The following is a 60,948-nucleotide window of genomic DNA, read 5'->3' on the forward strand; positions in this document are numbered from 1 at the left end:
CGAATTACAAAAGAAAGGAGAAACCAAGGTAGCAGAACTAGCCCGATTATTAAGGGCAAACTCGGCCAGCGGCAAAAAGGTAACCCAGTCATCCTGATCAGCAGAAACAAAACACCTTAAATAAGTTTCCAAGGTCTGATTAGTTAGTTCAGTCTGGCCATTCGTCTGAGGATGGAATGCAGACGAAAAGGACAAATCAATGCCCATCTTAGCACAGAACGTCCGCCAAAATCTAGACACAAACTGGGATCCCCTGTCAGAAACGATGTTCTCAGGAATCCCATGCAAACGAACCACATTCTGAAAAAACAGAGGGACCAACTCAGAGGAGGAAGGCAACTTAGGCAAGGGTACCAGATGAACCATTTTAGAAAAGCGATCACACACAACCCAGATGACGGACATTTTTTGAGAGACAGGGAGATCCGAAATAAAGTCCATGGAAATGTGCGTCCAAGGCCTCTTCGGGATAGGCAAAGGTGACAACAATCCACTGGCCCGAGAACAGCAAGTCTTAGCCCGAGCACAAACCTCACAAGACTGCACAAAAGAACGCACATCCCTCGACAAGGAAGGCCACCAAAAAGACCTGGCCACCAAGTCTCTAGTACCAAATATTCCAGGATGACCTGCCAACGCAGAAGAATGGACCTCGGAGATGACTCTACTGGTCCAATTATCCGGAACAAACAGTCTCTCAGGCGGACAACGATCAGGTTTACCCGCCTGAAACTCCTGCAAAGCACGTCGCAAGTCTGGGGAGACAGCAGACAAAATCACCCCATCCCTAAGGATACCAGAGGGCTCAGAATTTCCAAGGGAGTCAGGCACAAAACTCCTAGAAAGAGCATCCGCCTTCACATTCTTTGAACCTGGCAGGTATGAAACCACAAAATTGAAACGAGAGAAAAACAGTGACCAACGAGCCTGTCTAGGATTCAGATGCCTGGCAGACTCAAGGTAAATCAAATTTTTGTGATCAGTCAAGACCACCACACGATGTCTAGCACCCTCTAGCCAATGACGCCACTCCTCAAATGCCCACTTCATGGCCAAAAGTTCCCGATTACCAACATCATAATTCCGCTCAGCCGGCGAAAACTTTCTAGAAAAAAACGCGCATGGCTTCATCACTGAGCCATCGGAGCTTCTCTGTGACAAAACCGCCCCCGCTCCAATCTCGGAAGCATCAACCTCAACCTGAAAAGGGAGCGAAACTTCTGGCTGACGCAACACAGGAGCAGAAGAAAACCGGCGCTTAAGTTCCTGAAAGGCCTCCACAGCCGCAGGAGACCAATTAGCAACATCAGCACCCTTCTTAGTCAAATCCGTCAAAGGCTTAACAACACTAGAAAAATTAGTTATAAAACGACGATAGAAATTAGCAAAGCCCAAGAACTTCTGTAGACTCTTAAGAGATGTAGGCTGCGTCCAGTCACAAATAGCCTGAACCTTGACGGGATCCATCTCAATAGTAGAAGGGGAAAAAATATACCCCAAGAAAGAAATCTTCTGGACTCCAAAGAGACACTTTGAGCCCTTTACAAACAAGGAATTGGCCCGCAGGACCTGAAACACCTTCCTGACCTGCTGAACATGAGACTCCCAGTCATCAGAAAAAACCAAAATATCATCCAAATACACAATCATAAATTTATCCAGATATTCACGGAAAATATCGTGCATAAAGGACTGGAAGACTGAAGGAGCATTAGAAAGTCCAAAAGGCATTACCAAATACTCAAAATGGCCCTCAGGCGTATTAAATGCGGTTTTCCACTCATCACCTTGCTTTATTCGTATAAGATTATACGCACCCCGAAGATCAATCTTAGTGAACCATTTAGCCCCCTTAATGCGAGCAAACAAATCAGTCAACAATGGCAAAGGATACTTTATACGGTAATCTTATTCAAAAGACGATAATCTATACAAGGCCTCAAGGAACCATCTTTTTTGGCCACGAAAAAAAAACCTGCTCCCAAAGGGGACAAAGATGGACGGATATGTCCCTTTTCCAAGGACTCCTTAACATAATCCCGCATAGCAGTATGCTCTGGCACTGACAGATTGAACAAACGACCTTTAGGAAATTTACTGCCAGGAATTAAATTTATAGCACAATCGCAATTCCTGTGAGGAGGAAGCGAACTGAGCTTAGGCTCCTCAAAAACATCCCGATAGTCAGACAAAAACACAGGAATCTCAGAAGGAGTAGATGAAGCGATAGAAATCGGAGGTGCATCATCATGAGCCCCCTGACAACCCCAGCTTAACACAGACATTGATTTCCAGTCAAGGACTGGATTATGAGTTTGTAACCATGGCAGACCAAGTACTAGAACATCATGCAAATTATACAGTACCAGGAAGCGAATCACCTCCTGATGAACGGGAGTCATACGCATGGTCACCCCGCAGGAAAGATATAATTATCTTGACTTGCTGAGCAGGGTCTCCAGAGGAGCGAGATTTCAAAGAAAGAAACAACTTGCAATTGTTCCTAAAATTCAGAAAACGAGATCTATCTCCAGAAAAAAACTCTGGGACAGGAATTCTAGGTTCAGACATAGGAGCATGTACAACAAAATCCTGTATATTTTGAACCTTAGTGGCAAGATTATTCAGGCTGGAAGCCAAACTCTGGACGTCCATGATAAACAGCTGGGATCAGAGCCATTCAAAGATTAAGAGGAGGAGGAAGTAGCCAGGCTGCAATAAGGCTAGGCAGCAAACTCTGAGGGAAAGAGAAAGAAAAAAAAAAAAAAAAACATCCTCAGACTACTTATCCTCCTACTTCAGCCAATACAATTAACACTTTGTGGGCCGGTTATACTGTCATGATCCCAATGGCAGGGGATCACTAAAGGACAAGCACAGATACAAACAAGCTCTAGGGCGATGGAACCTGAGCTGACCGCGACCCTGAACCTAACACACAAATAAAAGTAGCCGGGGAACGTGCCTACGATGATCCTAGACGTCTCGCTCCAGCCTAAGATCTAACTTCCCCTATTAGAAAAAACACAGACCTCTCTTGCCTCCAGAGAAATTCCCCACAGAAATAGCAGCCCCCCACATATAATGACGGTGAAAAGAGAGGAAAGCACATACACAGTATGAAAACAGTTTCAGCAAAATGAGGCCCGCTAAAGCTAGATAGCAGAGGATACAAAAGTGAACTGCGCGGTCAGCGAAAAACCCTTCAAAAAACCATCCTGAAATTACTTGAACTCATGTGCCAACTCATGGTACATGAGGAGCAATTTCAGCCCACTAGAGCAACCAGCAGCAAGAATCACATATCTGCAGGCTGGACTAAAAACCAAATAAAGCAAAACACCAAAACAGGAAAATCCAAACTTAGCTTGACCAGAAGGTTCTAGGAGCAGGGAGCAGAGGTAACAAGACACACTGGATACATTGATAACCGGCGAGGAAATGCCAGCAAAGCCAGGTTAAATAGGAAACTCCCATATGCTGATGGAACAGGTGGAACCCAGAAACCCAGGAAAGACAAGTCACCCAGTACCATCAGTAACCACCAGAGGGAGCCCAAAAACAGAACTCACAACAGGAATGCACCAGTGTGTCTTGGTACTCCCACATTTTACGCTCCCGGTTCAACGGTGTTATGAGGCTTTAGAAGTTGTCCCGGTAGCGAGGATCTAGGAGGGTGTACACACAATAATCAGCTGTGTTGAGAATGTGGGCGATGCGGCGGTCGTTTCTCAGGCAGTGCAGCATGAAATCAACCATGTGCTGCAGACTGCCAACTGGCCAAGAAACGCTGTCCTCTGTTAGAGGCGTGATCTCTGCCTGCACTGCATCACCCCACCCTCGCTCTACATACTGACTAGTGGAGCATTGTGTAACTCCCTCCACTGGACAGATGTCTTCCTCCTCCATTGACTCCTCCTCATCCTCCTCACAAAGTGTCCCCTGCCTAGGCCTTTGTGAGGAACCACGTTGCACAGACTGTCCAGAAGCAGATGGCATTTGTGACTCTTCATCCTCCACCTCTTCCACAACCTCATCCCTTAGTGTTTGCAGTGTTTTTTCAAGCAGGCAGATAAGGGGGACAGTCATGCTGACTAGTGCATCATCTGCACTTGCCATCCGCGTGGAATCATCGAAGGCAAAACCTGGCAGATGTCCTTCATAGTGGACCACTCAGTGGTTGTGAATTCTGAACGGCATGCAGTGCGACTTTTTGCGCCTGATGCAGCTGGTACTCCATTACTGCTGGCTGCTGCTCACACAACCGCTCCAACATATGCAACGTTGAATTCCACCTAGTGGGTAGGTCACTTATGATGCGATGTTCTGGAAGGCAGAATCGGCGCTTCAGAGCTGCAATGCGCGATCTTGCCATGCTGGAACGCCGCAAGTGAGCACACTCTAGGCGGGCCTTGTGCAGCAGTGCATCAAGATCCAGATAGTCCCTCAAAAAACTCTGCATGACCAAGTTGAGCACATGTGCCAGACATGGGATGTGAGTGAAGTTGCCTAGGCCCAGAGCTGCCACCAGATTTCGGCCGTTGTCACACACTACCATGCCTGGCTGGAGATTAGCTGGCACAAACCACACGTCGCTCTCCTGCTTGATGGCATTCCAGAGCTCCTGCGCTGTGTGGCTTCGATCCCCAAAGAAATTAATTTCAATACGGCCTGTTGACGTTTGGCCATGGCTGTGCTCATATCGGTCGTAACAGGTAAGCGTTCACGGGTCCGTGTGGAGGTGGACTGTGATGGCTCCTGCAGCACTGATTCAGAGGAACTGGAGTATGAGGAGGAGTCAATGTGTACAGACTGGATTCCTGAAATCCTTGAAGTTGGCAGAATACGTACAGCACCACTCACAAGATCTGTACCCGTCTCCACAACATTTACCCAATGGGCAGTGAGGGAAAGGTATCGTCCCTGTCCATGGTGACTGGCCCATGCATCGGTGGTGAGGTGGACCTTGCTACTGACGGCGTTTAGTAGCGCATGTTTAATGTTTCCCTCCACATGCTTTTGCAGGGCAGGGACCGCTTGCCTGCTGAAATAAAAGCAGCTGGGCACGTTGTATTGTGGGACTGCCAATGACATCAAGTTACGGAAGGTGTCAGTTTCCACCAGCCTGAATTACAGCATTTCAAGGGACAGTAGTTTTGCAATGCCAGCATTCAGAGCTTGTGCTCGGGAGTGGTTTGCCGAGAATGGCCACCTTTTCTCCCATGCCTGTGCTACCGATGGCTGTAGACTGGGCTGGGAGTGTGAGAATGACAGGGAACGTGGTACTGTGGGTGGAATTACACTGGGTCTCTGTACAACAGTGCCAGAGGTTCTTCCATGGCGATTCTATGAGGAAGCCGAACCAGCTGTGTGTGAGCTGGAGGAAGAGGCTACAACACGAGCTGAAGAGGTGGTAGGTGCCGCTGTAGGTTGGCCTAGGTCTTCAGTGTGTTTTTGTAACTCCACCACGTGCTTGGTCCGCACGTTTCCACATATTTGTGGTATTGAGGTTGCTGCCACTTTTCCCTCTTTTGACTTTCTGATTACACAACTTGCATTTGACAAAGCAAATGTCATCTGCAACTGTGTCAAAAAAGGACCAGACACTGCAGGTCTTGGGAGTTCCCGTTTTGGGTTTGGAAGAGGCACGCTCCTAATGGGTGCCGAAGTGGAGGCTACAGGCAACGCAGTCTTCCCACTCCCTCTCCTTCTTTGGGCTGTTCGGGGAATCTCTTCCTCCGAGCTGCTCCCACCACCTTCCTGTACCTCATGCCATGATGGGTCAAGGACCTCATCATCTACATTACCCTCTTCCAACAACTGCTTCTCCTGGGTAGTCTCGGCAGCACAGTACGCACCAGAAAGTGGCACTTGAGTCTCATCATCAGATGCGTACTGAGGTGTGCTGACCGGAGGCACTGGCCCACCCACCTCTTCAGATTGAGAGAGACTAAGGCAGTTGCGCATCACTGCATACTGCCTCTTCTTCCATTTCTCGAATGCTGCTTGGCTGGCCCCATCTTTCCAAGCCAAGAGATTCAGAGAACAGAAGTAGAGATGGCTCTTGTCCTGGGCTCTCTGACTGCCTGGGCAATTTGGCAGGTCGTGAAGAGACAGATGGGTGCTCTTCAGTGCTCTGTGCCTGAGAGGATGTGGCACTAATTGATGTCGATATGGTAGCTGCCATCCATCCGACAATGGCTTCAATTTGTTCGTCCCGCAGCAGTGGAGTACGGCAAGCTCCTACAAAGCTGCGCATGAAGGACTGTTCCCTGCTAAAACTGGGGGATGATGAGTCACCGGTGCCTGCAGCAGGCACAGAATCCCCACGTCCTCTCCCTGCAGAAACTCCACACCCACGACCACGTCCCTGATAAAGATAGGCAGAAAAGTATTAAGGGCTTAGTGTGCTTATTCCTGAACAGCTGCTAACAGGTATAAGAAACACTAATTTTATAAAGTGTGGACTAGACTTTAATATGAGCTAATGTGGCCTACACAATTGTAAAGTGGAGTGTTTGGTGAACTTTATTTACTTTTGTTTTTTTTCGCAGAACAGACTACAGCGTGAGCTAAACTCACACAGAGACCTTGCAGACAGCCTTGAACGACGCTGCAAGGCCTAAAAAAGCTCCTCTATGTACTCCTATATAGTGTTTTTCCACAATCTAGCAGGATACGGATGGAAACCCACTAATAGGATAAATCTGGACAAAATGTGCAGCAGGCAGCACTTTTTGAAAAAGGACAATTGAACAGTATGAGGCAGTAACGCACACTGAGCTGTCTACAACTGGCTGTGGCTGCAGAACAGACTACAGAGTGAGCTGCACTCACACAGAGACCTTGCAGACAGCTGTGAACAGCGCTGCAAGGCAAAAACAAGGTTCTCACACAGCAGTTGCTAAATTAGCCTGGGTAAAGCACAATGAAGCAAATCGCTATCTCAAACTGGCCCTCAGTCAGAACACAGCGTCCTGTCCCTAACTGAATTCACAGCAGAGTGAACCCAAAATGGCGGTGGCGACTTTTATAGTGCATCATGACATCATTTCAGCAGCCAATCACAGCCATGCCAGTAGTTACATGACTAACATGCATAACAAGATGTGCCCACACTTCTTAGGATTCCTCATTGGCTGAATTAAATCAAACTGGCTCATTGAATTATGGGAACTTCCGATTCCGGTATCCGATATTGAAAAAGTATCGGAACTCGGTATCGGAATTCCGATACCGCGAATATCGGCCGATACCCGATATTTGCAGTATCGGAATGCTCAACACTACTCATAAAATTTTCATTTTTCAGTCGATGGAGCTATGTGATAGCAAGGCTATCTATTTTGGGATAGATATCACGTTTTGATAGCTTGTTACAGCGTTTTTGTGGTATTGCAAAAGCCAATGAAAAATAAATTTTGGCGTTTTTTAAGTTTTTTCATATACGGTGTTAATGATCAGGTTGATTGTTTTTATATTTTGATAGGACTTCTTGTGAAAGTAATGATGGCACGTGTATTTTTATATTACCTTTATATTTATTTATTTATATTTATTAGTCACCTTGAACATGTGAATGTCTGATCGCTTGTGTTACATACAGAAATAACATAGTATTTCTGCATGTAGTGAAAATCATAGTCCTCTTTGAAACCCGGCCACAGGTTGGGTTTCAAGGGAGATCTGTAATGACAAGCATGGAAGTTTTTGGCAGACCCCTGGCTGTCATAACAATCCAGCGGTGACCCATGATCAGGTCAAGGGAGTGCGAAAGGTCGCCATGATGCGCCCCCTCGCCAGAGTGGTTAACCCCTTCATGACCTTAGGTAGGGTGTTCAGCACCACTCCCGGCAGTTTAATCCTTTCACGCTGCAATCGATACAGATTGCAGCATTTAGAAGGCAGGTTCCCACTTCTCTCTGATCAGCACCCCGTGACATCAACATAAGGGGATGACCGTTGCCATGATGACCCGATGTCATGACGACATCCGGGTAACCAGGGCTAGTATGTTTGTTAGATCATGAGCAGTGAATGATCTAAGAGCAGCACTTTCACTTATAAATAGGGATGATTGAATAGCTATAGCACTTACGGAATACCTGCCTCGGTAACCCGGATACCTGGATCGCTTCCGATAATCCGGTGTTTTGGCGCCGCTGCTGCATGTGTGGCGGCTGTGTGACAGCCTCTCTGTTGAGCTCTCCATGCATGTGTTGTGACTATCACACAGACTGTGACACATGCAGCAGCGGAACCGAACAGCTGATTATCGAGATCGTTCCAGGTATCCAGGTAACTGAGGCAGGTATTCCGTAAGTGCTATAGCTATTCAGATAAGCTCTTATCTGAAGCTATTCGATCATCCCTAGTTATAAAGTGTAGCAATGCTCCTGCATTACTATGCTTTATAACTGCGATCAGAGCTGTCAAAGTCCAATAGTGGGACATAGTAAAAATAAAATAGTAAAAAAGTTAAAAAAAAAAACATTGTACCCATAAATAAATATTTTTATGAAGAAAAGTACACATTTGGTATTGCCGCATCTGGAATGACCCGAACTACAAAACTGTTACACTAGTTAACCCCTTCAGTGAGCACCGTAAAAAAAGGCAAAAAACTATGCCTTTTCATCTTACCGCTGAACAAAATGTGGAATAAAATGTAATCAGAAAGACATATATATATGGTATAATGAAAATGACATCTTGTCCTGCAAAAATTAGCCACCGTACAGCTCCATCAGCAGTAAAATAAGTTAAAGCTCTCAGAATAAAGTGATGCAAAAATAATCTTTTTCTATAAAACAGTTTGTGTGAAAGCATCAAAACACAAAAAAAATATAAATGTGATATTGCTGTAGTCGTACTGACACAAAGAATAAAGCTGCCTTTTCAATTTTATCACATAAAATATGAACGGCATAAAAAAAAAAATTGCTGGTCTTTGTTCATTCTGCCTCACAAAAATCAGAACAGCAAACAATCAAAAAATGTCATGTGCCTGAAAATGGTACCAATAAAAATGTCAAGTCGTCCCGCAAAAAAAAGCCCTAACATAACTCTGTTGGCAGAAAAATTATAGCTCTCAAAATATGGTTATGCAAAAACTTGCTGTGATTCAGACAGAGCCCCCAGTGGAAGGTTCCCTATAATGAGGCATATGCAGGCACTGTGGACGCCGTCTGACCTGTGATCCGGTGGTGTTGGTCTTTTTAGGCACGTATAAAAGTGCCGTTGGCCACAGTTTTATGCACATCTGAAAAGGACACCGCTGGACAGAGGCCAGATGGAGTCCACAGTAATAACTCTGCTGCCTCATTATAGTGAATGGATCCATCGGGAGTTTCATCTGAATTGCGTCATTCGGAGATTTAGATGGAAACCCCAATGTAAGTGCTAAGCGTAGAACGCCGGATAAATGTCGTCCAAAATGTTATGTAAAATGTTCCCAATAAAAGCTTCAATTCAATCCACAAAAAAAGCAAGTCCCCACTCACGTCTGTCATCTGTTAATGGAGATATAGGAGGCTTCCATGTTAATGGTAGTACAAAGGCTCTGGAAAAGCACTATGACTCTCCCCCCAAAAACTCCAGCGAATTCTGCACTCCCAAATCCAAATGCCCCCTCTTTTCTGAGCCCTACATTGTGTCTAACCCACATTTAGTGTTCATATGTTTGGCATTTCTGTAGCAATCAAAGCCCGCTCAATTTACGAGTGCATGTCTCCAGAAGCATGAGCTGGGCACTACAATGTACAGGCACTACAATAGCACATTTGCAATTTTGACTCAGCATCATCCACTGCTGGCTTGTTAACTGGAAAACACCCATGGAGTCAAAATCATCATTACAATTGTAGATAAATTCCCAAAGGGGTATGATTTTCAAAATGGAGTCACTTGAGGGAGGATTCTGCTCTTCTATCACTTAGGGCCTCTGTAAAGCTCTGGCAAAAAATTAAGAGACCACTGCAAAATGTTCAGTTTGTCTAATTTTTCTCTTTATAGGTATATTTTTGAGTAAAATGTAAATTGTTCTTTTATTCTATAAACTTCTGATATGTCTCCGAATTTCCAAGCAATAAATTTTGTATTTTTTTCTGAAAAGGAGAAATGGTAAAAAAAACAACAGTGCTTTCAGACCTCAAATAATGTAAAGAAAACAAGTTGATAACCATTTAGAAACAACAATACTAATGTTTTAACTCAGAAAGAGTTCAAAAATCAATATTTTGTTGAATAACCATGATTTTTAATCACAGCTTTCATGCATCTTGGCACGCTTTTCACCAGTCTTTCACACTGCTTCTGGCGCAAAAATTTAAGCAGTTCTTTGTTTGATGGCTTGTGACTATCCATCATCCTCTTGATTATATTCCAGAGGTTTTCAATGGGGTTCAGGTCTGGAGATTGGGCTGCCCATGACAAGGTTTTGCTGTGGTGGTCTCTTAATGTTTGCCTGAGCTGTATATGTAGTCTGCAAACTATTCTACAAAAAAACTGTGCTTCGGGAGGCAAATAGCACTGTGTCTCTCCTGAGTCTCGCCGTGTGGCTAAGCAGTACTGTACAGCCCCAAATGAGGTTTTCTCAAAACACCCTCCATGATAGCACTACAGGAGGGTGTCACCCCACCCTAATAGGGACAGGAAACAAACAGGACAAATAGCCTCTCCAGTGTTTTTCCTGTCAATATTGCTATGAAGATGTCATCTTGTGATGCTTTATGCCTGCATCAAAGACAGCTAAAATACCAGGAAAAGCAGGCCGGTGGAGAATGATTGCTTCGCCTCTCCTCTCCCTGCTGCTTCTTTCTCTATGGACTCAGAACTTCCCATCTTCTCTGTGTCATCGGATAAAGTTGGATGGAGTTAGGCTGGAGGCCACCGTGAGCTCCCTAGACTTGCTCCTCTCTTTCTCCTGTGTGGAGACATATGTCGGACGTGACATCGGACACCCAGGCAGCGTTGCTTTCAGTTGCGTGCCATACTGAGCACATGTTCAATGCGCACTAAATTACCGGAAGTGATGTCAGATGCTGGGCACTCCTTTATAGCATCACTTCCGGTTGTGTACTAAGCTGGAACATTCCTCTATGGAGCTGGCTACAGTCTCAGGGTTCGGCAGAGAATAACTGACAGTGATTACAAGAGGCCCCACCCCTCGTGGGATAATTATTAGAAAATGGAAGAAATACAAGATGACTGTCAATTTTCCTCGGTCTGGGGCTCCATGCAAGATCTCGCTTCACAGGGTCTGGATGAATGAACTGAAGAGAGTTGGGACCACAGTCTTAAACAATACCATTAGTAACACACTACGCCATCATGTATAAAAATCCTGCAGGGTAGGCAAAGTCCCCCTGCTACCTCCAGCATATGTCCAGGCCCGTTCGAAGTTCACCAATGACCATCTGGATGATGGGATGGCATGGGAGAAGATCATGTGGTCAGATTCGACCAAAATAGAACTTTTGGCATCAACTCCTCTCCCCGTGTTTGGAGGATGGATGAGTACAAACCCAACCTCAAAGTCCCAACTGTGAAGCATGGTGGGGGAAACATTATACATTGGAGGTGCTTTACTGTAAAGGGGACAGGACGTCTCCATCATATTGAAGGAAGAATAGATGGGGTCATGTATCTTAAGATTTTGGCCAACAACCTCCTTCCCGCAGTTAAAGAATTGAAGATGGGTCATGGCTGGGTCTTCCAGCATGACAATGATGTGAAACACAGCCAGGACAACTAAGAAGTGGCTCCGGAAGAAGCATTTCGAGGTCCTGGGGTGGCCAGACCTGAACTCAATAGAAAATTTTTGGAGGGAGCTGAAATTCTATGTTGCCCAGCGACAGACCCAAAACCTGGAAGATCTGGGGAAGATCTCTATGGAGGAGTGAGTCAAAATTCCTGCTGCAAAGAGTGCAAACTTGGTCAAGAACTACAGAGAAAATTTGACTTCTGTAATGGCAAAGAAAGATTTCCATATGAAATGTTTTGCTTTTCTGGTGTATAAAATATTGATTTCATGCAATAAAATGCAAATTAATTATGTAAAAATCATGCAATGTGATTTTATTTTTATGATTCTGTCTATCAGTTGAAGTATGCATACGATAAAACTTAGAAAACTCTCCATTCTTTGTAGGTGGGAAAACTTGTAAAATCGTCAGTGTATCAATACCATACACGAAACCAGCCAAAATCTGATCCTGGCGCAGTGTGAATCTCCTGAGAAACAGATAAGCATTCCTGGTGAACTAAAAGACAGGTTCCCAGTAGATGAAGAAATTTCTAAATGTTGGTCTGAAATACTGAATGACCAACAATGACACATATGTGGTATATTTTATTGAGTGTACACTCTGTAGGGTACAGTATGTGGGATGTACGATATGATCATTAAAAGCAACAATTAGACATCACCTGTCTGATGCAGTAAACCCCGCAGCTTTGTCCAATTCTTAATTATCCAAACATTTTTTGAATTTTTTGAATGTCCATAAGCGTGATTCGTCTTGATTTGTTTTCTGTGGCATAGAACAAGTCTATAGACCAAATAAAGATCACAGACGAAAACACTTGAATCAAGAGTCCTTCTGGTTCTTCACACTCGATACTAGAACACCACACGGTCTGAACCATAGACAAGACTTGATCTTACAAAATTAATGTATCAGTTATTAATTTTTTATGGTATTCATTATGGTTTTTATGTATCTTCTAGATGGTGGCCCAATCCTAACGCATCGGGTATTTTAGAATATGTATGTAGTTTATTTATAAAGTTTTCAGAATTTTGAATTTTTTAAAATTCAAAAAACTGAAAAGTGTTGTGGGCAATATTATTCGGCCCCTTTACGTTCAGTGCAGCAAACTCACTCCTGGAGTATATTGTGGATCTCTGAATGATCCAATGCTGTCCTAAATGCCTAATGATGATAAATATAATCCACCTGTGTAATCAAATTTCCGTATACAGTGGGGCAAAAAAGTATTTAGTCAGTCAGCAATAGTGCAAGTTCCACCACTTAAAAAGATGAGAGGCGTCTGTAATTTACATCATAGGTAGACCTCAACTATGTGAGACAAACTGAGAAAAAAAAATCCAGAAAATCACATTGTCTGTTTTTTTAACATTTTATTTGCATATTATGGTGGAAAATAAGTATTTGGTCAGAAACAAAATTTCATCTCAATACTTTGTAATATATCCTTTGTTGGCAATGACAGAGGTCAAACGTTTTCCGTAAGTCTTCACAAGGTTGCCACACACTGTTGTTGGTATGTTGGCCCATTCCTCCCTGCAGATCTCCTCTAGAGCAGTGATGTTTTTGGCTTTTCGCTTGGCAACACGGACTTTCAACTCCCTCCAAAGGTTTTCTATAGGGTTGAGATCTGGAGACTGGCTAGGCCACTCCAGGACCTTGAAATGCTTCTTACGAAGCCACTCCTTCGTTGCCCTGGCGGTGTGCTTTGGATCATTGTCATGTTGAAAGACCCAGCCACGTTTCATCTTCAATGCCCTTGCTGATGGAAGGAGGTTTGCACTCAAAATCTCACGATACATGGCCCCATTCATTCTTTCATGTACCCGGATCAGTCGTCCTGGCCCCTTTGCAGAGAAACAGCCCCAAAGCATGATGTTTCCACCACCATGCTTTACAGTAGGTATGGTGTTTGATGGATGCAACTCAGTATTCTTTTTCCTCCAAACACGACAAGTTGTGTTTCTACCAAACAGTTCCAGTTTGGTTTCATCAGACCATAGGACATTCTCCCAAAACTCCTCTGGATCATCCAAATGCTCTCTAGCAAACTTCAGACGGGACCGGACATGTACTGGCTTAAGCAGTGGGACACGTCTGGCACTGCAGGATCTGAGTCCATGGTGGCGTAGTGTGTTACTCATGGTAGGCCTTGTTACATTGGTCCCAGCTCTCTGCAGTTCATTCACTAGGTCCCCCTGCGTGGTTCTGGGATTTTTGCTCACCGTTCTTGTGATCATTCTGACCCCACGGGGTGGGATTTTGCATGGAGCCCCAGATCGAGGGAGATTATCAGTGGTCTTGTATGTCTTCCATTTTCTAATTATTGCTCCCACTGTTGATTTCTTCACTCCAAGCTGGTTGGCTATTGCAGATTCAGTCTTCCCAGCCTGGTGCAGGGCTACAATTTTGTTTCTGGTGTCCTTTGACAGCTCTTTGGTCTTCACCATAGTGGAATTTGGAGTCAGACTGTTTGAGGGTGTGCACAGGTGTCTTTTTATACTGATAACAAGTTTAAACAGGTGCCATTACTACAGGTAATGAGTGGAGGAAAGAGGAGACTCTTAAAGAAGAAGTTACAGGTCTGTGAGAGCCAGAAATCTTGATTGTTTGTTTCTGACCAAATACTTATTTTCCACCATAAAATGCAAAAAAAATGATAAAAAAACAGACAATGTGATTTTCTGGATTTTTTTTTCTCAGTTTGTCTCCCATAGTTGAGGTCTACCTATGATGTAAATTACAGACGCCTCTCATCTTTTTAAGTGGTGGAACTTGCACTATTGCTGACTGACTAAATACTTTTTTGCCCCACTGTAAATGCACCTGCTCAGTGATAGTCTCAGGGTTCTATTTGAAGCACAGAGAGCATCATGAAGACCAAGGAACACAGCAGGCTGGTCCACGATACTGTTGTGGAAAAGTTTAAAGCCAGATTTGGATACAAAATGATTTCCAAAACTTTAAACATCTCAAGGAGCACTGTGCAAGCGATAATATTGAAATGGAAGGAGTATCATACCACTGCAAATCTACCAAGACCTGGCCGTCCCTCTAAACTTTCATCTCAAATAATGAAAAGACAGATCAGAGATGCAGCCAAGAGGCCCATGATCACTCTGGATGAACTGCAGAGATCTACAGCTGAGGTGGGACAGTCTGTCCATAGGACAACAATCAGTCGTACACTGCACAAATCTGGCCTTTATGGAAGAGTGGAGAGAACAAAGCCATTTCTCAAAGATATCCATAAAAAGTGTTGTTTGAAGTTTGCAACAAGCCACCTGGGAGACACACCAAACATGTGGAAGAAGGTGCTCTAGTCAGATGAAACCAAAATCGAACTTTTTGGCAACTATGCCAAACGATATGTTTGGCGTAAAGGCAACACAGCTCATCACCCTGAACACACCATCCCCACTGTCCAACATGGTGGTGGCAGCATCATGGTTTGGGCCTGCTTTTCTTCAGCAGGGACAGAGAAGAAGGTTACAGATGGGAAGATGGATGGAGCCAAATACAGGACCATTCTTGAAGAAAACCTGTTGGAGTCTGCAAAAGACCTGAGACTGTGACGGGGATTTTTCTTCCAACAAGACAATGATCCCAAACATAAAGCAAAATCTACAATGGAATGGTTCACAAATAAAAGTATCCAGGTGCTAGAATGGCCAAGTCAAAGTCCAGACCTCAATCCAATCGAGAATCTGTGGAAAGAGCTGAAAACTGCTGTTCACAAACGATGTCCATCAAACCTCACTGAGCTCGAGCTGTTTGTCAAGGAAGAATGGGCAAGAATTTCAGTCTTTCGATATACAAAACTGATAGAGACATACCCCAAGCAACTTGCAGCTGTAATCGCAGCAAAAGGTGACGCAACAAAGTATTAAGTTAAAGGGGCCGAACAATATTGCTCGCTCCACATTTCAGTTTTTGAATTTCCACAAAAATTTAAAATAACCAATAAATTTTGTTCAACTTCACAATTGTGTTCCACTTGTTGTTGATTCCTCACCAAACATTTACATTTGGTACCTTTATGTTTGAGGCATGATATGTGGGAAAGGTTGAAAAGTTCCAGGGACATGAATACTTTCGCAAGGCACTGTATCTGGATCAAGAGAGAAATTTGCAAGACTTATCAGAACCAGAATCTCAGGCCCACAGAAAGATTTACTGCTCACTCCACAAGGGCTGTATCTGTCTCCTGGGATAAGAAGGCAGGCACTTCCATTTTATTATTATTATTTATTTATATAGCAACATTAATTCCATGGTGCTGTACATGAGACAGAGTTACATCAAAATACAAATATCACTTACAGTAAACAAAACTAACAATGACAGTCTGATACAGAGGAAAGGTGACCCTGCCCTTGCGGGCTTACATTCTACAGGATTGTAGCGAAGGAGACAGTAGGTTGGGGGTTGCGGTATCTCCGATGGTGTTGAGGTGGTCATGTGGTCATTACAGATTGTAAGCTTCTTTGAAGAGATGGGTTTTCAGGTTCCGCTTGAAGGATCCAAATGTGGTGGATAAACGGACATGTTGGGGCACAGAATTCCAGGTGATGGGGATATTCGGGAGAAGTCTTGGAGGCGATTGGGTGAGGAGCGAATAAGCGTGGAGGAGTGAAGGAGGTCTTGGGAGGACCGGAGATTACGTGAGGGAAGATATTGAGAGATTATTATGGAAATATATGGAGGAGGAATGTTATGGATCGCTTTGTAGGTCAATGTTAGTAGTTTAAACTGGATACGCTGGGAAATTGGGAGCCAGTGGACAGAATTCCAAAGAGGGGAAGCAGGAGTGTAGCAAGGAGAGATATTAATTAGTCGGGCAGCAGAATTAAGGACGGACTGGAGGGGTGCGAGAGTGTTAGAGGGTAGGTCACAAAGGAGGATGTTGCAGTAATCAAGGCGAGAGATAATTAGGGCATGCACAAGCATTGTGGTAGAGTTAGGGTTGAGGAAAGGACGGATTCTGGAAATATTTTCCAGCTGGAGGCGACAGGAGGTGGCGAGAGCTTGGATGTGCGGTTTAAAGGACAGGGCAGAGTCGAGGGTTACTCCGAGGCAGCGGATTACCGGGACAGGGGAAAGTGTGAATTCATTTATTGTGATAGATAGATCAAGTAGGGAAGGTGTGAGAGATGGCGGAAAGATAATTAGTTTGGTTTTGTCCACACTGAGTTTGAGGGAGCAAGAGGAGGATATGGCTGATAGACACTCTGGGATTCTGGAGAGCAGAGGTGACATCTGGGCCAGAGAGGTAGATCTGAGTGTCATCGGCATATAGATGGTACTGGAAGCCATAGGACTTTATAAGTTGTCCCAGGCCAAGGGTATAGATTGAGAAGAGAAGAGGTCCTAGGACAGAGCCTTGAGGGACACCAACAGAGAGGGGGTGAGATGAGGAGGTAGTATGGGAGTGGGAAACGCTAAATGTGCGGTTGGAAAGGTATGAGGAAATCCATGATAGGGCAAGGTCTTTGACATCAAAGGAAGAGAGGATCTGTAGTAGGAGGCAGTGGTCAACTGTGTTGAAGGCAGAGGACAGGTCTAGAAGGAGGAGCATAGAGAATTGTCCGTTAGCTTTGGATGTAAGTAAGTCACTCGCAAGTTTGGTCAGGGCAGTCTCAGTGGAATGGTGGGGACGGAAGCCAGATTGTAGGCTGTCGAAGAGAGAGTTAGATGCAACTGAGAGAAAAGTTCAGCATGGACATGCTGCTCAAGTAGTTTGGAAGCAAATGTGAGCAAAGATATGGAGCGGTAGCTGGACATAGTGCTCTGGTCAAGGGAAGGCTTTTTGAGGATAGGTGTGATTGTGGCTTGTTTGAAAGCAGAGGGGAAGGTACCAGAAGTTAGTGATAGATTGAAGAGATGGGTTAGGGATGGGATTAGTGTAGTGGTGAGGTTGGGGAGGAGGTGGGATAGGGTCAAGCGCACAAGTGGTGAGGTGTGATTTGGAGAGAAGATGAGCAAGCTGTCCTTCAGTGATTTTGGAGAGGGAAGTTATGGGGCAAGGGCATTTGTCTGGCATACAAAGGGGTTGTGGTGGTCGGACAACAAAGACTTGCCTTGTTTGGTCTATCTAATTTTTGAAGTGTGTGGCAAAGTCCTCAACAGCTATTAAGGAAGTCGGAAGGAACAGTGGAGGGCGGAGGAAGGAGTTAAAAGTGCTGAACGACTGTTTGGGGTTATGGGATAAAGAAGATACGAGGGATTTGAAATAGGCCTGTTTAGCAGAGGTGAGAGCGGATTTGAATGCGAATGTTGCTTGCTTCCATCAAGCAGATCCGCTATCTGGCCCTCAGTTCATACCTTTTCCAAACATTACAGACTAGACTTAATGTGCAACAAAGATTTAGCCTTTGGGAGAAAAGTTCTCAAGACTATTGTCCCTCCCTAACGTTAGTATTTCTCCTGTCCCCACAGTGCAGAGGCGAGTTCGCCGCAGTGAAATTCTCCCGGTGAACTGTAGTGAACTCGCCTCTGCACCGTGAGACTTTCTCACGCTGCTAGCGGGAATCTCACCGAGGTTACTGCAGTTCAGCCCGGCTGGGAATGCAGCCTCAGTGACCGGCCGTAACCTCAATGACATCACCACTAGTCACTGATGATGTGCTCGCAGCAGCTCATTCACCAGTGGTTCTCATACTGGACGGTCGCATCTTGGCACCATCCAAGTTGAAAACGGTTTATCCCCCAGACATGGATTACAGTGTGGGACAGAATTATGGATAGGTGAGGGATATAGTTTTTTATTTTATTACAGATGACAAGGGATTCAGTTGAATTAGGCGTTGAGTATAACTGTATTTATTTTTAAATAAAAAAGTAAAAGTGTTATTTTATTTCAAATACAAGACTTTATTCTGGCTGTGTCTTTATTTACCATATAACTATAGGATTAGTAATGGATAAGTGTCTTATAGACGCTTAGTAATCCGTGGGCTTGATGTCTCCTGACAATACAAAGGTGACATCAACCCCACAAATATGAACCCCACTTGCCATCGCTACAGGGCTAGTGGGAAGAGCTGGGCAAAGCACCAGAATTGGCGTATTTAATAGATGCGCCTTTTCTGGGAGGCTGTGGGCTGCTATTTTTGACTGGGGGGGGGGGAGCAATATCCATGGCTCCTTACCAGCCTGAGAATACCAGTCCCCAGCTGTCTGCTTTAGTTTGGCTGGTTGTTAAAATGGGATGGGGGGCCATGCTGCTTTTTAAAATTATTTAAGTAATTAAAAAATATGGCACAGGGACCTCTCTATTCTTGATAACCAGTTTTGCTGAAGCTGACAGCTGAGGGTTGCAGCCCTCAGCTGTGAGTTATACTTGGCTGGTTATCAAAAATACTGGGGAACCCATGCTTTTTTTTTTCTTTTTAATAATTTACTTAGAGCTGTTCTCCCATCAACTGACAACAGTGACTGGAGGTAAATGTTATACCTCCGATCACAGCTGAGTGCTCACGCTGTCTTTTGACAGCATGGGAACAGCGGCTCTCTGACCAGCGATGATTATTTCACTGCCGATCAGAAGCAATGTTTGCCGCTCTGTCATGCACATGACAGTGTGGCAAACACTGGATGTTCAGGACCCCTATTTAAATGAATGGGGTCTGGGTTCCGGTCCTATTCCGCTACCCAAACCCAAACTTTTTGTAACTGTTCGGCTGAACCCGTCAGACCCAATCATCCAGGTGTCTACTGTGAAAGAAATGGTTAATTTGAAATAAAATAAAATATATTTCTATGCAAAGGGTCAAGTATTATCATCTAAGTCTCCTTGAGTCCAGTTTCCCGTACATTCCATCTAGTGAAAGGTCAGTTATTCTGGGAGAAACATTAATATGTTGGGAGTTGATATCCTCTCAAGGATGTACATCTGATTTGCCCTTTTTTCAAGGTAACCTACATAGTTTGGCCAAATCCCTTGTTGACAAGAAATATGTAAAAAGCATTCCCGCATTCTATCTTGGGAATGGGTGACAAGCAATCAAGTAATAAGTGTGTTGTTGCCAAATGTTGTGTAACCTATACTCCTTGTAACCTTGTGACTTTTGGGTTATAAAAGAAGGTTGGGGTGATATTAAAACAGACTATATTGGAAAGACAACTGCTGTCTGTCTGATTTATTTCTCCATACTATAGGTACCTATCAACAACGATACCTGAGGTTGGTTTCCATTAGAGAGAAAATCTCGTCTCTAACAACTTGGAGGCTTCCCAGCGAGATTTCCACTCCATTCCCCTTCGACTACCATTCCAGACTGAACAAGGCTGCCTACCGCCTGGTCCGAGAGAGGGGGGAAAATTAGAACCCGGGTAAGTGAGCTATTGCTCGCACTTCTTTTCCTGTCTCTCCGGACGGGGAGGCCGGTAGAGGGTCAGTCTGCAGGGTTTCATTAGAGAGAAAATCTCGTCTCTAACACTACCCATATCTAGTTAAGACTGTTTAAGGACCTCTGGTGACTTCATGTGACCATGTTATCATATTAAGTTAACAGCAAGAGTCTAAAGGAACTGAACAGCAGACAGGCAGGGGAGAGCAAACTGCAAACCATCATTCCTAATTTAAGGTTAAGACTGTCATGTGAAAATGTCCCCAAAGGTCCCAACTGCAGGATTCTAGCTGAAGAGGAGACAGTGTGGTGTGTGTGTGTGTGTGTGTGTGTGTCACAAGCGAATGGCACTAGTAAGATTCCTAATTTATTAAATAGTGTGTGACATTTAATGAACTGGGTGTATCTTACTCCAGCAGCACCATTCATTAACCCCTTCATGACATACAGTATGTACATCATATATCGTGTCTCCCCCTTTGATGCGGGCACCAGCATTGTAGCCTGCATGTTTTCCGGTACATGACAGCTGATTTGATCAGATGCCATGTGCCCCTAATAGCCGTGGGTGGAATCGTGATCTAGCCACGGCTGCTAACATGTTAAATGCCACTATCAATCTCGGACAGCGGCATTTAACATGAGCGCGCTTGGAAGTTTGAAACCAACTCCTCCCATCATCGCCTCTGCCACATGATGGGTTTGCATGACAATTGGGATCTGCATGAGACCCCCGTGGTTGCCACTGCCAATCTATGAGTGATGCCCCGTGCCCGACATTCATAGCAGATGAGCATTACTGCTACACATGTAGCAGATACCATGCTATGTGTAGCACAAGTGATCTAAAGATCTCAGCTTTGTTTCCTAAGGAAACTATTCAAGCAAGTAAAGTAAAACAAAAAGATTATAAAAAAAATACATAAAAGTTCAAATCATCCCCTTTTACCCCATTCAAAATAAAATAATCAAAAATATACATTTGCTTTAAATGTTCAGAAACGCCCAATCAAAATATAAAAAATGAGGTAAACGTAATGAGAAAAAAATCAAACCGCCAGAAATACATTTTTCAAAATATTGTATCTACCCCAAAATAGTATCAGTACAAACGTCAGCTCAGCGAACCAAAAATAAACTCTCACCCAGGCCCAGATCACAAAAAATGTAGGCGCTACAGGTCTCAGAAAATGGTGCCATCTTTTCAAATTTTGAAAAAAAGAACCCAAGACATTGCTGGTATCTACAAACTCGTAATGACCTACAGAATCATAATGGCAGGTCAGTTTTAGCATTTTGTGAACATGGTAAACAAAAAACATTTGTGGAATTGCACACTTTTTTTTGCAATTTCAGCGCACATGGAATGGTTTTCCCTTTTTCCAGTACACTGTATGTTAAAATCAATGGTATTTTTCATAAGTACAACTCGTCCCATAAAAACAAACCATCACATGGCCATATTGACAAAAAAATAAAAAAGTTACGGCTCTAGGAAGAAGGGGAGCAAAATACTAAAACGAAAAATGTTCCGGTGTGAAAGAGTTAATAGGAAAAAATCTCTCACCACATTTGACCTATCAAGACTATTATTATGGGCATACAGGTTAAAGACTGCTGAAAAAAGTCATCCCTGTATACCTCATATCAGATGCTTTGTTGAGAAATCATCTTTTATCAACTCTTCCAGGCTATGGGGAGAATGGTGCCTGATTATAACTCTGCTTTCAGAGTGCTAACCTGAGCTTGACTGCTGCATAGTAATCCATAAAGCTGTCATGCTCGGGTCAGGAGAGGTGCCGGCCAGTCTGTGCAGTGCAATGTGATTATCGCACGAGAAATACGGCAGTGTGTCTCTGCCCTTATTTACGGAGTCGTACAGTATCTCAGAACGTATTTTGTTGCATCTTTTTTGTATGTCAGTATGATGGAAAAGCTACATTTTTTATACTTTTTTATGCTCACCATGTGGGATGTGTTTTTATAAATCGAGTCATTTTGGATGCAGCAATAACAAATGTGTGTATATCATATACCGTATATAATCGTGTACAGTACAGACCAAAAGTTTGGACACACCTCATTTAAAGATTTTTCTGTATTTTCATAACTATGAAAATTGTACATTCACACTAAAGGCATCAAAACTATGAATTCACACATGTGGAATTATATACTTAACAAAAAAAGTGTGAAACAACTGAAATTATGTCTTATATTCTAGGTTCTTCAAAGCAGCCACCTTTTGCTTTGATGACTGCTTTGCACACTCTTGGCATTCTCTTGATGAACTTCAAGAGGTAGTCACTGGGAATGGTCTTCCAATAATCTTGATGGAGTTCCCAGAGATGCTTAGCACTTGTTGGCCATTTTGCCTTCACTCTGCGGTCCAGCTCACCACAAACTATCTCGATTGGGTTCAGGTCTGGTGACTGTGGAGGCCAGGTCATCTGGCGTAGCACCCCATCACTCTTCTTCTTGGTCAAATAGCCCTTACAAAGCCTGGAGGTGTGTTTGGGGTCATTGTCCTGTTGAAAAATAAAGGATGGCCAAACTAAACGCAAACAGGATGGAATAGCATGCCGCTGCAAGATGCTGTGGTAGCCATGCTGGTTCAGTACGCCTTCAATTTTGAATAAATCCCCAACAGTGTCGCCAGCAAAGCACCCCAACACCATCACAGCTCCTCCTCCATGCTTCACGGTGGGAACCAGGCATTTAGAGTCCATCCATTCACCTTTTCTGCGTTGCACAAAGACACTGTGGTTGGAACCAAAGATCTCAAATTTGGACTCATCAGACCAAAGCACATATTTCCACTGGTCTACTGTCCATTCCTTGTGTTCTTTAGGCCAATAAAGTCTCTTCTGCTTGTTACCTGTCCTTAGCAGTGGTTTCCTAGCAGCTATTTTACCATGAAGGCCTGCTGCTCAAAGTCTCCTCTTAACAGTTGTTTTAGAGATGTGTCTGCTGCTAGAACTCTGTGTGGAATTGACCTGGTCTCTAATCTGAGCTGCTGTTAACCTGAGATTTCTGAGGTTGGCGACTCAGATAAACCTATCCTCAGAAGCAGAGGGGATTCTTGGTCTTCCTTTCCTGGAGCGGTCCTCATGTGAGCCAGTTTCTTTGTAGCGCTTGATTGTTTTTGCCACTGCATTTGGGGACACTTTCAAAGTTTTCCCAATTTTTCGGACTGACTGACCTTCTTTTCTTAAAGTAATGATGGCCACTCGTTTTTCTTTACTTAGAATTTGTATTATGGCAAGAAAAAAGCAGCTAACAGTCTATTCAGTAGGACTATCAGCTGTGTATTCACCAGACTTCTGCACAACACAACTTATGGTCCCAACTCCATCTATAGGGCAAGAAATGCCACTTATTAAACCTGACAGGGCACACCTGTGAAGTGAAAACCATTCCCGGTGACTACCTCTTGAAGCTCATCGAGAGAATGCCAAGAGTGTGCAAAGCAGTCATCAAAGCAAAAGGTGGCTACTTTGAAGAACCTAGAATATAAGATATATTTTCAGTTGTTTCACACTTTTTTGTTAAGTATATAATGGCACATGTGTTAATTCATAGTTTTGATGCCTTCAGTGGGAAATTACAATTTTAATAGTCATGAAAATACAGAACAATCTTTAAATGAGAAGGTGTGTCCAAACTTTTGGTCTGTACTGTATAAGCAGAGTTTTTCAGCACATTTTTTGTGCTGAAAATGTCCCCTTCAGCTTATACACGAGTCATTGTCCCAGAAGATGGCGGGGGATCGGCGGAGCTGCGGGTTACAGAGGCAGGATGCAGCAACTAAAGCCTGAGTCCGCTGCTAAAGAGAAATGAATATTCACTGCACTGGCAATGAATATTCATTTCTATTATAGCACGCAGTCACATCTGCAGCGGGTGCCTGCTCATTAAGGTAATGAATATTCACCTCTCTCCATTCCCATAGACGTGGAGAGAGGTGTATATTCTTTCCCTTAATGAGCGGGGACATGTCATCTGTTGGCCGCAGGAGCTGTTGGCACAGGAATGAGATGCTTTTCTCATGGGGGCCACGCATGCAAGGATAGGGATGACGAACCATGTATACAAGGATGGGAATAAGGAGCCACACAGACAAGGAACCATGCAAAAAAAGGGAGGGTATTGAGGGGACAATAGCAACGTGTAAAAGAGAAAGAATAATATAATAAACTTTATATAGCGCCAACAATTTCCGCAGCGCTCCACAGATTAACAGTTTCAAACACTCAAAGAGTGTTCAAAGAACTCAAACGTAAACAGTATAACACAATAAACAGAGCTGTTCAACTTGGGAGGGTGCTTTGTCCCCAATGAAGGCTCCTAGAAACAGATTTTACGGTAAGCAACCAAAAATCCTGTTTTCTCCATTGCCTTTCATTGGGGGACACAGGAACCATGGGCCGTCCCAAAGCAGTCCCTGGGGTGGGAAAAACAGACTTCCATCAGGTCAGAGGACTCACCACTGCCGCCTGCAGGATCGTTCTGCCCAGGCTGGCGTCCGCCGAAGCATAGGTATGGACCTTGTAAAGTTTGGCGAACGTGTGGATGGAAGACCAAGTTGCCGCTTAGCAAAGCTGTAGGGCGGAAGCCCTGTGGTGCACCGCCCAGGAGGCACCGACTGCCCGAGTAGAGTGAGCCTTGATCCCAGGAGGGGGCACTCTGTTCTTGACCCGGTAAGCCTCCAGAATTGCCGTTCTGATCCAGCGAGCAATAGTCGCCTTAGAAGCCGGATGGCCTCTGCACGTGCCATCAGGAATGACGAAGAGAGAACCCGTCTTCTGGAAAGTAGACATTCTATCCAGGTAGATCCTCACTGCCCTGACGAGGTCCAGCTTGTTGAACAATCGCTCCAGAGGATGAGTCGGAGCTGGGCAAAAGGAAGGTAGAACGATGTCCTCGTTGAGGTGGAAGGTGGAAACCACCTTAGGACGGAAAGAAGGTGGAGGCCTGAGGACCACCTTGTCCTGGTGAATGACCAAGAACGGAGGTCGGCAAGACAGGGCCAACAACTCGGAAACGCGGCGGATAGAGGTGATTGCCACAAGAAAGGCCACCTTCCAAGATAGAACTGGTAGGGGAATCTCACTGCGAGGCTCAAAGGAAGAACCCCTCAGAACGTCCAGCACAAGATTCAAATCCCATGAATCCACAGGGTCCCTATATGGAGGGACAGCATGGGTTGCTCCTTGAAGGAAGGTCTAAACCTGTGGCCGAGAAGCTAAAGTCTTCTGAAAAAGGATGGAAAGTGCAGAAACCTGGCCCTTGAGGGAACTCAGAGCAAGGCCCGAATCCAGTCCTGCCTGGAGGAAGGCCAAGATGGAAGGCAGGGAAAAGGACATAGATGAAACGTGGTTGGACTCGCACCAACAGGAGTAAGCCTTCCAGGTACGATAGTAGATCCTGGAAGACGAAGGCTTCCGAGCCTGGATCATGGTGAGAATCACCCGGTCCGAAAGGCCGGACGCTCTTAGAACTGCGGTCTCAACAGCCACACCGTTAAACTGAACGACCGAGAATTCGGGTGGCAGATCGGACCCTGAGACAGCAGATCGGGACTGTCTGGAAGGCGCCAGGGGGCGTCCGCGAGAAGATTGGTGATCTCCGCAAACCAAGCTCTCCTGGGCCAATCCGGGGCGATCAGAATGGCCGGCACCCCTCCGCCTTGATCCCTTTCAACAGCTTGGGAAGCAAGGGAAGAATTGGGAACAGATAGGGGAGCACAAACTGCGACCAAGGAATGGCTAGAGCGTCGACGCACACTGCGAGAGGGTCGCGAGACCTGGAGACGAACCAAGGAACCTCCCTGTTAATGCGGGACGCTGTGAGGTCCACGTCCGGGGTCCCCCTTCGAAGACAAAGCTGATGTAAGAACCCCCTGATGCAAGGACCATTCCCCTGCCGAGAGGCCCTCGCGGCTGAGGAAGTCGGCGGCTCAATTGTCAACACCGGGGATAAGCACTGCGGATGTCACCGGAACCATTGCCTCTGCCCAGAGGAGGATCTTGGATACCTCGGCCAAGGAAATCCGAGTCCCCCCCGATGGTTGACATATGCCACCTCCATGGCGTTGTCCGCCTGGATTCGGATAGGTAGACCCCTGAAAATCCTTTCCCAGTGGCGAAGGGAAAGATGGCCCGAATCTCGAGCACATTGATTGGCAGAGAAGATTCCTGCACCGACTAACGACCCTGAACAGTCAGGTGGCGAAACACCATGCCCCAGCCGAGCAGGCTGGCGTCCGTCTTCACCACCTGCCAGAGAACTGGAAGGAAGGACCTGCCCTGGGAGATGAGAGGTGACGTCAGCCACCAGTTGAGGGACCGACTGACCTGGGGAGAGAGATGGATCGGACGATACAGGGATAAGACAGACCTGTCCCACTGTGACAGGATGGCCTGCTGAAGAGGTTGTGAATGAAATAGGGCAAAGGGTGTCGCTTCCAATGTTGCTACCATACTCCCCAGAACCTTCATGGCCGATTGGAAGGAGGGAAGCTGAGGACCCTGGAGCAAGTGTACGTCCCGACGAAGGACAGATCTCTTGCCCTCGGGAAAGGAAGACTTTGATCTGATGAGTGTCGAAGAGCATGCCCAGAAAAAAGGAGGCGCTGTGAAGGAACAAAACAGGATTTCTTCTTGTTGACAAGCCACCCGAAATGGCTAGTGTCGAGGACGATGGAGAGGCTCTCGCGAGCCTGAGAAAAGGACGGAGCCTTGAGGAGGATGTCGTCGAGGTACGGAAAAGGTACCAGTCCGCTGACCCTCAAGATGGCCATCAGTGCTGCCATGATCTTCGTGAAAACCCTGGGAGCGGTTGCGAGACCGAACGGCAGGGCGACACTGAAAAGGGTCCTGGAGCACCACAAAGCCCAGGAATCCGTGATGTCCTGGGAACATCGGGACATGGACGTAGTCGTCCTGAATATCTATGGAACACAGAAATTCTTCAGCCTCCATGGAAGCAATTATTGAATGAAGGGATTCCATCCTGAAGAGTCTCAGATGAACTCTGCTGTTCAGCAATTTGAGAACCAGAATGGGATGAACCTTGCCTTCTTTTTTCGGTCACACAAAGGATTGGAATAGAAACCTGTGAACCGTGCTTTTTCTGAGACGGGATCAATTACCCCCGGCTTTGAGAAGTGAAGCGATGGTTGCAAAGAAACCCGGAACTAGAGCAGGGTCTCTTGGAGGTCGGGATTCAAAGAAAACGATCCCGGGGTCGTGAAACGAACTCTATTTTGTATCCCGAGGATACAACTTCCCTGACCCATGCGCCCTCTACTGAGGAGATCCAGACGTCCCTGAGGAAGAGGAGACGGCCGCCCAGACTGGGAAGTGGGCTGGGGTTTTGTCGAGAGTAATGCCGAGGTGGATCTTCCAGTCCTAGACCTGGAGGATCTACCTTGGGAGTAGCAAGAACGCCAGGAAGGAGTGGGTCTAAAAAAATACCCTCTTCTCTGGACGTGCCTGTGGCCTCTGCAGCGTGAACCCTGAAAAAGGCCGGCTGGTAAGGGACTTTTTGGAAGACAAATCCGCCTACCAGGCCTTGAGCCAACGGTCCAACAGAAGGGAACAGCATTGCTGGAAGCCTGAGTCGCACAAGACGCAGCATCCAGGGAAGCGGAGGCCAGGTATTCATCTGCAAGAGAAATCTGGCTGGCAAGCAGGGATGCCCTGACGGAGCTGTTTGACCCATTTGGATACTTTGAAGGATTCTAATGATAATCATAGAATTCTTTGCGGAGATGCTCCGCCAGATAGAGGAAGGACAGTGTTGGTCTTTCGACAGCCTGGAAACCCGAGGATCCACCGAGGGAAAAGTCCAATTAGCGGTGAGCTCCGGAGAAAAGGGATATAAAACGCCAAGGCGCTTTCCTCTCTGAAAGCGTCTGGCCGGATTCTCTCCTTCTCTCGTCATGATTTCTTCTAAATCAGGGTGAGGAGCGAAAACCTTTGAAGGTGGTTTAGCCCGTCTAAACGAAACCGCCTGGTCTGCGGGTTCCATAGTGGAATCTTTGCTGCCACAGGTCTGATTTATCGCTCCAATGAGGTTCTGAACCATATCCCTCATGCTATAGATTTGGTTCGAATCCAGCGCCGAAATATCCTATGAAGGCGCATCAGAGAAAGCCTCGCCTGACTCAGGGGAGGAGGACCGGGGGGAAGCCAACCACAGAGAAGGACCGTGGGGCGAAATGGAACTGGAAGAGGACTCAGACCAGCGTTCCTGTCTGGACCTTTTGCAGCCTATAACGGAAGGCTCAGACGGAGCCTCCTGCGACCCGTTGGCTACTGCAGTGGTCTGCAGGGGCAACCTATCAACCACAGACACAAGGGTTTTAGACACCCGTGTTAGATCCGCTATGGATTGTGACAGAGAGGAAAACCCAGGCTGGAGTGGAGTTTTCGCTCTGTAGCGGAACAGTGGGAGGGTCCTGGGTGGGGGTTGCTACAGGTCTGACAGAGAGATGACAACGCAAAGTGTTTGACTAAGGCAGACGTGAGAAATACCAGAAGGTTAGGGAACAAAAGGGCAGAGGAGAGTGTCAGTCTGCAGAGCTACTCACGACAGGTGGAGAGATCTTCGGACGGAAAGGCTGCATAGCTGCCCAGAGGAGGATCTTGATAGAAGATGCACCTCAGCAATGATCCTTAACGCAGAAATGCAGACAGCAGACTTCTGGGACACTGCTGTTTAGCCCCTTCAGTCCGGGACCAGCTGCAGCCGCAAGGAGTGGGGCAAGGCGTTCCTGGCACCAAAAAACAAACTTGGGGGCGCAGGAGCAAGTGGGCAGGGCTAACCGCCATGTCAGTACCGCCTGCTGTGTCCCCCAATGCGCCGAAATGAACCAGTCGGGCGGGAGAAAAGCCCGCCCGATGGAGAGAAGGAAGTGGGCGGAGTCACGGACGGAAGTAGGCCCCGGGAGAAGCCGAGGCCTAAATTAGAAGCCAGCAACCGCCGGAGAGGGCCGCGGCGACAGCGGACGTGCAGCCAGGAAGCGGCGCAGCCGCCCGCAAGATGGCCGCGCCAGGACAGAAAAGAGCATGGCCGCAGAAAAAAAAGGCAGCGCGGCTGCCTGCAGGCCCGCCGCAACGGCCCCACAGAAAAAGCGCAGTCGCCGGTGGAAAACGGCGCGGCTGTGTGCGCACCAGAGAGGGAGGAGCGACCTCTGCAAAAAAACAGCGCGGGTGCCAGTAGGGCCGCCGCGCCACCCAGAGCAAGGAGCGGCCACAGCAAAAAGGGGGCTGTGCCTAGACAGTGCGGGGGAAGCAGCGCAGCCGCCACGTGAGGAGACATGCGAGCCGCCGCGCCAGAGAGGAAGGAGCGGCCGCAGTAAAATTCAGCGCGGCTGCCAGAAGGGCCGTCGCGCCACTCGGGTAAAGGAGCGGCCGCAGCAAAAAGGGGCTGTGCGGCTGCTGAGACAGTGTGGGGGAAGCAGCGCGGCCGCCGCGCGAGGAGACATGCACGCCGCCGCGCCAGAGAGGAAGGAGAGGCTGCACTAAAATTCAGCGCGGCTGCCAGAAGGGCTGCCGCGCCACTCTGGGACAGGAGCGGCCGCAGCAAAAAGGGTAGTGTGGTCGCCCAGACAGTGCGGGGGAGCAGTGCGGCCGCCCAAAGGGGCCGCCACGTGGAGGCGACACGACTCCTCCCATGCCACCCCGAGAAGGACCCAGAGGAAGGGGAGCAGGAATACTCACCTAAAAATCCCATGCCGTCTGTTACTAACCTCAAACCGGTGAAGGTATCAGATGTCCAGGGAGCTATGATGGACGTCCTTGTCTCCTCCAACCGACAGGCTCTGGTGGGCGAGTGGGTGGGGGACGGAGCTGGGACCGGACTTCGGAGCACGCTTGTGTGCTAGGCTCTTGGTCCTGCTGTGGGATCTATGAGGATACAGGGTGGCAGTACACACCGTACTCATAGTCCGTATTGTGGGACTACAGGTGTGACTGTTCACCCTGTATCCCTCCGGAAAACACCTGAAAGAAAACGACGCACATTGAGGTAGATAAGGGTCTAAAGAAAGACCCGTGTCCACCTCCTACTGACACTAAGCTAAACTGAATATCCTACTTCCTTTCGGTAGGGTGTACACTGCAGAGGAGGAGCTAACTTTTTTTATTTGCATAGTGTCAGCCTCCTAGTGGCAGCAGCATACACCCATGGTTCCTGTGTCCCCCAATAAAAGGCGATGGAGAAATTTCCGTTTTTTTTCACAAATAAACGCAAGTCATCAAAGAAATTTGACTATCATGATGTACAATATGTCACGAGAAAACAATGTTAGAATCACCGGGATCCGTTGAAGCGTTCCAGAGTTATAACCTCATAAAGGGACAGTGGTCAGAATTGTAAAAATTGGCCTGGTCATTAACATGCAAACCACCCTTGGGGGGTAAAGATCTAACATAGCCATGAAACATGTTCTGGAATGCTATATGTTCTGCTACGTGTCAGTCCACCTTCACCACCATCAGGGCATGAGTGCAGCACCAAAGCGACAGTCATTACCTGTATACAGCACCAAGATTATGTACAGCGATCAACCACATTACTGGGTCATACCAATATATATTTTATTGCATGAACCTACAATTCCCAGTATGTCCTTAATAGTAAGGAGATACTGGGATTTTTTGTTACCAGCCATCATCAGACTATGGTCCATACAGGAACTACAGGCAGGATCCCAAATAAACATTTACATCCAGGTACATTATAGGTGACATCTTCTCTGATTGGGAGCCGTTCCCATCCCTTTTGTTTCCACGTAGTACGCACAACATGATGACATTTCACATCCAAAAGGTTCTCTCTCGAGCTTTGCCTTCTTTGTCTTCTGCAGCGATTCCCAGCATGGTGCACTTAAAAATAAAAGTACCATTATACTGCTCCATAAATACAAATCTCCTATATTCTCCCCCTGAATAATTTGCCCCTTAATGTGTTTCCTGCATAAAATAGCCCCCCACACACACACATTGTCCCTTGCTATTGTATTCTTCCATTCAAAATCCCCCCTCCCCCAACTAATTGCCACATTATGTGCCCTTGCAGTAATACAACCCTCCCTTCATCTAAAATAAGACATTTTTCAGTTCCTACTGGAGTGTGTACCAGTGCCCGATGCCTCTCTGCTAGTGATGAGCGAGTATACTCGTTGCTCGGGTTTTCCCGAGCACGCTGGGGTGACCTCTGAATATTTATGACTGCTCGGAGATTTAGTTTTCATCGCGGCAGCTGAATGATTTACAGCTACTAGCCTGCTTGATTACATGTGGGGATTCCCTAGGAACCAGGCAACCCCCACATGTACTCAGGCTGGCTAGTAGCTGTAAATCATTCAGCTGCCGTGATGAAAACTAAATCTCCGAGCACTAACAAATAGTCAGAGGTCACCCGAGCATACTTTGGAAAACCCGAGCAACAAGTATACTCACTCATCACTACTCTCTGCCTATGAGGCCCCGGCAGCAGTGTGATGACCTCATCATGCTGCTGCACGCCGGGGCCGACGAGCACTATACTGCCCCTCTGCCACGGTGTTCAACCTTCGTATGTTGTGCAGGCCTGCACTAAAGCTAGCAATGTCAGTTTGACATCACGTCAAACATATGACAATGCAGCAACTGAGGCACAGGAATATAAATATTACAAACCTTTTATCAGTTTCTTTTTAATAAAAAATATTTACATGACAAAAAAAAAGAAAACATTTGTGCTATGACAACAGAACATTTATAAAACATTCAATGAGTGAGAAGAAAACTTTAACAGTTTCTTTGGTGCCCATATTAGAAAAAAAAATAGAAAAAATAAAACCAAAACGAAAAGGCTATAAATAAACCACAAGCTCAAACAGAGGGTTTGCGTTAGTGCACATCATTACAGCTCTCTCCGTAAGAGTACATGGGAATTACTTCACGAATAAATAGCACAGTCGTTTCAAAGCAGCAGGTCCAAGTCTTGTAAACAGTCCTTTCCTAAAAACGCAGAAATGTCTCTGGGTGCAGCGTCTCCGCACTGACTAAAAGACAATTAAAAGAGTTGTCCCTTTGTTGGTCCTGTTTATTTGATCAAGTTACAGATTTATTCTTTATTTGTCGTTTTCTTCTTAAAAAAAGGTGCATGGACATAAAATCTCAACGTAGAAGTGGTTATTTACAAAATTACTTTTCTGCTTTCAAATACGCAAGGGTAAATTTGCTCCACAGCGGTAGCAACGGACTTCACATCTGGACCTAGAGAAAAAAAACAAAAATACACAAAGCACTTAGGGCTCATTCTGACGTCTACTTTTCTCATACAAGTCCCATATTTGTTTTTATGTATAGCGTTCGGACCTATTCGTGAGAAATGTATTTTTACAAAAATTATGGAGACATGTCCGATTTTTAGCTGAATGGCAGAGGAAAGTCACCAATTCAGGTCTATGGGTCTGTGAAAAACACGGGACCGCACTTGGATGCCATCCGTGAGCTGTCCATTTATCACAGTTTCATATGAAAAGCTTAAGAAACCTCCATCAGATATTTTTTTTTAATCTGACAAAACTGGATGAAACTCTGATGGTAAAAACTGACACTGACCAAAGTGACATTCGGACCATTTTTGTGTATGAAAAAAAAAAATAACTGAGGCCTCAGAGAAAGACTGGTATAATATACTAGACAAATGAATAACATACATATTTAAATAAGGAATATGTTGTGTAGTTTGCAATTAAAGCCTAAAGGAAATGACCATACTGACATAACTACTGTATCGTTGAAAAGACTGGTAAGGTGACCATGACCATAAAACTTTGGTGCAGGCCTTCTATGGCTTATGTTTAGAATAGCCCATCAATGTATGATCTGTTAGCCTATGCTCCCACGAGCTTTTCGTGAAGTTTTGCACCTATTTAAATTGGGTACCTTGCATTTTTATCGCTAGTTGGAGTGTCATACTTTAACCCCTTCCAGACATGTGCTGCTTTGCGGGAGCTGAGTTCCTGCAAACAGCGGTACAGGTACGGCGCACTGATCGCGCGGCCTCACGCTGAGCGCAGCGGCGATCGGGTGCAGGACATCAGGACAACGTGATGTGATTGCGACGTCCTGATGGTCTCCATGGAGACTCTCGACTGCAAGATCCTTCAGGGAAGGTGGCCTCCTTCCCTGCCTGTCAGTCGCTGCTCGCTTTATCATCATATTGCAAAAAAAGAAAGAAAGTGGAATAAAACAAGATCAAAAAGATGAATGTAAATAAAAGTGGTACTGTCAAAAAGGTCATCTTGTCCCGCAAAAAAACAAGCCGTCATACAGCTCCATTAGCAGAAAAAAAAAAAAAAAAGTTATAGCTCTCAGAATAAAGCAATGCAAAATTATTATTTTTTCTATAAAATAGTTTTTATTGTGTACAAGCGCCGAAACATTAAAAAAAAAAACCAACTATATAACTTGGATATTGCTGTAATCGTACTGACCCGAAGAAAAAAGTGGCCTTAACAATTTTACTACACGCGGGATGGTATAAAAAAAAACAAAGCAATTCCTGAATTGCTGGTTTTTGTTCATTCTGTCTCCCAAAGATCAGAATAGAAAGCAATCAAAAAATATCATGTGCCCGAAAATGGTACCAATAAAATCATCAGTTTGTCCTGCAAAAAACAAACAATAATATGACGGTCGGCCGAAATATGGAAAAATTATATGTCTCAAAATATGGTGATGCAAAAACTAGTTTTCGCAATAGAAAGCATCTTTTAGTAGTGTGTGATAGCAGTCAAACATAAAAAAACAATATAAATCTGGTATCACTGTAATCGAACCGAAGAATAAATTCGCCTAATCATTTATACCGACCGCAGGAGCAACAACGTAAAAAAAATAAAACCAATTCTTCACATGGTGTTGATATTTTTATCCTGCCTCTTAAAGATTGCAGTATTGCTCAGTGTACATTTATCCTGCGCTCTGCACTGAGCACTTACACCGGGGTTTCTGTTTAAATCTCTGAAATCAGTGATTCAGATGGAACTAGCAGAAGATTCCCTACATAGAAGCAGATGGAGGCACTGTGGACACCATAGGACCTGTGATCCAGCGGTGTCCATCTTTTTAGGATTGCATAAAAAGTGCCGTCGGACAGTTTTGCGCATTTCTGAAAAAAGGGACACCGTTGAGCAGAGGCAAGACTGCTGCCTCATTATAATGAATGGATCCATTGGGGGTTTCATCTGAATCATGTCACTCAGATTTAGATGGAAACCCTGATGTAAGAGCTCAGCATAGAGCGTCAGATAAATGTGATCATAAATGTTATGCAAAATGTTCAAAATAAAAGTTTAAAATCAATCCACAAAAAAAAAGCAAGTCCTCACTCAGGTCTGTCATCTGTTAACGGAAATATAGTGTGCTTCCACATTACTGGTAGCACAAAGGCTCTAGAAAAGCGAAATGGCTCCTCACTCGCCAAAAGAAATTCAGCAAATTCTCTGCTCCCAAATCCAAATGCCCCCACTCCCTTTTGAGACCCCGTGTGCCTAAACCACATTTAACCCCCACGTTTGTCATTTCTGTAGTGATGACAGCCTGCCTAATTTACAGGTGCGTGTCTCCAGAAGCCGGAGCTGGGCATAACGTACTGGTCACTACAATGGCAGTTTGCAATTTCCACTCCGCAACATCCACTGCTGCTTGTTCCTGGAAAACACCCATGGAGTCAAAATCGTCACTACATCTGTAGAAAAAGCCCCAAAGGGTTATAATTTCCAAAATGGGGTCAATTGAGGGGGCATTCTGCTTTTTTAGCACTTAGGGGCTCTTTATATGGAATCTGCCAACTATTCTAGGAAAATCTGTGCTCCGTCCCTCCCGAGTCTCTCCATATGGCTAAGTAGCACTGTACAACCACATACGGGGAATTGCCACATTCAGCAGAAGTTGTAGGACAAATTTTGGTGCCATTTTTACCGATTTCCCAGTATGAAAATGTAAAACTTGGGGTTAACACACAATCTTGGTGGTAAAAATGTAAATTAGTTTATCTTCACTGCTCAATGGTATAAAACTTTGTGACACACCTGTGGTGTCAATATAACCACTGCGCCCTTAGAAGAATTCATTGAGAGGTTTAGTTTGTAAAATGGGGTCACTTATGGGGGGGGGGGTTCTGCTGAGTTGGCACTGCCAATGTAACAATGGCACCTTCAAATAAGTGCAGCAAAATCTGCACTGCAATATGGGGTTTCTTCCCTTCTGAGCTTTGCACTGTGCCTCAAAAGTAGTTTTTGATGACATATGGGGTATCAGAGAACTCAGTAGAAATTGCACAACAAATTGAAGATTTTTGCAGGAAAAATTATTTTTATTTTCACAGCTTTACATTATAAACTTCTGTGAAGCACCTGGGGGTTTAAGGTGCCCAATACACATCAAGATAAGTTCCCAAAGGGATCTAGTTTCCAAAATAGTGTCACTTGTAGGGGATTTCCACTGTTTAGGCACATCAGGGGCTCTCGAAACCCGACATGGCAACTGCTAATTATTCCAGCAAATTTTGCATTCAAACAGTCAAATGGCACTCCTTCCTTTCCAAGCCCTGCCGTGAGCACAAACAGTTGTTTTCCTCCACATGTTGGGTTTCGGCCTACTCAGGAGAAATTGGACAACAAGTTTTATGGCGCAATTTCTTCTGTTACCCTCATGAAAATGCAAAACTTGGAACTAAAAACGAATTATGTGGCAAAAATGTGGTTTTTTTATTATTTTTACGGCTTACCATTATAAACTGTGAAACACCTGTGGGTTCTAGATAAGATCCCTAAGGAGTCTAGTTTCCAAAATTGTGTCCATTTTCCCCTGTTACCCTTACAAAAGTAAAAAAAAAAACTAAAGGAAAATTTTTGTGAAAGAAAAGTAAAATGTTTTTTTTTTCTTCCACATTCCAAAAATTCCTGTGAAGCACCTGAAGGGTTAATAAACTTCTTGATTGTGGCTTTGTGTACCTGGAGGGGTGCTGTTTTTAAAATGGTGTTATTTTTGGTAATTTTCTGTCACATAGGCCCCTCAAAGTCATTTCAATTGTGAGGTGGTCCCTAAAAAAATGTTTTTGCTAATTTTGTTGTAAAAATCAGAAATCGCTGGTCAACTTTTAACCATTATAACTTCCTAACAAAAAAAATTATGTTTCAAAAATTGGGCTGAAGTAAATTAGACATTTATTTATTAACCATTTTGTGCGATAGGACTCTCTGATTTAAGGGCATAAATATGAAAAGTTTGAAAATTGCAAACTTTTCACCAAATTTCCGTTTTTTTTTCCACAAATAAATGCAAGTTATGCCAAAGAATTTACAACTACCATGAAGTACAATATGTCACGAGAACACAATTTCAGAATCAGTGGGATCCATTCAAGTGTTCCAGAGTTATGACTTCATAAAGTGACAGTGGTCAGAATTGTAAAAATTGGCTTGGTCCGGAAGGTGAAAACAGGCTGCGGGGCGAAGGGGTTAAATAAAGTTGCTTTTGTTTTTAATACTTCCTGGTATTTAGCATGGACAAAACTTTGATATACTTATGTGCCATTACATGTCCACAGCGGAAAAACACTAAAAACGCTTGTGTATTTTTTAACTGGGGATTCTCCACAACTAATGCAAGTCTACGGGGAAAATCTGTACAGAAAACTCAATGTATTCGCATGACAAATTAAAGGGAACCTGTCACCCCAAAATCGAAGATGAGCTAAGCCCACCGGAATCAGGGGCTCATATATATAGCATTCTGTAATGCTGTAGATAAGCCCCCTATGTATCCTGAAAGATGAGAAAAAGAGGTTAGATTATACTCACCCAGGGGCGGTCCCGGTCCGGTTTTGGCCCGATGGGCGTCGCGGACCGGGGCCGCCCATCTTCTTACGATGACATCCTCTTCTTGTCTTCACGCTGCGGCTCCGGGGCAGGTGTACTTTATCTGCCCTGTTGAGGACAGAGCAAAGTACTGCAGTGCTGAGGCGCCGGGAAAGGTCAGAGAGGCCCAGCACCTGCGCACTGCAGTACTTTGCTCTGCCCTTAACAGGGCAGATAAAGTACACCTGCCCCGGAGCAGCAGCGTGAAGACAAGAAGAGGACGTCATCGTTAGAAGATGGGAGGCCCCGTACCGAACCGCAACGCCCATCGTACCGGGACCGCCCCTGGGTGAGTATAATCTAAACTCTTTTTCTCATCTTTCAGGATACATCGGGGGGGGCTTATCTACAGCATTACAGAATGCTGTAGATAAGCCCCTGATGCTGGTGCTCACCTTCGATTTTGGGGTGACAGGTTCCCTTTAACATGCTGCGGATTTGAAACACACACTGCAGGTCAGTTTACACGGAGCAAAATAAAGGCACAGTGGGAATGAGATTTATATAAATCTGAAACTGTAAGATGCGGTGTTTTTGGAGCAGCAAATATATGCAGCATCCAAAAACTCACAGTGGGAACGTAGCCTAATGGTCCAGTCCCTGAAACTACCATAATTGGGAGAATGAAGAGGGCCATGGTGCTTGCTGTATATTCTCTTAACACCCACTACTTAGGGATAGTCCTTCGCTGCACACTTAATTTTATTGTAAGATCCTTTTTTTTTTTTTCTTTCTGGCCAGTATTCAATGATTACCTGTAACTGTAATACTTCCTGTGGAGAATATCTGTAGTGTTGATCTTAAAGACTTTATCCTATAGCAAACGGCAGGGTGAAGTTCAGGTTCATAACTGTATAAAAACAATAACATTTTAATTAAAATGTTGGAAAACCTAAAACAAAAAGGAAATTGCACCCCAAGTAAAAACTTGCCTGGCATTAGGTCTGTTACTTTTTGTAAATTCCGGTAGTCTTATTTCAAATGGCATGGTGCACACTGCCAGCACATTGACAACTTTAAACTCTGTGAACTTCACCTGTTAGAATATATGAAAATTAACACAGTGAATAATGATCAAATAAATATACAGTATATTATTAGCGATGAGCAGCAAATACGGAAAGTGTTTGAGTAAAGTTATTACGGTTAACATATACATAAGCGATTCGAACGTATTTGTACAAGCAGATGAATGTCAGTGTCTCTCGTGAAATTATACAATCTAATGCATAGGCACGGACTGTATATTATTCTCATTCCCTAAATCTGTACTGCCACACTATTCCCCCCTCTCCACCATTAAACTACAGCTTTGCCGTCACATTGACACTACTCCTCCTATGTTGTATATAAGAATACTTTTTCTCCCAAACGACTTTCCACAAAGATAAACATACCAAAAATCCAAGCTTCTGGAGGCAACGAGCCAATCTTCTAGCACCAAACTTGGCTTCTTCTTCACTGAAACACAATCCAGGACATTACTAGGTGTTAATAGAAAAGTGCCAACATAAAATAAAATCCTTGCTCCTATTCTACAGCGTTTCATCTAATCTATAGCAGGAGTTTGATCATTTGTTTGGGTTATTGAACATATTCAGCGTGTCATTACTATCCATGGTGACAGAGAGGACACAAGGATGATAACTAGTGGAGGCGCAAAGGCTTTGTACTTGACCTTGGTAAAAATGAATACACATAGACTAGGTAGTTCTACATTTTTAGGAACAGCTTCTTTTCTTTTTAAATTCATTAAAAATTAAGTAGATGGCGCATGGCACGAAGAATCCCAAAATTATTGGCTTAAAAAGAATAAAGGTGTAGTAGCTTTTTAAAATGATTATAAAAATGTAATAACTACAGAGAATGTGTTATGCACTGAACGTGGGACCACACTGAACAACTAAGTTTCCACCCTCTTAACCAGGTGCTGGTAAACAGTGTATAATGCCCTCTGAACATAGGCATTTTTATGGTAGTAGGCAACTTAACATACTTCAATTACTGAATTTTTATTTTTGTGTATGACCCTAATGGCTCAGTCAGGTATATGCTTTAATTCCAGTGCAGAATAAGGTGGTGTAAAACGATTCTCGCTTGCAAATAATCAACATAAACCTTAAAGAAGATACCGGTAAGTCCGGAAGGGTTAAACTCCCATCTATTATCATAGTCCTACTGTCTCTAGAGAGTTGGGAATTACCATGTTAGCCATACAAGGGCAGCACGGTGGCACAGTGGTTAGCACTACAGCCTTGCAGCGCTGGGGTCCTGGGTTCTAATCCCACCCAGGACAACATCTACAAAGAGTTTGTATGTTCTCTCCGTGTTTGCGTGGGTTTCCTCCGGGCACTCCGTTTCCTCCCACATTCCAAAGACATACTGATAGGAATTCTAGATTGTGAGCCCAATCGGGGACAGTGATGATAATGTGTGCAAAACTGTAAAGCGCTGCGGAATATGTTAGCGCTATATAAAAATAAAGATTATTATTATTATTTTTTATTACATGGGTGAGATGAGAATAGCCCTTTGAATGTATAACTGTATAAATAAATGGTGTGAAAAAGCTTCAAACACCAATGGGTTAGCATGTACTAAAACACAAAGGCTCCAGTTCATTAAAGGGAACCTGTCACCCCCAAAATCGAAGATGAGCCAAGCCCACCGTCATCAGGGGCTTATCTACAGCATTCTGGAATGCTGTAGATACGCCCCCGATGTATCCTCAAAGATAAGAAAAGGAGGTTAGATTATACTCACACAGGGGCGGTCCCGCTGCGGTTCGGTCCGATGGGTGTCGCGGTCCGGGGTCTCCTATTTTCACAAGATGATGTCCTCTTGTCTTCACGCTGCGGCTCCGGCGCAGGAGTACTTTGTCTGCCCTGTTGAGGGCAGAGCAAAGTACTGCAGTGCGCAGGTGCCGGGAAAAGTCAGAGAGGCCCGGCAGACAAAGTGCGCCTGCGCCGGAGCGCGAATACAAGAAGAGGACGTCATCGTAAGAAGATGGGAGGCCCCGGACCGGAACGCAGTGGGACCACCCCCTGGGTAGGTATAATCTAACCTCTTTTTCTCATCTTTCAGGATACATCGGGGGCCCCTGATGCCGGTGGGCTAAGCTCATCTTCAATTTTGGGGGTGACAGGTTCCCTTTAAAACTTTCATACCAGAATTCTGCCATAAGCGTTAAAAAGTCGCTACAATGTGGTGCAAATGGAGGCTGTGCTAAAATATTGTGTATTTTGGCAATTTCACATTATTTTTTGTCATGCTCCGGGGCTGGGGCGGGATGCAGCCATGCACCTCTTAATGAATCAGGAGCGACTGGCTATAGATCAACTCCTCAAGACCAGGATGAAAAATACGAGTCTGGATTAATGTGGGCCAAAAGGACTAGTATAAGTGCAGAAGGGTAATAAAGAATGTTTATAAAAAGAAAATAATATACAGGTACTACAAAACCAATGGTTTCAGAATTTTTGGGGCTTTCCAGACCTAATGCATGCAGTTTTTTGTTATCTTTAGTATTACTACAGTTAGATTGTCTAGGGAATCATTTCCTATGGGCATAAAGTACGTTAATTGTTTTGCTGTAACTGGTCACTTTTAGTTGGCAGCCTTCTGAAAATACAAAGATTTGAAGGAATTAACATAGGCATTCAATGGTTGTTAAGGCCTTCTTAATACTTACGAGCCATATACATCTTTTGCAGTTTTTAAGTAACTTTTGATGTGCTTTGCTCTGATCTTTTTGCGCCAAATTCATCAAAATGGCGCACCCAATTAAATTATGTGCCAAGCCCATAACCGTTTTTCCCGCTTTCATTTTAATTTGTTTTACGTTACTTATTTCTTCCAAAAATAGTTGCACACTTTGCAAAATTTCGCAAAAGGCATCATAACTGGTGTTTATAAAATCACAACAGGGCGGACTGGAATAAGCTCGCTCCAATTTTTGAGAGTCAAAGAAAGTCTCCTTTCGTAAATTTGAAATGTAAAACTTCTGAAGAAGCCACATTTTTTTACATCAATCAGAAAAGCTAACTAATCCACGAAAGACCACTTGGAAAAAAGGAACAAATCATTTTATGAATTAGTCACAAATCAAAATATTAATTGAGCAATATTCCTGCAAAAAAAAAAAAAGATGAAATGCAAAGAGGTAGCGGGCCTCATGCTGCAGAATGCTGAAAGTGAAATATACTGTACAGGTGCTTCTCACAAAATTAGAATATCATCAATCATCAAAAAGTTAATTTATTTCAGTTCTTCAATACAAAAAGTTAAACTCGCATAGAGTCGTTACAAACAGAGTGATCTATATCAAGTATTTATTTCTGTTAATGTTTATGATTATGGCTTACAGCCAATGAAACCCCAAAAGTCATTATCTCAGCTTCAAAAATTATTTTAAAATCCGAAATGTTGGCCTACTGACATGCATGTTCAGTAAATGCACTCAATACTTGGTCGGGGCTCCTTTTGCATCAATGCAGCGTTGCATGGAGGTGATCAGCCTGTGCCACTGCTGAGGTGTTATGGAAGCCCAGGTTGCTTTGATAGCGGCCTTCAGCTTATCTGCATTGTTGGGTCTGGTGTAATCTTCCTCTTGACAATACCCCATAGATTCTCTATGGTGTTAAGGTCAGGCGAGTTTGTTGGCCAATCAAGCACAGTGATACTGTTGTTTTTAAACCAGGTATTGGTACTTTTGGCAGTGTGGACAGGTGCCAAGTCCTGCTGGAGAATGCAATTTTCATCAACAAAAAGCTTGTCAGCAGAGGGAAGCATGAAGTGCTCTAAAATTTCCTGATAGACAGCTGTGCTGAGTTTGTCTTGATAAAACACAGTAGACCTACACCAGCAGATGACATGGCTCCCCAAACCATCACTGATTGTGGAAACTACACACTAGACCTCAAGCAGCTTGGATTGTGTGCCTCTCCACTCTTCCTCCAGACTCTGGGACCTTGATATCCAAATGAAATGCAAAATTTACTTTCATCTGAAAACACCACCTTGGACCACTGAGCAACAGTCCAGTTCTTTTTTTCCTCGGCCCAGGTAAGACACTTCTGGCGTTGTTAATTGGTCATGACTATGAGTGGCTTGACACAAGGAATGCGACACTTGTAGTCCATGTCCTTTATACGTCTGTGTGTGGGGGCTCTTGAAGTAATGAATCCAGCAGCAGTCCACTCCTTCTGAATCTCCCCCAAATTTTTGAATGGCCTTTTCTTTTCAATCCTTTCAAGGCTGCAGTTATCCCGGTTGCTTGTGCACCTTTTTCCACCACACTTTTTCCTTCCACTGAAGCATTCTGAACAGCCAGCTTCTTTAGCAATGACCTTTTGTGGTTTACCCTCCTTGTGGAGTGTGTCAATGACTGCCTTCTGGACATCTGTTAAGTCAACAGTCTTCCCCATGATTGTGGAGCCTACTGAGACTAATGGATCTTTTTAAATGGTTAGGAAGCCTTTGCAAGTGTTTTTTGTTAATTATTCTACTTTACTGAGATAATGACTTTATGGTTTACAGCCAATGAGAACTCAAATCACCAATAATAATAATAAACATTTGAAATAGATCACTATTTGTAATGACTGAGTTTCACTTTGTATTGAAGAACTGAAATAAATTTATATATATTTATACACACACACATACATAGATATGTGTATGTCATTGACAATATATATAGTGTGATTTTACTGTACGCGGTGGCTGAATTGCTGCTGGCTTTTCAAAGGATGTAGAGGTATGGTTCTACAGGAAGTATTGTTTTTCCTCTGGGGGCACTCAATTTTGTTAGCATACATAAAGAGACAAGTTAGCCCCAAAAACGCATGAAAAAAACAAAACAAAAAAAAAAAAAAAACACCACCAAAGCCGCACCAAAACATGCAGATAATCGGATCGGATAATTTGCATGACCATGTTCCGATTACTAGCATCTTATGGGACCATAACGTTTGTGCAGCACTATAATAGGGCAAGTGACTGTATGGGGCCATAATCAACATTTGTGCAGCACTATATGGGGCAAGTGTCTGTATAGAGCATCTTATGGGGCCATAACGTTTGTGCAGCATTATATGGGGCAAATGTCTGTATGGAGCATCTTATGGGGCCATAACGTTTGTGCAGCATTACATGGGGCAAATGTCTGTATGGAGTATCTTATGGGGCCATAATCAAGGTTTGTGCAGCACTATATGGGGCAAATATCTTTATGGAGCATCTTATGGGGCCATTAACCTTTGTGCAGCATTATATGGGGCATATTTTAATATGGGGCATCTTATGGGGCCATCATAAACTTTATGGAGCGTTATATGGGGCTCCTGATTCAATATGGATATTCAAAAACACTTAACCTACTGATGTCTCAATTAATTTTACTTTTATTGGTATCTATTTTTACTTTTGACATTTACCGGTAGCTGCTGCATTTCCCGCCCTAGGCTTATACTCGAGTCATTAAGTTTTCCCAGTTTTTTGTGGCAAAATTAGGGGGAGTCGGCTTATACTCGGGTCGGCTTATACTCGAGTATATACGGTATATTGGATCTTTTTGTAGACTAGTATACGTCATTGGTATATGAGGGAGCCAATTGGTACAATAACCTACTGCTCTTTAATCAATAAGCACTATCCCTTCATCTCTTATTTGCTTGCTGTTTTCCCACCTATAGCATATTAGGGAACTATCAGCGCTATATTTTGGGACAGCCGCCGTGGAGTGGGGGCGCCAAAAAAACTTATCTAATAGGGTGCCAACCCCCACTGATAGGAAGGGACAGCAGGCAAGATTAGGGATTTGTTAGGTTATTGTTAGACCTTTTATTGTGTTGTTATTTTTAATACTTTTTTTTCCATTAAAGATATTTTTAAAGCGATTACATGATACACATTTTGATGATTTTTCCCTGGCACTACATTTTAATTTGATTAAAATAATATTTGCAATTTTCACCACGCAACATCAATTGTGCTCTAATTTCTGGATAACACCAGTGGGATCAAAATGGTCATTACACCCATAAATGATTACCAGAGTGCAATTTGAAAAATGTGGTCACTTTTGGGGGTTTCTGCTGCTTTGACACCATAGGGACCTCTGCAAATGGTGCCCATAAACAACTCCAGGAAACTCTGCTCCAGAAAAACCAAATGGCTCTTCTGATCAGGGCTGTGCAGTGTGTAAGCCAAACCTCCAACTTCTCAATTTCCCTGACTCCACAACTCAGACTGCCTCACTACTGAGCATGTGCATAACAGATTTCTCTCAACTAAAAGCTAAGATCCTTAGATCAGGAACAGAACAAACATTTATAAGACATTTCATAACTTTCCAAAATTCTTCTGAAAAAATTCACAGCACATTCTGCACTGAACTTCTGAACCCAATTTATTATATATTTTAGGAGTCAGTCCATTTTATACCGACTCTACGACACCGACTCCACAGCCCTGCTTCTAATCCCTGCCATACGCTCAAACAAAAGTGTATGACCACAAAAAGGGTACTGCTGCATTCGGACGATATTGCTTTATTAATGTTTGCGTCCAATTGCCCCTATTATTCTCTTGTGACAATTAAAAATTTGTTGCTAATGTAACATTTGCGTTTTTTTTTTTTTTTACTTTTATCCTCATGTCCCAATGTTAAAATTCTGTGACGCACCTGTAGTTTCAGTATGCTCACCACACCCCTAGATTCATTCCTTTATGGGTGTAGTTTCCAAAATGGTTTCACTTCTGGGGGTTACAACTCTTCTGGAAGTACAAGGGCTCTACAAATGCAGAACAGTGCCGAAAACTATATGAGCAAAGCCTGCCTGAACAGTTGTTTTCCCCAACATATAGGGCATTTGTGTACTCAGGATAAACTGCACAACTAATTGGGTGGTTCATTTTCTTGTTACCCTTAAGAAAAACTTGGTTTTAGATTTTGTGAAGCACCTGTGGGTTCTAGATGCACACCACACTTCTAGATAAATTGCTTGAGGGGTGTGGTTTCCAAAGTGGGGTCACTTGTGGGGGTTTCCACGGTACAGGCACATCAGGGGCTCTGCTAACGCAACATGGCATTCACTGTCTCTTCCAGCCAAATGACGCTCCTTAGGCTAGGTTCCCATTGCGTTAATGGGAACGCGCTAACGGACAGCGTTGCACGGCGAAATTAACGCCGTGCAACGCGTCCGTTAGCGCGCCCATTCACGGCAATGGGAACGCGCAGCACTAGCGCGTGCCATGTTCGGCACGCGCTAGCGACGCGCCGGTGTTTTCTGGCGCGCCGCGGACGCTGCTTGCAGCGTCCGCGGCGCGCCCGCGGTCCGTTCCCCGCCCTCGCAGATCGGGGATCTGCGAGAAAACGGGGACGTTACCGCGACCCCGTAACGCGGCCCCGTTAAAAAAATTGCGTTAGCGCAATCCGCTAGCGCTAAACGGATTGCACTAACGCAATGTGACCCTAGCCTTACATTTCGAGTCATGCCGTGGGCCTAAACAGTAGTTTTCCATCACATATGGGGTATCGGCGTACTCGAGAGAAATAGCAGAACAAATTGTATGGTTCATTATCTCCTGTTATGCTTGTAGAAATGTAAAATTTGGGGCTAAATTAACATTTTTGTGGGAAAAATTAAAATGTTCATTTTGCCTTCCACATTGCTATAATTCCTGTGAAGCACCTGAAGGGTTAATAAGCTTCCTGAATGTTGTTTTGAGCACTTTGAAGGGTGCAGTTTTTTAGAACGGTGTCACACAGGCACCTCAAAGTCACTTCAAATGTGACGTGGCTCCTAAAAAAACAGTTTTGTAAACTTTGTTGGAAAAATTTGAAAGTGAAATTTCTGATCAAGTTTTAACAAAATATTGCTTAAAAATTACGCAGATGTAAAGTAGACATATGGGAAATGTTGATAATTTCACAAATTAACGCAAATTGATCTTAGTTGCAAATTTAACAAAGTAAAATATGTCACAAAACAAACAAACAAAAAAAACCAAAATACAATCTCCATATCACTGGGATACATTGAGGCGTTCCAGAGCTATTCACATTAAGTGACACTGGTCAGAATTGTAGAAATTTGTCCTGGTTAGAAAGGTGAAAACAGGCTGGAGGTGAAGGGGCTACACAAATAAGAAGCAGCTTTTTACAGCACCAGCAAAAGCTATGAGACCTTGGAAATCTCATGTTTTTTTTTCCTGAATTTAAAGACTGCAGAGTTTTCCAATTCTGCAGCATGACAATTCTTTCAGCATTTTTCATATATATAAAGCAATGAGAGTCCAAAAATGCAGCATTTTTCTGCGTTTTTGATGAATAAATCTCAGTTTATAAAACATGTGTTTTAGACTAATTACATTTTTTTTTTTTTTATTTGCAGCTAAAAAACGTAGCAAAACCTGAAAAGAGCACAGGAAGCTACCTAACCTAGAAAAGTAGCATGTAAAACTGGATGCAAGCAAAGAAAAAGGAACGAATGGTAAAAAATATAAAGAAAATTTATAGGGCAGGAGGTGGATTTGAAATGCAATATTAGCATTGATTAGCTTTAAAAAAAAAGTTGGAATTTCAGGGTTAGACAACCCTTAATGCAGTAGCACAGTTCTCATTACCTGGTTGCTCCTGTACAAATTATTTTTCCTGATGACCAGATTGTAGCAGTTATTCTGGGTTTTCGAAGTTTCATGAGCACCTTCTAAAAATTTAAGATAGAAAAAAAAAAGTTACGGTAAGTGCAGAGAGGTGTACAATGGTTTGTGCATCCCCATAATATCATGCTCCCATGCTATCTGACTTCAAGAATAAAAAAAAAAAAAAAAACTCACGCCAACTTCACGCTTGTATATGACATTTGCCCCCTCTAATGCAATCTTCCGCAGGTTTAAATGGCATCTCGTTCGGAACACACAGACGACATTGGTAATTAAGATATCTAATGCCACATCATTCTCTGCATCCATTGAGGTGGCTTACTTGCTGCTTGCCCCCACCATGAGAATTTGTCCTGGGGAGGAAATATAAAGATTATGTATTTACTACATTTTAACAAACTAAGACCCCGATTAATTAAAACTACCATCTTTTATGCCAGTTTTGATGAAAAGTGCGCTGGCGTAAGACGAGCCCAGTTCATTAGAAGGCGTGTGCTCAATGAAATTGCTGCATCTTTCTGCTCTTGTGCGCAGCCGTACGACGTACGCCAGTCAGGGACTCGCCTTCATTTCTCATAATTTCCGACATTTTTTTTTTTTTATGTAAAATTACGATTAATTTGTTGGCCATGCCCAGGAACATCCCATCTGTGCAAATCACCACTCACTTTTCAAACAGGTTGCAGAGTTAGCAGTGGATGGCATAAAAACTCAAAGTTGCAAAACTTTAGTGCAAAAATGTTAAAGCCGTTTAGTGCCAGAAAACTACTCGATGAATTGAGGCCCAAGTCTTTTTTTTAAGTTATATCATCAATATTGGATTGGTGAGGGGTCCGATACCTTGCACCGCCACTAATAAATTAGTTGCTCTGGCGGTTGCCGTATGTAAACGCATGGAACAGAGCTGCAGTCATTCACTGTGTAGCAGCCTCCACCGGGTACTGTGGAACAGCTCCTATTTATATGAACCATTTTGTAGTACCAGGCAACTATGTACTGAATGGAGCAGAACTTTGCAGCTGTATTCTATTTGCACACGCACATAACAGCTCATCCGTGGAGGTACAGATCCAATATTAAATGTCCTATCCCTTGGATAGAACATCAATATGGTGTAAAGGAACACCCCTTTTTGAAAGGCTTGTTTCATCAGAGACAATCCCCTAAAAAATGCAGTGGCTGTGGCAACTGGCAGATTGCTGATGGTGTCAGGAGTGGAACACCAGGCAAACAGCACATTTTGCTGGAGGATGCCGTAGACAATCCAGGCATCTAAGTGGTTGTGGGCAGGGTGGATAAAAATCAATGTTTAAAAAAAAAAAAAAAAAAAAAAAAAAGGACTTTTTGAGAAAAAGACCTTAATCGTGCGCAACCCTGGGTTTGCGCAGCACTAGGACGCGGGCACATCACAGGTAATATACCAATACATAGTAACTATGTGGGTAGCTTTGGCAGCATCTAGGCAGTGAATTTTACACATGACTAGTTTACCTCGGCTGTTTCCCACTTAGGCTTGTGCCAGTGGCTTTAACTAAAGTGCGGTATAAGGAGGTTCTAGGTGTACCTTGTAATACAACATACTGTGCATATATGTATATTGTGCCTGTCATCTACCAACATAGCATTTTGTGATTTGTGCTTTACTCCTAGTGGCCTCTAGCTGTGGTTGAGGTACCTAGGTGTTTACGATACATGTTTAATTTTGGTTTATTATTATAATAAAATTTGTTAGATTTTACATTCCTTTTGCCATTAGTTTATTTGCTTTGGTGGTACTGTGGTCTACCTCTTAGCCAAAGACTTAAGTGTTCCAGAAATAAAGGCTAATGTTGTTGAAATTGCTAAATACTTCCGTAATAATCATTTTGCTGCAGCAGCTCTGAAAAGGATGGGTGGAACCAAGCTAACGCTCCCACAAGATGTTAGATGGAACTCTGTGGTGGACTGTTTTGAGCAGTATATCAAAAACTGGCCTATTCTGATGACACTTTGTGAAGAAAATCGAGAAAATAGATGGCACTGTCACGGCCAAAATCCTCAACATTGGGCTTAAGAGAAATGTTGAACATATGCTGAGCTTCCTGAAACCCATCTCTCAAGCTTTAAACAAAATACAGAAAAATAGCTGTTTTATTGCGGATGCTGTTGAAATTTGGAAGGAACTGAGTGAACACTTAAAAACAGAACTAAACATGGACAGAATTAAATTACAAGCAGTAAACAAACGAATGGGACAAGCACTGACTCCAGCTTATTTTTTGGCAAATATTGTCAATATCCAATATCAGGGTCAAAACCTAAGTGCTGAGGAAGAGGAGTTAGCTATGACATGGGTATCCAGCAATCATCCATCTTTAATGCCAACTATAATAAACTTCAGAGATAAGGGGGAACCATTCAAGAAATGTATGTTTGCTGAAGATATTTTAAGGAAGGTCACACCAGTAAACTAGTGGAAGTCACTTAAGCGCTTGGATTTAGAGACTGTTCAAGTAATGATTTCACTTTTAACCGCAGTAGCTTCTTCTGCAGGCGTTGAAAGAATATTCTCTTCCTTTGGACTCATTCATTCTAAATTGAGAAATCGGTTGGGACCCAATAAAGCAGGAAAGCTTGTTTTTCTTTTCCAGATTATGAATAGGAACAAAGAAGAAGATGATGATGAAGATGATGACAAGTGAGCTACAGAGGACAGCAGGGACAGTAGTATTTAAGTTTTTCATGTGTCGGCTGGGCTGACAGTCTAAGTTTCTTATAATATATATATATTTTGTTTAGCCAAATTAGTTAACAAACATAGATGTTTGTTTAAGCAAATACCTTATGCTGTAATGTTGTTATTGTTTCAGTTGAATAAATCTATTTAAATTGTTATTAAGGTCAGGATTATTTTTCTCCTTCCTAAGTACAACAGAACAGTGGTGTCCAAATATGAATGATTAACCCATTAAACTGGGGAGAAAAAAGTAATATAAAAAGTGATTCCAAAAATCTTCATCTACTTGCATGTTAAAGTAGCAAGAACTAGTTTAGGTAGAAACTTTGATTTAAATCACTGATTTAAATCAAGACTTACTGACTAGTGATTTAAATCAGTTAGATTTAAATCAAATCCACCCTGGTTGTGGGAACTGCTTAAAGGGGTTTGCCGGTCCAAAATGATAAGTCTGCAGGCACTCTGTATGACTGTAGAATTATGAATACTCCCCAGCGCACTCATCGTGCGCTGCAAAGATTTGCAGTGTTTTGAGCTGGGAACGGCGGTGATGTATGTGTTATACATACTCCAGGCCAGTGCCCTTCTAGAGGGCATGGCCTCTCTCCATACACTTCTATGGAGCAAGGCCGTGTCCCGACTAGTGACGCAGCAGTCTAGTGAGCGAGGCCCTGCTCAATGCAAATGTATGGAGGGAGGCCACGCCCACTAAACTGGCCCTTACCGGGAGTATAAGGCTAGGTTCAGATTGCGTTAGTGCAATCCGTTTCGCGCCTAGCGCTAGCGGATTGCGCTAACGCAATGTTTTGTAAAGGGGTCGCGTTAAACATCCCCGCTCTCGCAGATCTCCGATCTGCAAGAGCGGAGAACGGACCTCGGGTGCGCCTCGGACGCTGCAAGCAGCCTCCGCAGTGCGCCACAAAACACCGGCACATCGCTAGCGCGTGCCGAAAATGGCACGCACTAGTGATGCGCGTCCCCATTGCTGTGAATGGGCGCGCTAACGGACGCGTTGCACGGCGTTAATTTTGCCGTGCAATGCTGTCCGTTAGCGCGGTCCCATTAATGCAATGGGAACCTAGCCTAACGCATATATAGCCTCCGATCTCGGGTCAGAAACTGGCAAACCCTTGCAGCGCACAATGCGTTCGCTGGGGGATTCACAAGTCTGTAGTCACAGAGTGACTACATAAGTATCGATTTGGACTGGACAAACGCCTTAAATTCACCAGAAAGTGGACAATTAGAGGGGACTTATTTTTTTATTTTTGGCAGTTGATATACTTTGGGGAAAAAAAGTAAATAGATTTTAGATCCTGGACAGCTTAAAAAATAAAAAGATTAATGGGCAGCACTGTAGCTTTAGATTATACCGATTTGAGACACCTTCAAAATACTCTAGATGAACACACTGCCAGAGATGTTCAATCATTGTACAAGAAGGTACGATAGTCTAAATATTATAAAATTAATCCAAAGTTTATCCATCATCATTTTAATACATTTAAAAGGGGGAAGTTTAAAAATCAAGCATAAGATATCACCATCAGCAGCCCAGAGTAAACCAGCGTCTAGTAGAAATCACATTAGTGGTTTCAAAAATATGATAGAACAATGATTTATTATTTAACAATTCTAGGATTTAGTGCTTTAATAAAGAGCAAACAGTGCTGAAAAGCTGCATCTTGTACTTCATCTACATTATTAAATAGACTAACGTGCTAGAAAATACGTCTGGACAGGAATTGGTAATGTTGAATATAAGGAGTAGAAAATGCTGTGTGCAAATTGTAAGGTACATTGTTCCTCTAAGTCCCCTACATAAGGTTCAACCTCCCATGCTGGTATTGTTGGACATGAGTACAAAGTGATGGAGCACAAGGAATAATCATGTAGTCAAAATAATACCAGGTACCATATATGCCCGGGGGTGGCAGCCCGAGTATACATGGGTCTTCTATTCAGCACTACAGTAAGTTCTACCTGGTATTATTTTGACTACATGATTATTCCTTGTGCTCCATTACTTGTTGTTGGACAGGAGTACTAACAGTATGGGAGGTTGAACCTTATGTAGGGGACTGATTAACAAAGGCTCTTATAGTGGAACACTTTACCCTACTGTTACCTCCACCTTACAATTTACACACAGCATTTTCTACATCTTATATTCGACAATACCAATTCCTGTCCAGACGTTACTTCTAGCACATTATTCTATTAAATAATGTAGATGAAGTACAAGTTGTAGCTTTTCAGCACTGTTTGCACTTTATTAAAGCACTAAATCATAGAACTGTTAAATAGAACAATGATTTATTATCAGATTTTTAAGACCACTAATGTGATAACTGCTAGACTTTTTTCCTCCGGGCTGCTGATGGTGATATCTTAAGCTTGATTTTTAAACTTCCCCTTTAACTGAATTGAAATTAAAAAATGTGGATTATATTTTTTTTTATATGTAAGCTACAGGAAAGATATATATCCTGGTACCGTGTTAGCCAGTAGATTGAAAAATATTTAGAATTGAGAGTCCTCAGTGGTTGATACCTTTTAATGTCATTAAACGGTATCAACCAGTGAGGACTCAATTGTAAATATTTTAATATTTAAGGACCATTGTCTCTTCTTGTACAGAGATTGACCATCTCTGGAAGTGTGTTAATATATATCATTGGAGCTTTACAGCGCTGGGGTTTTGGGGTCAAATCCCACCAATTAAATCTGCAGATAGTTTGTATGTGTTCCCTGTGTGGGTTTCCTCCTACACTCCATGGACGTACTGATAAGGCATTTATATCGGGAGCCCCAATCTCCTACTGTATCCTCACCCATCCCTTGTAGATTGTGAGCCCTCGCGGGCAGGGTCCTCTCCTCCTGTACTTGTGTGTCTTCTATTGCTCATGTCTATATTTGCCCCTTTCATGTGTAAAGCGCCATGGAATAAATGGCGCCATAAAAATGTATAATAATGATCATGATATCTGTAAAGCGCTGCGGAATATAACCTGAAATGATCACGTAGGGCGCGTGAGAACTGTCACTTGGCAGCAATTTGCTTCGAGGCTCATCCTGATGTCAGATTCTTGGCAATGAGGTTTTGAACCAGCGATCATGTATAAGACCTCATTCCTTAGGCTTGTTTCCTGGGGATGGACGGAATAACTAAGCTGTGGTGAGGGCGCACGCATATACTGAGGGTGTACAGTGGATGGCGAGCATGGAAAGACCCCATAACGTGAAACATCAGTGGAACGTACCGGGGAAGTCCCAAGGTGCTGCATCCGGGGGTCCCTGGCCACACATGGGGGTCTGATCAGGGCAAACACTTTGCACAGGGGTGCTCTGAGAGAGGAGACGTGGGCCCGGCCTGTCACCCTGCACCCACTATACAGGACCAGCACTGACTGGGAGCTCAGGAGGCTACATACTGGAGGGAGGGCATTACAAGGTGACTGAAAAGAAGAGCTGAAGCAGCTGCAGCAGTCCTGCCACAGGCACCATATTCCTCAGCATAATGAATCCCAGGCGGTCACCATGGCAGTGGCGAGGCACGATACAGCTCCCCAGCAGTTGTAGCAGGGCCACGGCGCCCCTCTCTGACATACCTGCCACCTGCACCGTCAGAGCCGGTACAGCCCACGGTGTACGGCGATGAGAAAGGTAAATACGGGTGTCCCGGAAGCAGTGGCGGGGCCTTAGTAACCCCACCATACACTTCCCTGCCGCCCCGCCCACCGCACAGTCTTCACCAATCCGTGAACCGGGCTTAAGCCACCAACTGCGGTCCTCGAGATTATCAGTGAAACGCGCTGGAGCGAATGAAAGGAAGCCCGTGATTGGCTGTCAGCGAGGATGTGACGGCTAGCGGGGAGATGCTGGCAGTGTGCTCTTTGTTTGGAGAAGTTGGCTGGTGGGCTGGGATGCGCGGCTTCCTGGGAGGGGAGAGGAGGGACCGGCCTGCGCTACGCCGGTGACGGTGACCCTTAATGCCTCCGGGACAGGCCCGTTAGCTGACAGGTTTCTGGCCGAGCTCCCGCGTCTGTGCGCGTTCATTGGCTGTGGGGAGCAGCACGAGCGGTGGTGTATACACCTGTGCGCAGGATTACCTCAGACAGGGCGGGCAGGCGCGGTCCATGCTGGGGAAGAGCGGGAAAAGCTGGGATTTATGCCGGGTTCTCGTTGTTCTGGTCACGTTTTTGTTTTCAGCGCCACTTTTGTGTACTGGGCTTACAGTAGGTTCAGAGAATTTATTGGCGTGTAGGAAACAATCGCGACATGTTAATTCGTGAGGTGTTTCTGCTCCACATCTGCTCACTAAATAAATTAGAAGTAGAATATAACTCCCACATCCACGAAACTGACCAAAATACTGTCCGAAACCACTTGAGGTAGAGGCACAGCTAGGGTTTTGGTTGATTCCAACTGGGAGACGCACCCTAAGGCTATGTGCATATTGCGGATTTTGATGCCGATCCGCAGCTGTTTTGGATGTGCAGAATTGCATCAAATCAGCAGTGTAGTGCACAAGCAATGTTAGTCAATGTGAAATTGAGAATTCTGCACATGCTGCGGAAAAATCCTCACGGATTTGCATCGTTTTATTTTCCGCAGCATGTCAATTCTTTTTGCTGATCTGTAGGGTTTCTGCACCCATTGACCATACCTCCCAACTTTTGAAGCTGGGAAAGAGGGACAAAGTTTGCCGCGCGCAACATGCGCCGCGGAAAATTTTAGGCCACGCCTCTGACCATACCCATTCACTGGTCACACCCATGTCCCAACCACACCCATTTTGCACTGCTGATCACACTGTTCATAAAGAATAATTATAAACAAAAAAATATGGCCACACAGTGCTCCATACTGTATAATGACCCCACATGATGCTCAATACTGTATAATAGCCACACAGTGCTCCATACTGTATAATGGCCGCACATGATGCTCAATACTGTATAATAGCCACACAGTGCTCCATACTGTATAATGGCCGCACATGATGCTCCATACTGTATAATGGCCACACAGTGCTCCATACTGTATAATGACCCCCACATGATGCTTAATACTGTATAATAGCCACACAGTGCTCCATCTATATATATAATTGCCTAAGGGTTTTTCCGTCTGTCTGTCCTGGAAATCCCGCGTCTCTGATTGGTCAAGGCCGCCAGGCCTCGACCAATCAGAGACCGGCACAGCATCGACGTAGAAATCCCGCGTCTCTGATTGGTCGAGGCCGCCAGGCCTCGACCAATCAGCAACGGGCACAGCGACGATGATGTCATAATGGTTGCCATGGCGACGATGATGTCATAAAGGTTGCCTCGACCAATCAGTGACGGGCACAGTTTGCCGCGAATTCTGGAATCATCATTGTCCATATATTACGGGGATATGCATATTCTAGAATACCCGATGCGACCAATCAGAGACGGGCACAGCATGGCGACGGTGATGTCATAAATGTTGCCTCGACCAATCAGCGACGGGCACAGTCTGCCGCGAATTCGCCTCGACCAATCAGCAACAGGCACAGTATCGACGTAGATGTCATAATGGTTGCCATGGCGACGATGATGTCATAAAGGTTGCCTCGACCAATCAGCGACGGGCACAGTCTGCCGCGAATTCTGGAATCATCATTGTCCATATATTACAGGGACATGCATATTCTAGAATACCCGATGCGTTAGAATCGGGCCACAATCTAGTACTGTATAATGGCTGCACATGATGCTCCATACTGTATAATAGCCACACATGATGCTCCGTACTGTATAATGACCGCACATGATGCTCCATACTGTATATTGGCTGCACATGATGCTCCATACTGTATACGTTAGAATCGGGCCACAATCTAGTACTGTATAATGGCTGCACATGATGCTCCATACTGTATAATAGCGACACATGATGCTCCGTACTGTATAATGACTGCACGTGATGCTCCATATTGTATAATGACCGCACATGATGCTCCATACTGTATATTGGCTGCACATGATGCTCCATACTGTATATTGGCTGCACATGATGCTCCATACTGTATAATGGCTGCACATGATGCTCCATACTGTATAATAGCCGCACATGATGCTCCATACTGTATAATGACCACACATGATGCTCCATACTGTATATTGGCCGCACATGATACTTCGTTCCGTATAATGGCCACACATAGCTACTCCTACACACGCGGCTGCGCTCCGTACACTGTGCACACACGGCTCCGCTCCGTACACACACGGCTCCACTCCATACATCTCATACACACACGGCTCCGCTCTGTACACCTCGTACACATTCAGCTCCGCTCCGTACACCTCGTACACATTCAGCTCCGATCCATACACCTCGTACACATTCAGCTCCGCTCCATACACCTCATACACGGCTCTGCTCCATACACCTCATACACACATGGCTCTGCTCCATACATCTCGTACACACGGCACTACTCCGTACACCTCATACACACACCGCTCCGCTCCATACACATTGCACACGCTGCTCCGCTCCGTATACCTTGCACACACACGGCTCCGCTGCTTACACCTCATACACATATGGCTCCTCTCCATACATCTCGTACACACACGGCACTACTCCGTACACCTCGTGCACACACGGCTCCGCTCTATACACATTGCACACGCTGCTCCGCTCTGTATACCTTGTACAAGCATGGCTCTGCTCTGTACACCTCGTACACACGTGGCTCCGCTCCGTACAACTCGTACACACGTGGCTCCGCTCCATACACCTTTCACATTCTGCTCTGATCCGCACACCTCTTACACACACGACTCCGCTCCATACACCTTCCACACGCTGCTCCGCTCCGTACACCTCGTACACACGCGGCTGTGCTCCGTACACCTCGTACACACGGCTCCGTACACCTCTTACACACGACTCCGCTCCGTACACCTTTCACATGCTGCTCCGCTCCGTACACACGCTGCTGTGCTCCGTACACCTCGTACACACGCGGTTGTGCTCCGTACACCTCGTACACACGCGGCTGTGCTCCGTACACCTCGTACACATGCGGCTGTGCTCCGTACACCTCGTACACACGGCTCCGTACTCCTCTTACACACGACTCCGCTCCGTACACCTTTCACATGCTGCTCCGCTCCGTAAAGCTCGTACACACGCGGCTGTGCTCCGTACACCTCGTACACATGGTTCCATACACCTTTCACAGTACGAGGTGCACCGAGCGGAGCTGCATGTGTGTGAGGTGTACCAAGCGGAGCCACGTGTGTGTACGAGGTGCACGGAGCGGAGCCGCGTGTGTGTGTGTACGAGGTGTACCAAGTGGAGCCGTGTGTGTGTACGAGGTGCACCGAGCGGAGCCACGTGTGTGTACGAGGTGTACCGAACGGAGCCGCGTGTGTATGTGTACGAGGTGCACCGAGCGGAGCCGCGTGTGTGTACGAGGTGCACCGAGCGGAGCAGCGTGTGTGTACGAGGTGCACCGAGCGGAGCAGCGTGTGTGTACGAGGTGCACCGATCGGAGCCACGTGTGTGTACGAGGTTCACCGAGCGGAGCCGCGTGTGTGTGTACAAGGTGTACCGAGCGGAGCCGCGTGTGTGTACGAGGTGCACCGAGCGGAGCCGCGTGCATGTACAAGGTGCACCGAGCGGAGCCGCGTGCGTTTACGAAGTGCACCGAGCAAAGCCGCGTGCGTGTACGAAGTGCACCGAGCATAGCCGCGTGCATGTACGAGGTGCACCGAGCGGAGCCGCGTGCGTGTATGAGGTGCACCAAGCGCAGCCGCGTGTGTTTACGAGGTGCACCGAGCGGAGCCGCGTGTGTGTACGAGGTGCACCGAGCAGAGCCGCGTGTGTATGTCTGTGTACGAAGTGTACCGAGCGGAGCCTCAGCCGCCTGTGTGTACCGAGCGGAGCTGCAGCTTGTAATTAGCACATGATGATACAGTGACTGACTGTCATAGGGGCTTAGCCCTTTTATGCCTGGGGAAAAAAAGCAGCCACATTGATTAGTGTTGTCACTCTCTCCCAGGGAGCTGCAGTTGCTCCTCCTCCGCAATGCACTGGACGGAGTGAGTCATCTCTGTGACATCCACTACTCACTGATCTGCATCTGTCCCATTAGCTAGCCTCCAGTCCACTCATGGTCTGCTGCTTAAATTGCCGCTGGCACCCAGGCTGTGTTATGTACACACCTCAGGTGTCCCCTCTCTCTCTGAACTGTGACGCACACTGGAAGACTCAGGAACATGGGGAAGGGGTGTGGCCTAACAAAAGGGGGCGTGTGACAGCAGCTTCTCCTGTTCTGTCTGCAGGACAGCCGGGACAAGCATCAAATCCGGGGCAGTCCCGCACGATGAGGGACAGTTGGGAGGTATGATTGACTTCCATTATGTCAGGCAAATCCGCAGGTTTAAAAAGATTTGCGGTTTTGCTTGTGGAGTTGGGTGCGAGAAACGCTGGAGATCGGGAGGAGGGAAGTGTGTGGGGGAGACTGCAGAGAAGATGTGCATGTCTGTGTGAGGGTGTTTGTGTGTGTAGACAGGCATAATCCAATGGGACTATTAGTCCCATCCGGCTATGCCTGCTACAGTGACAGCTAGCCAATGATGGGACAGTAGTAGTCCCATCATCCAGCTACTGTGTAAAAAAAACAAAAAACTACACATACAGTACATAGATCATACAGTATATACTCACACATAGTCCCCAAAGCCCTCAATCACCTGTAAAAAATAAATAAACCAACAGTATACTCCCTGATCCAATGTAACCCATTTAATAACGAGTGTCCCACGACGATCTCCCGTGGAGAGCTGTCATATCAAATCTTTTTAAACCTGCGGATTTGCCTGACATAATGGAAGTCAATCATACCTCCCAACTGTCCCTCATTGTGCTCCGGTTATACAATGACGGCAGGTAATCCTCCGCACTGTATTCCTCAGCCGCCGTGAGTTCAGCAGAGTTCATACTGTCACTTGCAGCACCGCTGTGTATACCCCCATAGGCAGACTCTATAGCATAATGCACCACCATAGGCAGACTATATAGCATAATGCACCCCGCCCCATAGGCAAAATCTAGAATACTGCACACACCCCCTCCCCATAGGCCGAATCTATAGCATAATACACCCCCCATAGGGGACTCTATAAAATAATGGACCCACCCTATAGACAGACTCTATAGCATACTGCACACACCCTCATAGGCATGCAATATAATATACTGCACACACCCTCCCCCTAGGCAGACTCTATAGTATACTGCACACACCGTCTACCCATAGGCAGACCCTATAGTATACTGCACACACCCTCTCCCCATTGGCAGACTCTATAGAATACTGCACACACACCCTCCCCATAGGCAGCCTCTATAGAATACTGCACACACACACACCCTTTCCACAGGCAGACCCTATAGTATACTGCACACACCCTCTCCCCATAGGCAGACTGTATATAACATAAAGCACCCCATAAAAACAATAAATCTAATACCTCTCTTTCTCCTGGTTCCTCCGCTGCTCTGAGCGCCCGCACACCTCCAGACAGCGCCGAGCATTGACGTCATCGCGCCTGCTGTCAGTGTCGGTGTCAGTCACGTCAGACGCTGGCTGGGATGATGGGAGAGGGAGCGTAACGCTTCCTCTCTCATCAATGCAGTCAGCTGTATTGGCATCCAGCTGATACAGAATACAGCTGAACCTGCGATGACGGGCAGGGGACCAACTGCTGCTACCGGGCCACCCACCGCCTGCGCAGGGACCCCATAGCTGCCGGGTGGCAGAGCAAGGAGATCTATTCTCCCTGCTCTGCCGCAATGTAACTGTATCGGTGCTGTGCAAGCCAATACAGTTGCAGTAGCGTAGCTCTGGGTGGGCCCCCTCAGAGACCGGGGCGACTGCCCCCCGATAGCTACGTTACTTACGTCAGGTGTCCGGCAGAAAAAAACGTGTAAGAAATCATGGCTGTAGAATGAACATGGGTCCCGATTCATAAAGATTTGCTTGGTGGAGTTCGACTCCTGAGATGCACGCATCGTCATGGCTCTGACAAATGGCATGCGTCACTATGGCCAAGCCAGAAGTCTTACTCCAGTCAGGGACTAGTGTGAGCTCTGGGGTAGTGATTGACACTTCTTAGAGCTGTAGCGTCATTCCCCAGCTGCTCGAATTTCACACCCCAACTCCTATTTTGATGGAGCTGGGAGCAAGTGGCATAAAAATGCTAAAAGTTCCAAAATTTGTCGGAACCCAAAGTTGCAGCAAAATTTTGCAACGTTTCTAATATTTTGCTCCACTTTTTTCGTGTTGTAAAAGCTTTGATGAATCATGGCCATGAGGTGAAAAGCCAAATACAATGCATTGATCTTCTGTGACCATTCAGCACTTTTCAAACTGAATATGAGGTTTTTAGTTGACATTTTGATTTAAAGTGTACAAGCCCACTGTCTGGTCAAGGCGACCTCTTTAGTCGGTACCTACTTTGTTACTACTGTTGCAACGTTTTCGTTTTGTGATTTTGTTAGCACATTTTTTGCAGGTAAAGGGTCTCTGTGCTACTCAGCCCCCATCTGTTTTGAGGCTTACTGACAGAGTGAGGTAAACTACAAGAGTTAGGGACCATCCTGTTTGGGTACACCTTGTCACAGAGGGACGGCTTTTGTGTTTTGTTTTGTTTTCTAAATAGTGTCAACCCAGTATCCTATTTTAGTTCCATATAAATCACATCAAAATCTGTTCTTTCTTTTTTTGGCCCACCAAAATTGTGTCCGTAAGTAGGCTATGCCACTAAAATAAAACATTTGGAGTACTAAATTTGTCCAAACATTTCCCCATGGGGGGTACATTTTTTAAAAATCTTTTATGGATATAATACACACCCTTGCCCAAAAATTGAATGGCTGTAGCAGCTTACAACACGTTTATCATGGTGTTCTAGTGGCAGCGAATGATGATATGTTGAGGAATGCCTCATTAAAATCTAGGCCAAATGTTAAGGAGCGTGTTTCCTAGACTTGTAATGCCTATACACAAAGTGCATGGGCTGACAAACATTTCCCCATGGGGGTTACAGTTTTAAAAAAATTATTTTTGGGTATCATAGACACCCTTGCCCAAAAACTGAATGGCCGTAGCAGCATGCAACATGTTCACCATGGTGTTCTTGTGGCAAATGATAATATATGGAGGAAGGCATTATTAAAAACTAGACCCAATGTTAAGGAGCAGGTCTCATACACTTGTAATGCCCATACACGGAGTGCATGGGCTGACCAACATTCCCCCATTGTGGGTAAATTTATAAAAAATATTTTCTGGGCATCATTCACACCCTTGACAAAAATTGGACTGGCTGTAGCAGCACAGAACACATTACCCTTGGTGATCTAGTGGCGGAAAAAAAAGGAGACATAGGATAAATCAAACTGAAATCAAAGAAATAAAATGTGACTCCACCTATGAAAGAAAATAAAAGGGAGGGGCGAACA

The 60,948-nt window shown here is 44.7% G+C and overlaps 1 protein-coding gene across 1 annotated transcript; it reads right to left on the reverse strand.

The window, feature by feature from the left end:
• Nucleotides 1–31,817: 31,817 nt before the first annotated feature.
• Nucleotides 31,818–53,190, reverse strand: TBPL1 (TATA-box binding protein like 1). The gene is made up of 7 exons (XM_069725997.1): nucleotides 53,046–53,190; nucleotides 46,893–47,071; nucleotides 46,680–46,762; nucleotides 38,447–38,510; nucleotides 37,982–38,085; nucleotides 37,805–37,899; nucleotides 31,818–32,394 (listed from the first exon to the last, which is right to left on the reverse strand). The coding sequence occupies exons 2-7, from the start codon at nucleotides 47,025–47,027 to the stop codon at nucleotides 32,315–32,317; spliced, it is 561 nt and encodes a 186-aa protein (XP_069582098.1). The 5' UTR covers nucleotides 47,028–47,071; nucleotides 53,046–53,190; the 3' UTR covers nucleotides 31,818–32,314.
• Between the last annotated feature and the right edge of the window lie 7,758 nt (nucleotides 53,191–60,948).

The sequence above is a fragment of the Ranitomeya imitator genome, chromosome 5, assembly GCF_032444005.1.
Source record: "Ranitomeya imitator isolate aRanImi1 chromosome 5, aRanImi1.pri, whole genome shotgun sequence".
NCBI lineage: Eukaryota > Metazoa > Chordata > Amphibia > Anura > Dendrobatidae > Ranitomeya > Ranitomeya imitator.

Coding starts and splice junctions, on each gene's coding strand:
- TBPL1 (XM_069725997.1), bottom strand. CDS start 47,027: ATGGATGCAGAGAATGATGTGGCATTAGATATCTTAATTACCAATGTC. Junction 38,086..38,446: donor TCCAGAAGCTTGGATTTTTG/GTATGTTTATCT, acceptor ATATTCTAACAG/GTGAAGTTCACAGAGTTTAA. Junction 37,900..37,981: donor AGTAACAGACCTAATGCCAG/GCAAGTTTTTAC, acceptor GTTTTTATACAG/TTATGAACCTGAACTTCACC.